General features: G+C 44.1%; 2 pseudogenes; one reads left to right on the top strand and one right to left on the bottom strand.

The window, feature by feature from the left end:
- The first annotated feature begins 22,250 nt into the window (after positions 1–22,250).
- LOC108581809 lies at positions 22,251–35,651 on the top strand (annotated as a pseudogene).
- Positions 35,652–38,371: 2,720 nt separating this feature from the next.
- LOC108581833 lies at positions 38,372–39,642 on the bottom strand (annotated as a pseudogene).
- Between the last annotated feature and the right edge of the window lie 32,447 nt (positions 39,643–72,089).

Raw genomic sequence — 72,089 nt, 5'->3', positions numbered from 1 at the left:
GTGATGTGGGAGGAAAGCAGGGAGTTTAGGGAAAGGCAAGGGCAAAAGAGCATTTGTGAATGACACAAACTTTAGAAACTACAAAGGAGGGAGGTTCAGCCTCACAGCCTCTCGTGGCTGAAGGAAAGCAGTGGCTGAAGGTGCAGGAGACGCGGTCACAGGAGACGGGCTCCGGGCTCAGCCTTGCCCCTTGCTTTACAGAAGGAGAGACTGGGAAGATCCGTCCCCTTGTGCAGAGGCAGAATGCAAGCACAGGACCCCAAACCCCCTGAGGAGCTCCTCCTGCAACTGGGGGCAGTTTCTTCATACAAGGCAAGTCGGAAAAAACAAATTATTTTCTCTTATAGGGATTTTCCCTTTGAACCTTGTTAACCCAGAATATCAGAGACAGGTCTCAGTCACTTTAGAAACTTTATTTTGCCAGGATCGCGCCCGTGACACAGTCTCAGGAAGTCCTGACAACACGTGCCCACAGTGGTCGGGGGTGCAGTTTGCTTTTATACATTTTAGGGAGACATAAGACGTCAATCAGTACGTGTAAGCTGTACAGTGGTTTGGCCTGGTAAGGTGGGAAGTGGGGGGCCTCTAGGTCAGAAGTAGATGAGAGACAAAAGGTTGCATTCCTTTGAGTCCTTGATCAGCCTTCCACTGAATACACAATTTAATCTGGCTCAGTGAATCTGCATTTTTACATGAACAATAGGGCAGAAGAAGCGATCAGATACACACGTGTCTTGGGTGAGCCTTAGAGGGATGACTTCTAGAGTTCTGTCTGCCCTTTGGAATTTCCTGTGGGCAAATTGTGAGGGAGGTATCTTTGTAGCTATCTTATTTAGGAATAAAAAAGGAGGCAGGTTTGCCTGACATCGTTCCCAGCTTGACTCTTCTCTTGGCTGAGTGACTTTGGGGTCCTGAGATTTATTTTCCTTTCACAACCTTTACTTGAGTGAAAGTTTCTCCTTTAGCAACCACAAAGGCCAGTCAGTCCCTGAGCTTCTGATTCTTTTGTCTCCTTAATGACTACACCTGTGTGCTGTTTCACCCCACACCTTTGAATCCCTTGAAATTCTGCTGAGATACAGTAAACAATCACCTACGTACCTGGTTTGACCGGAGGGATCCCCAGAAGAGTGGCCTCTCTGAAATGCTGCTGCCATGTGTTTGCCTCAATGCCAGGAGTCCCTCTGTGTGATGCCCCCAGGCAGTGGCAGGGGATGTGGCAAGCCGGCCACCCAGCAGCCCCATGTGAGTGTGACTTGGTGTGTTAGCTTCCAGTCCTCCTGACAGTGACAGAGACCAGGCCATGGAGGAATGGGAAAAGAGTGAAACTTGGGATGTGGAAAACTCTCTAGAGAGAACAAACTTGGAGGGTTAAAAAACCCCAATGGCAGAGGGCATTAAAGCAGGAGATCAGAAAGAAGAGGTGAAGAGACTGTGAAACCAAACTCTGCCCATACGAACATTCTTTGTGTCGGGCTGGGATCAGTGGCTCATGCTTAGTCACTGCTTTGCATTCATATGTCTTCTGTCCAACCTATGCTCCATGGCTGACCCGCCGCCCACCACCTGAACTCTGGTCCAAAGGCGTCCTGCAGCAAGCCAGAGTGTGTTCCATGTCACCTGACTGTGCAGACATGGTCTGGGTACCACCCTGTCTACCTTCTGTACTCCACAAAGGGCTAACAAACCACCAGCCACACAGTACGACGTACCCTTGTACTCAGAGAGAATTTATTTTGGAGCGTTCCTTCCTTCTATTCCGACCTTAGCTTTCTGTCCTCTGCAACATGGGAGGGTTTGTATGCTGGGAGTTTTGAAAGTGCCAGGCTGAGGGCCACAGCCAGTTTATGTCTCCACATCTTTCCTTCTCTCAGCTGCATTCTTTGGGTTCTGAATCAGTCTTTTTTTTTTTTTTTTTTTTTTTAATTGCAACTGTGTCATAGGTATATTGGTATTTCCTGGAAACAGAGGTGAGGCTGCTCAGGTGATGATGACCTGTTTATTCCCAGACCTCAGCTCCGGTATGAGTATGTCTCACTGAAGCCCGACCCACCCCCTACATCCTAACCTCAGAATAGCATGATAATTATATCACAAAAATAGCAAACAAGGACGATCAAATTTGGGGGTGGGGGCTAGGAGAGGAATGTTCAAAAACATTTGTCATTCTGAGTTACAGGGTTTCCGGATTAACAAAAAATATCCACTTGAGAGCTAAAGTAGTAGGAAAAATAAATACATGTTAACCAAACATTAGCACTAATTAAGGTCCAAATGTTTAAAATACTTGGCCAGACGCGAAACTGCTGAGCTCGCAGGCATTTACCAAGCGCTGAGATTCGCCAGCTGTTGTTATTAATCACTGAGCTTTGAGTTGTGTTGCAACTCAAAGCATTTTGTGTTGCATTCTGCCACTGAACTGTGGTGTGCAACTCTAATTGAATAGCACCGCGTCTTTGGAGCCATGTCTGTTGCCTAATATGGTATGTTCACATTCACTCAGACACTGCATAAATTTAAAAACCATGTTTTTATTTTCTGTATTTTATGTATTTATTTTTGAGATGGAGTCTCGCTCTGTCACCCAGGCTGGAGTGCAGTGGCACGATCTCGGCTCACTGCAACCTCTGCCTCCTGGGTTCAAGCAGTTCTCCTGCCTCATCCTCCTGAGTAACTGGAATTATAGGCAAGTGCCACCATGCCCAAATAATTTTTGTATTTTTAGTAGAGATGAGGTTTCACCATGTTGGCCAGGCTGGTCTCAAACTCCTGACCTCAGGTGATCCGCCCGCCTCGGCCTCCAAAAGTGCTGGGATTGGCCGGGCGCGGTGGCTCAAGCCTGTAATCCCAGCACTTTGGGAGGCCGAGGCGGGTGGATCACGAGGTCAGGAGATCGAGACCATCCTGGCTAACATGGTGAAACCCCATCTCTACTAAAAATACAAAAAAACTAGCCGGGCGTGGTGGCGGGCGCCTGTAGTCCCAGCTACTCGGAGGCTGAGGCGGGAGAATGGCGTGAACCCGGGAGGTGGAGCTTGCAGTGAGCCGAGATCGCGCCACTGCACTCCAGCCTGGGCGACAGAGCAAGACTCCGTCTCAAAAAAAAAAAAAAAAAAAAGTGCTGGGATTACAGGCGTGAGCCACCACGCCCAGCCTATTTTCTGTATTTTAATTGTACTTCACCTTGTAGTTTGTTTTTCCAGCTAAGCCTTCCTCCTTTTATCTAACACACACTGTCAGAATTATATTCCTAAAACACCACCTTGCAAATGTCCTCCCTCTGCCCAAAAGTGGAGGTTGTCAATTACCTGTTGATGAGGTCCACACCGTGTAAATCGGCTCTTGTCGTGGAGAACTGGTGGACACCATGAATAGCAATGCTGTAAAATGGACTGCAGCTGCCAGTCACTTCTCCCACCGAGGGAGACTACCTAGGCTGAGGGTGGTGGGTCAAATTAAATGACCCCTCTGGCCAGAGTTTATTGGCCCTGGGGTTGAAACTTGAAACTGTCAGGTCAGTCAGATGATCCCTCCCCTACATCTGGAAGTGGGCTGAGAAACCCCTTTTCAGTGAGCCTTGAACAGAGCTACTAAGTAGCTTTACCTGCTTCCCGTTCCCCGCTGAGCTTTGCACAGAACAGAGAACTGCTCTAGAAAGGAAAGAATAAAGCATGGGCCAAGCATGGTGGCTCACGCCTGTAATCCTAACACTGGGAGGCTGAGGCGGAAGGATCACTTGAGCCAAGGAGTTTGAGACCAGCCAGGGCAACACGGCAAAACCCCATCTCTACAAAAAATTAAAAAACCTTAGCTGGGTGTGGTGGCACGTGCCTATGGTCCCAGCTTCTTGGGAAGGCTGAGGTGGGAGGTTGAGGCTGCAGTGAGCTGTGATCACACCACTGCACTCCGGCCTGTGCAATAGAAAGAGACCCTGTCTCAAAAAAAATAACAAATAAAAATTAAAAAATTAAAGTAAGCCAGGTGGGGTGCTCAGGCCTGTAATCCCAGCACTCTGGGAGGCCGAGGCAGGTGGATCACCTGAGGTCAGGAGTTCGAGAACAGCCTGACTAACATGGCAAAACCTCGTCTCTACTAAAAAACAGAAAAATTAGCTGGGCGTGGTGGCAAGTGCCTGTAATCCCAGCTACTTGGGAGGCTGAGGCAGAAGAATCACTTGAACCCAGGAGGCGGAGGTTGCAGTGGGCCAAGATTGTGCCATTGCACTCCAGCCTGGGTGACAAGAACAAAACATCGTCTTAAAAAGAAATCAACGCAGACAGGTATGAAGAGCATCAGAGACTCAATAAGAGAAACAGCAGCAATTCAGTGTAAGAATCGTACAAGATGCTCAAACCCCTTTAGGAATTACAAAATGAAGCAATGAGAAATCATTTTTTGGCCAATGATACTGGCAAATTAAAAACAAAATGGAGGCCATTGCACTCCAGCCTGGGCAACAGGGCAAGACTCCCTCTCAAAATAAATAAATAAATAAATAAATAAATAAAAATGGGGCCAGGCGTGGTGGCTCAGCCTGTAATCCCACCGCTTTGGGAGGCTGAGGTGGGTGGATCCCCTGAGTTCGGGAGTTCTAGACCAGCCTGACCAATATGGAGAAACCCCATCTCTACTAAAAATATAAAAATTAGCTGGGCGTGGTGGTGCATGCCTGTAATCCCAGCTACCCAGGAAGGCTGAGGCAGAAGAATTGTTTGAACCCGGGAGGCGGAGATTACGGTGAGCCGAGATCGCGCCATTGCACTCCAGCTTGGGCAACAAGAGTGAAACTTTGTCTCAAAACACAAACAAAAACAAAAACAAAAGTGGAATATATGCAGCGAGGGTGGGCGGATAGGCAGGAAGATGCTTGCTTAGACACAAATAGCATGGGTCTTCCTAGTGGCTTTCTTGCCATCTTCTGGAGTGGCGTTGAAGCTTGCTCCGGCTCAGTCCCTGTGTACGTTCATGAGGTCATAGTTCCATGAGGTTCCATCCAGCTCAAGCTCTTCGGCCCGGCCTGAGCCCCAGGGCGTTGTGTGGAGCCACTCCAGAGTCAGGACTCAGGCAGAGCCATCCCTGGGCCTCAGGCAGAGGCATTCTGGTTCAGTGCAGCAGACTCCCAAATATAAACTTGGGGGTGGGAGTTCAGGTCTCAGTCTCCAAGGAGGTCTTGGATTCTTGCAAGAATGGAGCCACTGCCTCCACAACTCTGCCAACCCAGGTTTTAGGAAATGGTTATCTAATGGACATCTCAAGTTCTAACTTCTAAAGTGGAAATCTTGATCTCAGCCCCCAACAAAAAATAAGTTTCTATCTGCACCTTTACCAGAGATGGGGCAGGTAAAGATACCCCTAGTTGCTCAAGAGACAAACCAGTGACCAGAAGCTTGGTGTCATCTGGGTTCCTCTTTCTTAGATTAATGTCCCACCTATTAGGATAGTCTTCCAAATGCATTCAAAATCCAACCTTTTCTCATGACCGACACCTGGTGGGAGGCGCTACCACCTCTCACCTGGGCTGGGCCAGGGCCTCCTATCTGTTCTTTTGCCCCTGTCCCCAGTTTATTCTCAGAGCAGCAGACCAGGAGCTCCTCGTGTGATGTAAATTAGGCCGTGCCACCCCCTGCTCACACCAGCATTACTGCCCATTTCACGCAGATGCGGAGCCAAAGTCTTATCAGGAAAGAAGTGAAGAAAGGCCACGTGACTTCTCTAATGTCACTTCCACTTCAGCCCACTGGCCCTGCCGGTCCTTGGAGAGGCCAGGCTCAGCCCTGCCCTAGGGCCTCTGCATTGGTCATTCCCTCTGCCCAAGATGCCCTTTGCTCGGAAGTCCATGTGGCTACGTCCTTCCCTCCTTTAAGACTTTGTTCAAGTCTTCCCACTGAGGCCTGCCCTCACTGCTGCCCTCCCCAAGGCCTCCAGTCCTCTGCAACCTGCTCTGCCTTCCGCCATGGCACCAATTCGCTCTGATAGCCCATATAATTCTGCTATTTATTATGGGCATTGTCTGTCCCCCACTTATTTGACTTATGAAGGCAAAGGTCATTCTTTTGTCCACTGAGGAGTTCTGAGCACTACAAATGATGCTTGGCGCACAGCAGGCACCCAATAAGTATTTGTCTGATGAGTGAATGAATGAATGAGTGAATGAGCAATGGTGTCAGCTTACTTCAGATACGAGGATGGAGCACCCAGGGGTTCTTCACAAAGATGGGGTGCCCAGGGGGCTGCCCCTCACTTTCCACAGCAGAAAGCCTGGCCCTGCACTGATGCAAGTCCCCTAGAGGTGCCCAGTTTCAGCTCCACCGTGGGAGGTGTGCCACCAGGGCCATGTAACGCTGTCACAGACATTGAGTTGGAGAGGGAAGACCCACCAGCTGCTCACAGGACAACTGCCAGGAGAGAGAGGGCTGGAGGGACAAAAGGAGTTATTACATCTTACTCTACTTTATTCTGAATTGCTGGGATTTTAGCATTTAACAAATATTACTTTTTTGATAAAATAATTCACAATTTATTTATATAAACACATTTTAACTTTAGATCTACTGCCTAGTAACCCCCTTGCAGGAAATTGATGTTTACTGTCACCAGTGACATGTTTTGCAGTGCTTTCTTAAGGTTAAATTCACATTTCAAACCCTTTAGAGGCTGTAGCACAACTGCTGACAAAAAGAACCTAACTAGTTCTTTTCTTGCCTTCTATCCTCTGTGACTGGCATCTGCTTCCACTTAGATTTGACACAGCACCATTCCTTCCCCAACTCATCCTAAAGAAACCCAGGGGAAGCAGTGCTAAGATTATGGGCCTATTGGAAAGCAATCTACCCTGATTATACCTTTAGCCAGGCTGACATTCAGCTGTAAATACCCACGTGGCCAAATGGATTATAAAATACCACTACAATTCTGTATTCATAGGTACCTTGCTGCAGCTTCTAAGCCCTCCAGATTCCTCCACCACCCGCCCTGCCCTCCCTATCCTCCTATGACCCAGCCACTGAAAGGAGAACAGGGCCCAGCAGGGATGGCTTTTAGGCCAGCATCCGCCTGTTCTGACTGGTCAGCGCCCATGCCGGGCTGGTTGTTCAATAGTTTGAATAGCCCTCTGCCCATTTAACCCCCCTTTTCTTCTAATGTTCAGAGCTCTTTAGTCTCATACCTTTTTTCTCTGTCAACCACACCACTTTAAAGTGTTGAATAAGTACCTAAATGTTTAGATGTAAATTTAAAAAATGCAGAACCTCTTGTTTGAACCTCTCAGATAAGCTCTCTTTGGTTGCATTGCAAGGCCCAAAGCCTGCCCTGTGGAAAGTGGCATAGAGGGTGTGGCCTGGACCACAGGTGCCAGCACCTCAGCAGTGCAAGTGCCATCCTGTACTGAGGGAACATTGGTCTGGGCTTAGAGAAATCTATTGGCATCAGTTCTGAGAAGGTTTTCCTTTGTACCTCTAAAGCAAGATTCCAGGCCAGGCACAGTAGCTCACACCTATAATCCAAACACGGTGGGAGGCTGAGACGGGAGTATTACTTGAGCCCAGGAGTTCGAGACCAACCTGGGCAACATGGCAAAACCCCATCTCTACAAAAAGTAAAAGAATTAGCCAAGTGTGGTGGTGCATGCCTGTAGTCCCGTCTACTTGGGAGGCTGAAGGTTGCAGTGAGTCTGGGAGGCAAAGGTTGCAGTGAGACAAGACTGTGCCACTGTACTGCAGCCTGAGCAACAGAGTGAGACCCTGTCTAAAAATAAATAAATAAATAAATAAAATTTAAAAATAACAAAACAAGGCCGGGCATGGTGGCTCCCTCAATCCTGTGATCCACGCACTTTGGGAGGCTGAGGCGGGCGGATCACCTGAGGTCAGGGGTTTGAGTCCAGCCTGGCCAACATGATGAAACCCTGTCTCTACTAAAAATACAAAAATAAGCTGGGTATGGTGGTGGGCACCTGTAATCCCAGCTACTTGGGAGGCTGAGGCAGGGAGAATCACTTGAACCCAGGAGGCAGGGGTTGCAGTGAACTAAGATCATGCCACTGCACTCCAGCCTGGGCAAGAGAGCAAGACTCCCTCTCAAAATTAAATAAATAAATAATAAAAAGTAAAAATGGGGCCAGGTGCAGTAGCTCACGCCTATAATCCCAATACTGTGGGAAGCCAAGGTGGGCGGATCACCTGAGGTTGGGAGTTCAAGACCAGCCTGACCAACATGGAGAAACCCCATCTCTACTAAAAACACACAAAAAATTAGCCAGGCATGGTGGTGTGTGCCTGTAATTCCAGCTACTTGGGAGACTGAGGCAGGAGAATTGCTTGAACCCGGGAGGCAGAGGTTGCAGTGAGCCAAGATCGCACCATTGCACTCCAGCCTGGGCAACAAGAGCGAAACTCTGTCTCAAAAATAAAATAAAATAAAATAAAATAAAAATAATAAAAATAACAAAACAAAACAAAACAAAACGAAACTTTAGCTTTGCTGCCTGCTCCTGGGAAGCAAGCAGCTGCTGCCACCGTGCAGTGTGGGGTTTGGAGTCCGATGCCCCACTCTGAGAGCCCGTGCCGGGGCTTTGCAATCCTGCTGTCCCTCACTCTGTCACCCTAGATGGACCACTGAGCCTGGCGGAGCTGCAGTTCCTTATCTAGAGGTGGAAACCATCATAGCACCTACCCTGCAGGGTTGTAAAGATGAAACAAGATAATGCATGCGACGCCCTTGGCACTGTGCCTGGAACAAGGGAAGGGCTCATAAAAGCCCTCGGCTCTAGCACAATATGATTTACATATGGAGGGAAGGTCTTTGATCATATTTAAAACAAATACTTGTATAATACTAGTGGGCAAATTAGAGAAACAAAATGATTTTTAAAGTGATTTACTCGCTGGGCACGGTGGCTCACGCTTGTAACCCTAGCACTTTGGGAGGCTGAGGAGGGCAGATCATGAGGTCAGGAGTTTGAGACAAGCCTGGCTAACATGGTGAAACCCCATCTCTACTAAAAGTACCAAAATTAGCCGGGCATGGTGGTGCACGCCTATAATCCCAGCTACTCTGGAGGCTGAGCCAGGAGAATTGCTTAAACCCAGGAGGCAGAGGTTGCAGTTGCAGTGAGCCAGGATCGCACCACTGCACTCCAGCCTGGGTGACAGAGCAAGACTCCGTCTCAAAAAAAGAATAAATAAATAAATTTTTTTTTAAAAATAAAGAATTTTTAAAAAGGCCAGGCGTGGTGGCTCATGCCTGTAATCCCAGCACTTTGGGAGGTCGAGACAGGCAGATCACTTGAGGCCAGGAGTTTGAGAGCAGTCTGGCCAACGTGGTGAACCCTGTCTCTACTAAAAATACAAAAATTAGTCAGGGGTGGTGGCACACACCTGTAGTCCCAGCTACTTGGGAGGCTAAGGTGGGAGAATTGCTTCAACCCGGGAGACGGAGGTTGCAGTGAGCCAAGATCATGCCATTACACTCCAGCCTGGGCAACAGAGCGAGACTTTGTCTCAAAAATAAATAAATAAATAAATAAAGTGATTTACTCTGTCAGTTATATGTGGATTCCGGCCCCCATTGCCTGTTTCTAACGTGAATTTGTATGAAATTGTGGCTTTAAAATGAAATTTGGAGACACTCGAAAGTATTTCTGGGCCAAGCCTGGTGTCAGCACGAGGTGGGGCTGAAGGCTTACCTCTGCGAGGTGCCAAAGCCTCAAGGAAGCCAGAGCAGTGGTCAAGTGTCCAGACCCCACCACCAAGGCTCTGGCCTGCAAGGTCCTGGGGGGAAGCCATGGCTTTGGAGAGCCTTCCAGGTGCATCTAGTGAGTTCTACCTTCAACCACCATCAGCAGGAAGCAGAGTCAGGGAGAAGTGAGCAGAGCGTGGGAAGTAGGGAGTGAGGGAAGGGTGAGAGGAGACCCGGGGAACGATGGGCTGAACCCCCCGGGCACTTTAGCTGTGTCAAGGCAGCAGCCTTGGCATGGAAAGTGGGATGGTTGATGATTCCTGAGACAGCAAGATGTGTTCATAATAGGAAGGGGATTCAGCTCTGCTAAGGTGGCAAGGTAGCTAGTTTATGGGACATTCTCTCAGGTGGAGATGCCTGTGCCCTGCGCTGAGGCCTCCTCCCTGTGCCCCCCTCTGCCTGCCCACGTCCAGTCCCAGGGCTTCAAATGCTGTGTGTAAGTTGGTGGCATATTTGGAGAGGTCTTTTGAGTTTCAGCTTCCTATCTGCCCCTGGGGACCGGATATCTCCTCAAGGACATCTGAAAGGCAGCGCAACCTTGACATGTCTATGTGAGAACTTCAGCCACCCCGACAAGTCCCCTGCAACTGCCTTCAGCAGCACTGTCCATACGCCCAGTAACAGGCCGGCGTTCTCTCTGTCCTTCTTGAGCCCACTTCTCCTCACACCCTGTAAACATCACCATTTCCAAACCCCTCACATGCGGCCATTCCTACCATTGCCAAGGGTGGGACGCAGCAGACCACCCTGTCCCTTCCCTGGGACCCTGCGGTGGCTCGTCACTAGCATCCCACACCTGCCCTTGCCCCCATAGCTTTGCTGCACAGCAGCCAGGAGAGTCTTACAAAGTCAAATAAGCCACTCTCTTGTTTTACAAGCCTCCGGTGGCTGTCACTCTTTATAAACTCCCAAATCCTTGCCTACACGGTTCTGAGGCTTGCAGGACCAGCTTACCATCATCTCTGTGCCCCCTCCTTCTATGCTCTGATGTCCACTGGCTATGCGGAAGCCTGAGGAAGCCTCGGTGGCCTGGCGTGCCCTCCAGCAAGCTGTGCACCAGCCTGTCCTGGCCTCTGCCTGACACACTGTCCTGGAGACCCCCCAGCCTGCCTCCTCCTTGCTCAAATCACACAACTGTGAGGGGCCTCTCCACACTCAGAGTGAAGCAGCCCCCTTTGCCTCGGTCTGTTTTCTCTTCTGCATGGCACTTAACACCTGAAAGTGTCCGTTGTGTGTTTACCATCTGTTGAGCCCACTTCAGCGCAAGCCCTTAATGGCCGCCTGCAGTCTTGGCTGCTGCTCGCTTCTCCCTGCCTTCCGACTCACCACTAGGCCAGGTTCCTCAGGGCCAGAGTCTACACTGCAGTGCGTCCTGCCTGGCTCCTTCCCTGTCATCGGGGCTGATGCAACCAGCTGGTCCAGAGCTCGGGCAGAGGATGATTCGCGACACCACGCTCCATTTTGGTTTTGAACAAATTGCTACTAACTGCTGGATTTTTCTTTCCTCCGCAAATGAAAGATTCCATGCCCAGGTGGGCTGTTAAAACAGGCCTCCTAGAAATCTCTTCCCCAGTGGGCTCAGGGCTGCCCTGGCCAGCCGTGTCAAGTGACAGGCCTGGAATGGAGAAAACCAGGCTCAGTGGTCAGTGGATCCTGCTGGCCCTGCCTGACTCTGGCCACTCATGCCCGGGCTGACACCAGAGCCTTGTCCTCTCCAGGGCCTGTGCATCCTGTGCCCTCACTCTCAGGGCTATGGAGAACTTTCATGGGTCCTGGGCATTTTTGCCTTCCTGGGCCTTTGCCACTATAAAACATTTTTATTTTATTTTATTTTATTTTATTATTTTATTTTATTTTATTTTGTTTTATTTTATTTTGACTGAGTCTTGCTCTGTCACCCAGGCTGGAGTGCAATGGCACAATCTCCTCTCATGGCAACTTCTGCCTCCTGGGTTCAAGTGATTCTCCTGCCTCTACCTCCCAAGCTGCTGGGATTACAGGCATGTATCACCACGCCCTGCTAATTTTTTGTATTTTTAGTAGAGACGGGGCTTCACCATGTTGGCCAGGCTGGTCTTGAACTCCTGATCTCGTGATCTGCCCCACTTGGCCTCTCAAAGCGCTGGGATTACAAGTGTGAGCCACCAAGCCTGGCTTAAAAAATAGTATTTTACATTGATATTGGCATAAAGGCAAATATAATCTAGGCCGATGCATGATTATATACTCATTATTATTATATCTACTCATTTTTCTTCTGATTTTAAAAGAAATGAAAATCATTTTCATGGGCCCCTAAAGCAAGTCTCACGGGTCCTGTGCTGTGCGCCAGAGGGATAGTGGGCTCTGCTTCGCTCCCCTGCATGGCCCTGCACTGGGGGGACGGTACCTGAGACAAGGAGAAAACTTGTGTTTGACGGAATATGAAAAAAATCCAACTTGAGGGTACACCTAGGGGAGGGCCAGCCCAGCCCTGCTTTAAACTTCAGCAGCTTTCCTCCACCTGGGTCTCTTGAAAGCCTCCCTCCCCTCGCACTGGCCGCCTGACGTTTCACATTCAGACCGCCTTTCCTTCAGAGGAGGGTTTCTGGAAGCATGGTGCAGACCCACTGGGGGAGGCCAGATGGTGAATTGCACATTCTGAGTCCCACCCAGTTGGGAATCTCCAGGACAGGCTCAGGGTTCTGCATCATTAATAAGCCCTCCGGGTCAGGCTTAGGGCCACTGAAGTTTGAGAAAAGCTCCCTGAAGTCTAAATACAAACATCCCTTCATCCCCGGCAAAGGACAGCCTTGATTAGGAGGTAGAAACCAAGCAGGAGCAGATGGGCCAGAGGGGCCCGCAAGGGCTGAGTTTCAGCTCCAGAAAGCGCCTCGGAGCTGAGTGACAAGGAAACCCACGCGGCCTCTCAGCGCTCCAGCTTCTACCGCTGGACATTGGGGATGACAGCACCTACTTCACTGGGTTGGAAATCAATGGAGACCATGAATTTGTGTTCGGTAAGCTGTGAGGAGAATGTTAGGGACAGTTCTGCAGCAGTGGTCGTGGTCTTGGGGTTCTTGGCCTGCTGGGGTCCTTGATCCTTGTGCCCAGAGAGTCCATGAGATCAGGATAAAAACACTCAGCAGCTAGGAATGAAAGAAAACTTTCTCAGGCCAATAAAGGGCATCTGCAAAAAGCCCACAGCTAACATCATGACTGAAAGCTTTCTTCTTTTTTTTTTTTTTTCTTCCGGGTTCACGCCATTCTCCTGCCTCAGCCTCCCGAGTAGCTGGGACCACAGGCGCCCGCCACCGCGCCCGGCTAATTTTTTGCATTTTTTTTTTTTTTAGTAGAGATGGGGTTTCACCGTGGTCTGGATCTCCTGACCTTATGATCCGCCCGCCTCGGCCTCCCAAAGTGCTGGGATTACAGGCGTGAGCCACTGCGCCCGGCCTGACTGAAAGCTTTCAATGAATGGTTGATCGAATGATTGAAAGCTTTCCTCCTAAGATCACTCTGCTTTTGCTACTCTCACACTCAACATGATACTTCCAACACCAGATGTGTGGGTTTTCCCCATAAGGAAAACCTCCAGGGGACAGCGGCTGGATGTCCAACAATTTAACTCAGTTCTGACACTATCTACCCGGAGTTGGAGTCAGATCCCACAGGTTAAGGGCTCAGGCCCACAGGACCGCTCCAACTTCAGACGCCGATCACAAGTAGTAGGTTACCCACAACTACATGGAGGTTCTTTTTTCTTTTTTCTTTTTGAGATAGGGTTTTGCTCTGTCACCCAGGCTAGAGTACAGTGGCGTGATCTCAGCTAACTGCAGCCTTGACCTCTGGGACTGAAGTGATGCTTCCACCTCAGCCTCTTGAACAGCTGGAACAATAGGCATGTGCCATTACACCTGGCTAATTTGCATGTGTGTGTTTTCTTTTTCTCTGTTTTAAAAGTTTCTATTTTATTTTATTTTTTGAGACGGAGTCTTGCTCTGTCACCAGGCTGAAGTGCAGTGGCACAATATCAGCTCACTGCAACCTCCGCCTCCCAGGTTCTAGTGATTCTCCTGCCTCAGCCTCCTGAGTAGCTAGGACTACAGGCGCACGCCACCACGCCTGGCTAATTTTTGTATTTTTAGTAGAGATGGGGTTTCACCATGTTGGCCAGGATGGTCTTGATCTCTTGACCTCGTGATCTGCCTACGTTGGCCTCCCAAAGTGCTAGAATTACATATGTGAGCCATCGTGCCCGGCCTTTATTTTATTTTTATTTTTTATTTTTTATGAGACAGAGTCTGTCTGTATTGCCCAGGCTGGAGTGCAGTGGTGCCATCTTGGCTCACTGCAAACTCCACATCCCAGGTTCAAGTGAGTCTCCTGCCTCATCCTTTGAGTAGTTGGAGTTACAGGTGTGTGCCACCACCACCTGGCTAATTATCATAGTTTTAATAGAGACAGGTTTTCACCATGTTGACCAGGCTGGTCTCGAACTCCTGACCTCAGGTGATCTGCCTGCCTTGGCCTCCCAAAGTGCTGGGATTACAGGTGTGAGCCACCACTCCTGGGCTTGTGCTATTTTTAAAAACTTTATTTTATTATAAATCCCATAGTAGTTTTGTGTGTGTTGGGGGGGGCCGGAGTGGGGATGGGGGTGTATGGGTATGGAGCTTCACTCTTGTTGCCCAGCCTGGAGTGTCATGGTGTGATCTCGGCTCATTGCAACCTCTGCCTTCTGGGTTCAAGCGATTCTCCTGCTTCAACCTCCCAGGTAGCTGGGATTACAGGCATATGCTACTACGCCCAGCTAGTTTTGTATTTTTAGTAGAGACGGGGTTTCACCATGTTTGTCAAGCTAGTCTTAAACTCCTGACCTGAGGTGATCCACCCACCTTGCCTCCCAAAGTGCTGGGATAACAGGCATGAGCCACCGTGCCTGGCCCGTAGTACTTTTTGTATTTTTTGTAGAGACTGGATTTCATCATGTTGCCCAGGCTGGTCTCAAACTCCTGGCCTCAAGCAATCTGCCTGCCTCAAGCTCCCAAAGTGCTCCCACCATGCCTGGCCTCCTTTTCAGGTTCAATTAATTTGCTAGAGTGGCTCACAGAACTCAGGGAGACACTTAGGCTCCCTGGTTTATTGTAAAGGACATTACAAAGGATACAAGAACAGCCAGATGAAGAGGTGCACCAGGCAAGGTGTGGGGAAAGGGCGCGGAGCTTCCCTGCCCTCTCCTGGGAGCCACTCTCCCAGCACTTCCACATGTTCAGCAACTCAGAAACTCTGAATTCTGTTCTTTTGGGTTTTTATGTAGGCTTCATTACCCAGGCATGATTGATTAGATCACTGGCCATTGGGGGTCAGCTCAACCTTCAGCTCTTCCTCCTTCCCTGGAGGATCAGTTTCAGAAATGAAAGTTCCAACCCTCTAATCACCTGGTTGGCTCACCTGGCAGCCAGCCCCCATCCTGAGGCTGCCTAGGGGCCCCAGCCATTTGAGCTATGTGCCAGGAAGCAGGGAGGAAGATGAAATATATATATTTATTATAAATCACGACATCATAATCACAGACAAGATAAATATATCCCTTCTTGCCACTTCTATTCAACATTGTCCTGGAGTTTCTAACTAGGGCAAGTAGTGTAAACCAAAATGTGTCTGAGACGGGTCTTAATCAATTTAGAAGTTCATTTTGCCAAAGCTAAGGAGGCGCCCAGGAGAAAGGTACACCTTTCCCCAAAGATGATTTTGAGGTCTTCAATATTTCAAGAGGAAAAGTGGGTTGGAGGAAGGAGAGGGTCACATGGCCGAATCCACATGTTACAAGAGAAAGGCAGTAGGTGGGGGAATAGTCAATTATGTATTTATCTGGCACTCAGTAAATCAGCATTTTATTTTTTTTTTTAATTTCATTTACTTATTATTTTTAAAAAATGTTATTTATTTATTTATTGAGATGGATCTTGTTCTGTTGCCCAGGCAGTGGTACAATCTCAGCTCACTGCAACCTCTGCCTCCTGGGTTCAAGCAATTCTCCTGCCTCAGCCTTCCGAGTAGCTGGATTACAGGCACCTGCCACCGAGCCCAGCTAATTTTTGTAGTTTTAGTAGAGACAGGGTTTCATCATCTTGGCCAGGCTGGTTTCAAACTCCTGACCTTGTGATCCACCTGCCTTGGCCTCCCAAAGTGCTGGGATTACAGGTGTGAGCAACCGTACCCGGCCTTATTTTATTTTTTGAGACACGGTCTCACCCCAGTTCCCCAGGTCGAAGTGCAGTGGTACAATCTCTGCTCACTGCAGCCTCCACCTCCCGGGTTCAGGTGATTCTCCTACTTCAGCTTCCTGAGTAGCTGGGACTACAGGCACACACTACCATGCCTGGCTAATTTTTTGCACTTTTAGTAGAGACAGAGTTTTGCTATGTTGCCTAGGCTGATATCAAACTCCTGGACTCAAGCAATCTGCCCACCTCTGCCTCCCAAAGTGTTGGAATTATAGGCATGAGCCACCATGCCCAGCCTAATCAGCACTTTACATAAGATAAGATGAATATACAGTAGCTACCTGTAGTGATACTTAACCTTTTATCTGCAGCTATCTGCTTAGGAACAAAAGGAAAGGCAGCTTCTTGCAGGACTCAGCTTTCAGCTTAATTTTTTTTTCTTTTGGCAGAGTGAATTGAGGTCCCAAATTTTATTTTCCTTTCACACTAGACAAGAAAAAGAAGTAAAAGGCATCCCAGTAAAAAAAAGTAAGAAATAAAATGTGTCTCTATTCACAGATGACATGATCTTATATACAGAAAATCCTAAGAAATTCACTAAAAAATTATTTGGACAAATAAATAAGTTCAGCAAGTCTGCAGGATAAAAGATCGATATATAAAAATCAAATGTATTTCAATGTGCTTGCAAACAACAATCCAAAAATTAAAATTAAAACAAAACAAAACAAAACAAAACAAACAAAAAACAGTTCCACTGGGTACGGTGGCTCCCGCCTGTAATCCCAGCACTTTGGGAGAATGAGGCAGGTGGATCACTTGAGGTCAGGAGTTCGAGACCAGTCTGGCCAACACTGTGAAACCCCGTCTCTACTAAAAATACAAAAATTTGCTGGGCATGGCAGGGGACGCCTGTAATCCCAGCTACTCAGGAGGCTGAGGCAGGAGAATTGCTTGAACCTGGGAGGCAGAGGTGGCAGTGAGCTGAGATCTCACCATTGTATTCCAGCCTGGGCGACAAGAGTGAAACTCCATCGCAAAAAACAAAAACAACAAAACAACAACAACAACAACAAAAACCTTCCTAGGCCAGGCATGGTGGCTCACGCCTGTAATCTCAGCATTTTGGGAGTCCAAGGCAGGTAGATCAGTTGAGGTCAGGAGTTCAAGACTAGCTTGGCCAACATGGTGAAACCCCATCTCTACTTAAAATACAAAAATTAGCTGGGCGTGGTAGCAGGTGCCCATAGTCCCAGCTTCTCAGGAGGCTGAGGCAGGAGAATGGCATGAACCTGGGAGGCGGAGGTTGCAGTGAGCCGAGATCACACCATTGCACTCCAGTCTGGACGACAGAGCAAAACTGTGTCTCAAGAAAACAAAAACAAAAACACAAAACCAGTTCCATTTACGATAACATTAAAAAGAATAAATTACCTAAACATAAATTTAACAAAATAAGCAACACTTATACTTTGAGAAATGCAAAACTGAAAGAAATTTAAAAAGATCAAAAGAAATGGAAAAACATCTCATGTTCATAGATCAGAAGACTTACCATTGTTAAGACAGCTGTACTTCCCATATCTCTCTACAGATTTAATGAAATCTTTGTCAGAATTTCAGCTGGCTTCTTTGTAGAAACTGACATGCTGATCCTAAATTTCACGTGGAATTTAAAGGGATCTAGAAAACCCAAACAATCTTAAAAGTGAAGACTAATGTTGGAGGACTCATACTTCTTGATTTCAAAATTCACCAGAAAGTAACAATAATCAAGACAGTGTGGTACTTGCACAAAAATAGACCTATAAACCCATGAAATAGAATCAAGAGTCTAGAAATAAACCCATGCATCTCTGATCAATTGATTTTCAAGAAGGGTGCCGAGACCATTCAGTAAGACAAGGGTAGTCTTTTCAGCACTGAAGTTGGACACTTAGCTCATGCCAGAAACAAAAATCCATTCAAAAGGCATCAAAGACCTAAATGTCAGAAGTGAAACAGGAAAACTCTTAAAAGAAATTACCTTGGATCTGGGCATGGTGGCTTACGACTGAAATCTCAGCACTTTGGGAGGCTGAGGCAGGCAGATGGTTTTTAGCTCAGGAGTTCGAGACCAGCCTGGGCAACATGGCGAAACCTTGTTTCTACATAAAATCCAAAATCTAGCTGGGCGTTTTGGTGGCTTGTGCCTGCAGTACCAGGTACTCAGGAGACTAAGGCTGGAAAACCTCTTGAGCCCCAGAAGCAGAGGTTGCAGTGAGCCAGGATCATGCCACTGCTCTCCAGCCTGGGCAACGGTAAGACCCTCTCTGAAAAAAAAAAAAAAAAAAAAAAATTACCTTGGATTTGGCAAAGAACTCTTAGATATGGCCTATCCTTAAGTATGATTTTACAACCTTGGATTTGGCAAAAGATTCTTAGGTATGATACCAAAAGCACTACCCTTCCTCCCTCCAAATACACAAATTGAATTTAAAAAAACAATTGTGCTTCTAAGGATACCATCAAGAAAGCGAAAAGACAACCCACAAAATGTGAGAAAATATGTCAAATAATATATCTGATAAAAGATTTTCAGGCCGGGTGCAGTGGCTCACACCTGTAATCCCAGCACTTTGGGTGGATCATGAGGTCAGGAGATGGAGACCATCCTGGCCAACATGGGGAAACCCTGTCTTTACTAAAATATAAAAAATTAGTTGGGCTTGGTGGTGCACACCTGTAGTCCCAGCTACTCGGGAGACTGAGGTGGAAGAATCGTTTGAACCCAGGAGGCAGAGATTGCAGGGAGCCAAGATTGTACCACTGCACTCCAGCCTGGTGACAGAGCGAGACTCTGTCTCAAACAAACAAACAAAAAACTTTCTTCAAACCAACCATCAAAAGACAAATAATCTAACTAAAAATGAGTAAAGGATTTGAATTGACATTTTTCTAAGATATACAAATGGCCAAGAAACACATACAAAGATTATTGACATCATTAGTCATTGGGAAAATGCAAATCAAAACCACAGTGACATACTACTGGTGTATCTGCTAGGATGGCTGTAGTTTTAAAAAGTGGAAAATAATAGGTGTTGGCAGGAATGCAGAGAAACTGGAACCCTCACATATTGCTGGTAGAAATGTAAAATGATGCAGCCACTTTAGAAGACAATCTGGTGGTTCCTCAAATAATTAAACAGAGTTACCATCTGGCCCAGCACTTCTACACTGAAGGTATGAACCCAAGAGACATAAAAGCATATGATCAAGTAAAAATTTGTACACAAATGTTTATAATAGCATTTTACATAATAACCAATAAGTGGAAATAACCTACATGTCCATCAACTGATGAATGGATAAAGAAAATGTGGTATATCCATACAATGGTGTATTACTCAGCCATGAAAAGGGATGAAGTACTAATACATGCTACAACATGGATGAACTTAGAAACATTATGTGAAGTGAAAGAAGTCAGTCATAAAAGACCATATATTATATGATTACATTTATACAAAAGTCCAGAATAGGCAAATCTATAGAGTAGATTCATAGTTGCTCAGGGTTGAGGATGGGAGGTGGAGAGAGGGATCAAGGTACAGGGGGGTGACAGCTAACAAGTACCAGGTTTCTTTTTGAGGTGGTAAAACCATTCCAACATTGACTGTGGTGACTGTTGCCACATCAGCCCCATGACTTAAAAACAATTTAATTGCGGCCAGGCGCAGTGGCTCACGCCTGTAATCTCAGCACTTTGGGAGGCCGAGGCAGGCAGATCATGAGGTAAGGAGATCAAGACCATCCTGGCCAACATGGTGAGGAGATCGAGACCATCCTGGCCAACATGGTGAAACCCCATCTCTACTAAAAGTACAAAAATTAACTTGGCGTGGTGGCACATGCCTGTAAACCCAGCTACTCAGGGGGCTGAGGCAAGAGAATCGCTTGAACCAGGGAGTCGGAGGTTGCAGTGAGCTGAGATCGTGCCACTGCACTCCAGCCTGGCAACAAGAGTGAGATTCCATCTAAAAATAATAATAATAATAATAACAGACAGAAACAAAAAGCAATTTAATTACATGCCTGAGTGAGTAAATTGTGTTGTATGTGAATTATATCTTTTTTTTTTTTTTTGAGGTGGAGTTTTCCTATTGTTGCCCAGGCTGGAGTGCAATGGCATGATCTGGGCTTACTGCAACCTCTGCCTCCCAGGTTCAGGCAATTCTCCTGCTTCAGCCTCCTGAGTAGCTGGGATTACAGGCATGCACCACCACGTCTGGCTAATTTTTTTTGAATTTTTAGTAGAGATGGGGTTTCTCCATGTTGATCAGGCTGATCTCAAACTCCCGACCTCAGATGGTCATCCCACCTCGGCCTCCCAAAGTGCTGGGATTACAGGTGTGAGCCACCGCACCCGGCTGTGAATTATCTTTTCTTTTCTTTTTTTTTTTTTTTGAGATGAAATCTTGCTCTGTCGCCAGGCTGGAATACAATGGTGCAATCTCCGCTCACTGCAACCTCTGGCTCCCTGGTTCAAGCAATTCTCCTAACTCAGCTTCCTGAGCAATTGGGACTACAGGTGTGCTCCACTACTCCCAGCTTATTTTTGTATTTTTAGTACAGATGGGGTTTCACCATGTTGGCCAGGATGGTCTTGATCTCTTGACCTCGTGATCCACCAGCCTTGGCCTCCCAAAGTGCTGGGATTACAGGCACGAGACACCATGCCTGGCCCATTAATTGTATCTTTTTTTTTTTTTTTTTTTTGAGACAGAGTCTCACTCTGTCGCCCAGGCTGGAGTACAGTGGCATGATCTCTGCTCACTATAAGCTCCACCTCCTGGGTTCACGCCATTCTCCTGGCTCAGCCTCCCAAGTAGTTGGGACTACAGGCGCCCGCCACCATGCCTGGCTAATTTTTTGTACTTTTAGTAGAGACAGGGTTTCATCGTGTTAGCCAGGATGGTCTCGATCCCCTGACCTCATTATGCGCCTACCTCGGCCTCCCAAAGTGCTGGGATTACAGGCATGAGCCACCGTGCCCGACCCATGAATTATATCTTAATAAAGCCGTTAAGAAAATTGGAGGGACTTGGGGGGGTCCATAGATACCTGAGATCCACAAGGGGTCTGCTTGGAAGACATTTTCAGAAGCATCGACTAAGGCAATTCCACTGGACATCATGAATTTCAAGGCTCGGCCACAGTGATGATTATTCTTTAAGCAAAAATTCATTTATTTATCTTCCTTGACCAACATTTATGTAGATCAAAATTTGATGTCAAGCCTCAAGCTGGGAGTAACAGGAGGAAGTGAGCCTCTGGAAACTGCTGTTCTACTGAGGACTTGTGATTGGCTGCACCTGCCTGGATTCTGGACCATCACTGCCCTTACCAGCCAGTTTCGGCGGGCTAAAGCCAGCTGCTCTTTGTGGTTAACATAAATTTCATTTGACATTTCTACTGACTTCAGAAACGTTTGCCAATAGAACATGTGATGGGGAGACCAGTATGAAATACTGAACCTCCTCCCACATGCCTCCAAGCCCATGTGTGACATTCTGATCATTATATATATACACACAGATATGTATCAATCTTTATACACACACACACACACACACACACACACACACATAGTCCCTTCAGTGACACAGCATCACTGTGATGGCCACTATAGCAGCACTTGCAACCTATCAGTGGTTCTTAATTCTGGCTACATCTTAGAATCACCTGAGAAGCTTTTAAAAAAATGGCAAGGTGTGGGCTCCATTCCAGACAAATTGAAACCAAATCTCTTTCACAGGTAAGACCTGGGTATCTGAGTCTTTTAAAAGCCCTAGAGGTGATTCTCATGCACCACACAGGACTGAGAATCACTGTAACTAGGCAGGCAGTGAGATAACGCAGTCCCCTTCCTGAAGTGCAGGTCTGTAAGAACTTGGCATGCCAAATGTAAATTCTCGAGGCAGGGACCCAGGCATGAAATAATGCCATCATTGTTTACAGGTTTGATGGGACGCAATCCGTCATTTCATCCAATCTCCTTAGTTTTCACATGTGTGAATAACTCCAAAGATATGAGTTGCCAAGGTTACTTGATTTGCTCTTGTCCCCAGAAGATCTGGGAGTCCCCCTCAGGCTGGGACCTCACAGCAGGGCACTGCTTTCTGGCAAAAGCCCTCCCTCTCCTGATTGTCACTGGCCCAGCTCCTGGGTGGGGGGAGGGCGGCCCTTCTAGCACAATGCCAGATGTGGGCACCTTTCTAGCTAGGCCTCTCCTCACCAGCTCAGCAGCCTTGCTCACCGGAGATGAACGCCTATCAAGTCCCAGATGCCCCCAAGAGGGCTGGGGCAGCATCACTAAGATCACACAGAATGTGCCGCTGTGATCAGGATGTGAGCTGCCGCAAAACAAGATGGGGCAACTGCATTTCTGGAACTGCCAGAAATCTTAATTCATATAATCCCTACAAGTTCCTTCCTGAAGACTTCTGAGTAGACACTGGTTGGTATTTAAAAGGACATTAAAAACCTCCTTCGGAAACACGAACTTTCTTCTTTGTACATGCTGCGGCTTTCTTCCTTTGTACCCTCTCCCAAGGAAGCAAAGCCAGACATGTTTTCTCGGCAGCCAAATGCTGTTATACCAGAAATTCCACACTGCGCCACAGTCCGATGGAACACGGGGCGTGTGATTTGTTTCCAAAGTGGCGGACTCGTAAAAGCCAAGCCTGTGCAGGAACACACTGGGCATGCATAAAAAATAATGAGATCAGGGATGCCTCAGCAGGCAGGTGTCAGAGCAGAGACAGAGTCAGAATTGCTGTGCTGGAATTTGCTCAGAGGGTGCCTTTTACTCGTCCATTCAAGGCCCAGAGATAAAAAACCAGCATTGATCTCCAAGGCCACACAGCTAGAGGCAGAACCAGAATGAGGCCATCGGAAGAGGTGGTGGCTGTCACAAATATCAATCCACCGCTTTTTAACTTTTCCATTTCTTGCAGTATTTAATTTTATATATGAATATGTCACCCTCAGCCCTAGGTGCTGGATGCCCGCTAGTGTCTGCCAGTCAGAGGGAACATCATAGCCCCATGGGTGCAGCTGGCAAGCTGGCTGTACAACTAGAGGTCTCCTGAGTGAGCAGCCACCTCGCCTCAATTCCCACCAGCCTGTCCGTGGGCCACTTCTCTCTAGGTGGTCTCCACGGAGCCCACTTGGCCTCAAGAATCCTGTGCAGCCAGTTGGCTCATTTAGAGATTTAGGGAACACATTTGCTTCAGTGGGAACACAAGGAAGTCCCATTGCTCAAAGTCAAATGGTCTACGGCGTTTTAGTGAGGCGTGTGTGTGTGTGGAGTGGGGTGGAGAGGAGGATGGCAGGCTAAGAGGCCATCCAGGTTAAAATTTATTTTAGAGTTGGCTGAGCTGAGAAGGTTGCAGCCAGGGTCCTGGGGCCCTGCAGACTTGTTTGTCAGCATCCTGGAGCATAGCCCAGAGAACTTGTTGAAGAGCATCTTGATCCTGCTTACAGGACGCCTCCCCTTTCATAGAGGAGGTCTACACTAAGACCTGCTGGTCACCGGCCGGACACGGAAAGAGGCAGAGCTTGGCACTGCTCCGGCTCAGTGTGAACATGCTCATAGCTGGAAGGGAGGGTTCATAGCCCACAGCTCTCTAGTGTTTGTAAACCCTCTCCCATCTCTGTACTGTTCCCAAGGGCAGCACATTCCCCATTGGTCCTTCTCTTTTTTTTTTTTTCAATTTTTATTTTAAGATCCAGGTTACATGTGCAGGACGTACAGGTTTCTTACATAGATAAACGTGTGCCATGGTGGTTTGCTGCACAGATCAACCCATTACCTAGGTGTTGCCCAGCATGCATTAGCTATTCTTCCGATGCTCTCCCTCCCCTCACCCTCCCCACGACAGGCCTCAGTGTGTGTTGTTCCCCACCAGGTGTCCTTGTGTTCTCACCGTTCAGCTCCCACTTATAAGTGAGAACATGTATTTGGTTTTCTGTTCCTGCATTAGTTTGCTGATGACAATGGCTTCCAACTCCATCTATGTCCCTGCAAAGGACATGATCTTGTTCCTTTTTATGGCGCATAGTACTCCATGGTGTATATGTACCACATTTTCTATCATTGATGGGCATTTGGGTTGATTCCACGTCTTTGCTATTATGAATAGTGCTGCAGTGAACATAGAGTTGTGTATCTTTATAATGGAATGGTTTATATTCCATTGCATCTATACCCAGTAATGGGATTGCTGGTTCATATGGTATTTCTGCTTCTACATCTTTGAGGAATCACCACACTGTCTTCTCCAATGTTTGAATTAATTTACGTTCGCACTAACACTGTAAAAGTGTTCTTTTTCTCCATAACCTCACCAGCATCTGTTGTCATTATTGCCATTCTTTTTTTTTTCTACTTTTTTGAGACAGAATCTCACTCTGTCACCCAGGCTGGGATTACAGGCATGAGCTACTGCACCTGGCCAATAATTGGCATTCTGACTGGAATGAGATGGTATCTCATTGTGGTTTCGATCTACATTTCTATAATGATCAGTGATGTTGAACTTTTATCGTATATTTGTTGGCTGCATGAATGTCTTCTTTTGAGAAGTAAATGTTTATGTCCTTTGCCTACTTTTTAATGGGGTTGTTTTTTTCCTGTAAATTTGTTTAAGTTCCCTGTAGACTCTGGACATTAGATCTTTGTCAGATGGATAGACTGCAAAACTTTTCTCCCGTTCTGTAGGTTGTCTGTTCACTCTGCTGATAGTTTCTTTTACTGTGCAGAAGCTCTTTAGTTTAGTTAGATCCCATTTGTCAATTTTTGCTTTTGTTGCAATTGCTTTTGGTGTTTTCATCATGAAATCTTTGCCCATGCCTATGCCCTGAATGGTATTGCCTAGATTTTCTACCAGTGTTTTTATAGTTTTGGGTTTTACATTTAAGTCTTTAATCCATCTTGTGTTAATTTTTGTATAAGGTGTAACAAAGGGGCCCAGTTCCAATTTTCTGTATATGGCTAGCCGGTTCTCCCAGCACCATTTATTAACTAGGGAATCCTTTCCCCATTGCTTGTTTTTGTCAGGTATGTCACAGATCAGATGGTTGTAGGTGTGCAGTCTTATTTCTGAGTTCTCTATTTTGTTCCATTGGTCTATGTGTCTGTTTTTGTACCAGCACCATGTTGTTTTGGTTACTATAGCCTTGTAGTATAGTTTGAAGTCAGGTAGTGTGATGCCTCCAGCTTTGTTCTTTTCGCTTAGGATTGTCTTGGCTTTTCAGGCTCCTTTTTGGTTCTATATGAATCTTAGAATGTATTTTTCTAATTCTGTGAAGAACGTCAACGGTGGTTTAATAGGAATAGCATTGCATCTATAAATTACTTCGGGCAGTATGGCCATTTTCACGATATTGATTCTTCCTACCCATGAGCATGGCATGTTTTTCCATTTGTTTGTATCCTCTCTGACTTCCTTGAGCAGTGGTTCTTGAAAAGGTCCTTCACTTCCATCAATCTTTCTCTTATTGGACACAGTTATTCTCAACATGGAAGGGGGACAGGTGGTGGGCACATTCCTCGGAACACTGTTGGAGTTGGGTGGGTCTTAGGTGAGTTTTAAAAGCCAAACCCCAGGGGTGCACCTTGTACCCCACAACTGAGCTTAACCTGGGCCCTGCAGTGAGCTGGCAAGGCACCTGCAGTGAGATAAGACCTTGAAACTCAAATTGCCGGTTTTCTTGCCAGCTTTTGCACCCCTCCTCCCAAAAGCTTCAGGAAGCCAGCCTGCCTCTAGGAAAGTCAGGACTTTGTGGCACGACTACAAAGATAACAGAAGAGAGAATGTATGGTCTTTACTTCTGAGACCCCAAAAGGAGGGAGGGCACAGAGGTATGCCAGGCCAAAGGCAGTCGGGTCTGGGCACCCCACCCCAAAGGGGTTCTTGGACTGGGGTAAGGGAAAGCAGTGTTAGGCCTCCCCTTGGGGGAGGTTAGGCAAACCTGAGTCGAGTGAGGTGGGAGAACAGGGTGATCAGAGGCTGCTGGCACCTTGGTGGCAGTGCTTACTCACTCATGGCCTCCCTCTATAAATACTTGCTGAGTGGCCACCATGTGCCAGGCTGCTCTAGGTACTGGAGATTCTGCAGTGACAGAACAGACCAAAGCCCCTGCTCCCCTCAGAGCACATCCCTGGTAGGGGGACGACAGTGAACACAGGGGTGACTTAGCCCTCCCCTCCCTCTTGGTGGTTCCTCACTTGCAGGAGGAGGTCCTCCCACCTGAGCCCAGATACCTCTTGGGGCCCTAGTGTACTCCTGGATGCCTGTGAGCTCCACATCCACTCCACAGGGTGAGGGTCTCAATGCCAGAAAGTGGAGGGGGTGGAAGAGAAGGAGCTAGTGCCTGGTCACGATGGTCTAGACAGGGGAGAAACCCATGGTGCTTGGGTATCAATAACCACCTTATCCAAATTGCATTTTGGCATAGTGCCATGGACTTTCATTAGTGGGGAGATGAACTCCCTCCCTGTGGGCTGGCATTTCCTCCCGCTGTCCTGCCATCCTGGGGCTGTGTGGAAAGCAGTGGTATTTTTAGCTGGGACAAGGCTGAGGACCTCTATCACCTCATTCTGTCAGTCTTCTTGCTGAGGACTCTCGGGAGAAAAGTCACTGTTTACGGTGCCAGAAATGGAACTTTTTCTGAGTGCTGCTTTCAGTTTCATATTTTTATACTGCAAGTAACAAAACTGAGGTCTTATCTTTTTTTCTTTTCTTTTTTTTTTTTGAGACGGAGTCTCGCTCTGTTGCCCGGGCTGGAGTGCAGTGGCCGGATCTCAGCTCACTGCAAGCTCCGCCTCCTGGGTTTACGCCATTCTCCTGCCTCAGCCTCCCGAGTAGCTGGGACTACAGGCCCCCACCACCTCGCCCGGCTAGTTTTTTGTATTTTTTAGTAGAGACGGAGTTTCTCTGTGTTAGCCAGGATGGTCTCGATCTCCTGACCTCGTGATCCATCCGTCTCGGCCTCCCAAAGTGCTGGGATTACAGGCTTGAGCCACCGCGCCCGGCCATCTTTTTTTCATTCTTTTTTTTCTTTTTTCTTTTTTTCTTTTTTTTTTTTTTAGACGGAGTCTTGTTTTGTTGGCCAGGCTGGAGTGCAGTGGCATGATCTTGTCTCACTGCGACATCTGCCTCCCGGGTTCAAGCGACTCTCCTGCCTCAGTCTCCTGAGTAGCTGGGATTCCAGGCATGTGCCACCACACCTGGCTAATTTTTGTATTTTCAGTAGAGACAGAGTTTCACCATATTGGTCAGGCTGGTCTCGAACTCCTGACCTCAGGCGATCCACCTGCCTTGGCCTCCCAAAGTGCTGGGATTACAGGTGTGAGTCACCACGCCCAGCTGAGGTTGGTTTTTGTTTTTGTTTCTGGTGTGTGTGTGTGTGTGTGTGTGTGTGTGTTTTCCATCTGCAGAATGGAGGTGGCCTGGTGCAGTGGCTCGTGTCTGTAATTCCAGAACTTTGGGAGGCCAACGCAGGCGGATCACTTGAGGTCAAGAGCTTGAGACCAGTCCAACCAAGATGGCAAAACCCTGTCTCTACTAAAAATACAAGAGTAGCAGGGCATGGTGGCTTACACGCCAGTAGTCCCAGCTACTCAGGAAACTGAGGCAAGAGAATCACTTGAACTCCGGAGGTAGAGGTTGCAGTGAGCCAAGATTGCGCCACTGCACTCCAGCCTGGCGACAGAGCCAGACCCTGTCTCAATGAACAACCCCTCCCCAAAACAAAAAACAAACAAATAAAAAAACCCCACAAAAAATAAAACAAAACAAAACAAAAACTGGAGGTGATGATGCCCCCTCCAGGATCCCTTTGTGAAGGGTGAAGATTATACAGGCAGGGTCTGTGTTGCAGAGGAGATCGTTTCCAAGGAGGCTGTGTGATTATTAACCGCTTTTGTCACTAGGCTACTAACAAGTCGCATGATCCTGGTCAGCTTCCTAATCTCACCAATCCTGCTAACCAAGGAGTCTTCGAGTTTTTTAGTTTTTGTGTTTTACATTTTCCCAAAGGCCTGTGGCTAGGAAGGGGCTGAAATAGGGCTCAATGTGCCAGTGCTCTGGAGAGTGGGGAACCAGACCCTCTGGCCCACCGTAGGAAGTCCACCCGCTGAGAGGGAATGTGGTCGGGGATAGGCTTGGAGAACTTTGGGCCATCCAGGAGATCCCAGTGGACAGAGGCAGGGAGGGGCTCTCATATTGGCTGAGTGCCACTACATGGCATGCCCTGTTAATCAGTTACCTCAGGAGATGGTGCTTGGCTCCTGCCAACCTCAGGGATATATGCTAGGACTGAATGAGAACAGGCTAGATGGAAGCCCTCACTTCAGGGGGCTACAGTTGGGGGCTCCTGGGGGTCAGGCACCATGTACTGCCCTGGTGCTTCCTAAACCACAAGCACTGTGCACCAACTTCACAGTTTCTGCTCTGATACCTAAACTGGTAGTTTCTAATACCTCCCTCTAAATCAACTCACACCTTTTTCTACGAAAAGAAAACAAGCAATGTTCTAATACGTTAAGAAAACACTTCAATATTAAAACAACAACAAATTGTTTACCTATGGGGTAGTCTACCCCATATCTTACTTGATAAACACCAGGGATACAAATAACCTGTGGGAAACAGTGAACTTTTTGAAGGGATGCTCACCGCAGTTCCATGAGATTGGTTTCATCTTCCCCATTTTTTAGATGGGAAAATGAAGGCCAAGATTTGAGGTCTTACTTAAGGTCACCTAGCAAGTAGTGGGTGGAGCTGGGACTCCAAGCCGAGTCTGTGTCCTTTTCACTACATGCACCTGCTCAATGAATCCTTTATTCTTGAAACCCTATTTCACACAGCATACCTGCACTTGGGGTGGGATGACTGATTGGCCCTCTCACAAACTCCCAACACAACCAGAGGCTCAGGTCCAGCGAGGTGGTGATGGCTACCCCTCCTCAGAGAGCACATCTGATGATGCCCTGGGGCACAGAGGGAGTCCAATGCTCAGAGTGGCCTCATGCTGAGGGCTTAGTTTTTAACATCCCTGGACTCTCCAAGGCAGAATAATTAATCCAGATGCCTGTTTACCCAGGGCTTCCCCTTGGCCATGGCACTAAGCATGACCTCTTAAAAATACCTACAGTACGTTATTATGAGAAATATTAACTTCCAAGATGTCTACAATGTCTACAACAGTATGTCCCAGCCCACGTGCTCCTTAGAACCTTGCCACTCCCTATTGAGAGGCAAAGTCTATGCTCCTTCCCCTTGAAAGAAGGCAAACTTTTGTGCTCTGTAGACCAAGAGGTTACTGAGGAACTAACACTGACTTCCAAGGCCAAGCCATGAACCTACCATGCATTTATGTCTTGTTCTTTAGGGATGATTGCTCTTGGAACCCAGCCACCATGCTGTGAGGAAGCCCAACAGCCTGTAGGGAGGCTCACATGGAGAAGAAATAAGGCCCTTGTTTCATAACCTCTGCCTTGCCTCAGAAGCCAGCAGCAACTTGTTAGCTATGTATGTAAGGTATCTCTAAAGTGGCTCCTTCAGCCCCAGTCACACTTGCTGTGTCCCCCAGATGACACAGCAAGTGGCAGAGATGAGCTGTTCTCACTAAGCCTTGCCCAAACTGAAGATTCACTAGCAAAATAGATGATTGTTGTCATTCTAAGTTGGTATGTTGTGGGGTAGCTTGTTAATCAGCAGTAGGTAACTGATACGGATACTACTAAATACAGTAAATAATGCAAAAACAATACTATTTTTTATTTTTTTAATTTATTATTTTATATATATATATATTTGAGATGGATTCGCTCTGTTGCCCAGGCTAGAGTGCAGTGGCATGATCTTGGCTCACAGCAACCTCCGCCTCCCAGGTTGAAGTGATTCTCCTGCCTTAGCCTCCCGAGTAGCAGGGATTACATGTGCCCACCACCGTGCCTGGCTAATTTTTGTATTACTAGAGAGGGGGTTTCACCATCTTGGCCAGGCTGGTCTCGAACTCCTACCTCAAGATCCACCTGCCTCGGCCTCCTAAAGTGCTGGGATTATAGGCATGAGCCACGGCACCCAGCAATACTATATTTTAAAGAATATATATACAGTGGTGTGCTAGTAAAGGTTTGATTCTCTAGATTGAAAAGGAAAAAGCCCTGATTACTGATTTCTATGGTGTAAATGCTCCCACCATAGCTGATTTCAAGCTCTCAGTGGTTTAACAGTCAGCTTGCTAAATTCCTGAAAATTTAACATTTGGTTCCATCTGGTTCAAGCACACCACTGTACGTGTAGTAAAAGGATTAAAAAATGCAGGGCAGACAAAATCCCCAAAAGGCTGGAGAGCATTCAGCTGTTACTAGCCTTTTTGGACACAGCACAGATTTCACAGCTCTGCCATGTGAAGATGGCTGCTGACTTTGCAAGAGGGAGCAGCACACTGCCCTGGGACTCCCAGTCCAGCAAAGCCAGTGCTGGAAGGCCATGACTTTCCAACTTATTTTTTCGTCTCTGACCAGCAGACGCTCCTTCACATAGGAGAAGGGTACTCCATTTTGTAGATGGGTTGAAAACATCAATATAAAAGATATTTACTTCTGGTTCCAAATGGCACACACCCAAACATGCTTTCATGACAAAACAATTTCTCTAATTCTATTTGTATTTTTCTTATTTAAAAAATACAAAACTGTCTGGGCGCAGTGGTCCATGCCTGTAACTCCAGCATTTTGGGAGGGTGAGGCGGGCGGATAACTTGAGGTCAGGAATTCAAGCCCAACCTGGCCAACATGGTGAAACTCCATCTCTACTAAAGATACAAAAATTAGCTGGGTGTGGTCACTAATCCCAGCTGTAATCCCAGCTACATGGGAGGTTGAGGCAGAAAAATTGCTTGAACCTGGGAAGTGGAGGTTGCAGTGAGCCGAGATCACGCCACTACACTCCATCCTGGGTGACAAGAGCGAGACTCCGTCTCAATTAAAAAAAACAAAAACAAAAACAAAAAAACGCTATTGGAGATGTGGTAAATGTAACTAAAGACCAGAAAGGAAAACTCCCAGGTGTCCTGGCTAAAGGAGAGAGGCAAGTGCAGTGCAGTGGTGTGTTAGTCTGTTTTCACACTGCTCTAAAGAACTTCCCTGAGACTGGATAATTTATAAAGGAAAGAGGTTTAATTGACTCATAGTTTCACAAGGCAGGGGATGCCTCAGGAAACTGACAATCATGGCGGAAGGGAAAGCAGGCACCTTCTTCACACAGGCGGGCACCTTCTGCCGCACAAGGCGGCAGGAGAGAGCATGTGAAGGAGGAACTGCCAAACATATAAAACCATCAGATCTTGTGAGAACTCACTCAGTTTCAGGAGAACAGCATCAGGGAAACCACCCCCATGATCCAATCACCTTTCTCCCTCAACACGTGGGGATTACAGGTCCCTTTGTCAACACATGGGGATTACAATTTGAGAAGAGATTTGGGTGGGGACACTGAGCCAAACGGTATCAGGTAGATTGTGAGGTTGACACCGAAGCCCTGGCCAGGAACATGTTATATCATTTTGAGGAAAGGTTCAGAGAAAGAGGCACTTTATTGTCCATCACGTGGACTTTGAAAAGCTGTTTCTTTGGATGGGTTGAATAAACCTCTTGCTGATCTGCTTGTGTTTTCTAAGAGATGTTCCTCGAAAGATGTAAGAATAAAAACTGAGTTTACTCCAAAGAGCATCCAGTTGACTTGGTCCCCTTTGAGGCTACTTCAGAAAGAAGAATGACTAGCTTCAGCCCTTCCCCCAGTGTCTCCATGACCACAGAGGAAGGGATGTGTAAGACGGACAACTGGATGACTTGTAAAAGTTAATAGAAGTGAAGCAGAGACAGAGAGAGGTAAAATGCATTCGTGAGGTATTCAGTTTGGGGACCGCCTTAGTTCAGGCTGCTATAACGAAGTACCATAAATTGGGTGACTTATAAACAACATATATTTCTCACATTTCTAGAGGCTAGAAGTCTGAGATCAAGGTGCCAGCATGGTCTAGTTCTGGTGACGGTCCTCTTCTGGGTTGCAGACACTGACTTTGTGTGTTTTCATGTAGTGGAAAAGGTGAGGGATCTCTCTGGGATCTCGCTCTCTCTCTCTTTTTTTTTTTTTTTTTTTGAGACAGAGTCTCACTTTGTTGCCAGGCTGGAGTGCAGTGGCACAATCTCGGCTCACTGCAACCTCCGCCTTGTGGGTTCAAGCGATTCTCCTGCCTCAGCCTCCCAAGTAGCTGAGACTGCAGGCATGCGCCACCACGCCCAGTTAATTTTTGTATTTTTAGTAGAGACAGGGGTTTCACCATGAGGCTGGTCTTGAACTCCTGACCTTGTGATCTGCCCACCTCGGACTCCCAAAGCGCTGGAATTACAGGCATGAGCCACCGCGCCTGGCCAGGGGCCTTTTTTTTTTTTTTTTTTTTTTTTTTTGACATTATTTTCCCCCTTTTTTCCCCAGGCTGGAGTGCAATGGCACAATCTCAGCTCACCACAACCTCTGCCTCCCAGGTTCAAGTGATTCACCTGCCTCAGCCTCCCAAGTAACTGGGATTACAGGCACGCACCACCACGCCGGACTAATTTTGTATTTTTAGTAGAGACGGGGTTTCTCCATGTTGGTCAGGCTGGTCTCAAACTCCCGACCTCAGGTGATCTGTCCACCTCAGCCTCCCAAAGTGCTGGGATTACAGGCATGAGCCACCACGCCCGGCCAAGGGGCCTCTTTTGTAAGGGCACTAATCCTTACCACTTTATTACCTCCCTAAATGCCCCACCTTCTAATATCATCACCTGGGGTTTAGGATTTCAACATGTGAGTTTTGGGGGACACATTCACTTTATTTGCAGCAACCAAAGGATACATTAAAAATAAGTGTAAAGGCCGGGTGCGGTGGCTCAAGCCTGTGATCCCAGCACTTTGGGAGGCCGAGATGGGCGGATCACGAGGTCAGGAGATCAAGACTATCCTGGCTAACACGGTGAAATCCTGTCTCTACTAAAAAATACAAAAAACTAGCCAGGCGAGGTGGCAGGCGCCTGTAGTCCCAGCTACTCGGGAGGCTGAGGCAGGAGAATGGCGAGAACCCGGGAGGCGGAGCTTGCAGTGAGCTGAGATCTGGCCACTGCACTCCAGCCTGGGGCCTGGGCAACAGAGCGAGACTCCATCTCAAAAAATAAAAATAATAATAAGTGTAAAATTTTAAATTTTGTGTATCGGGGTTGGTCCAATAATAGGAGAATTAGTTGGAGTAAATATCGGAAGATGACCCAATGTTTGAAACATCTTCCAATGCATTCCATGTGTCCAATTCAAATAGCTCAATTTTTAATTTTTTCCTTTTTTTTTTTTTGAAACAGAGTCTTGCTCTGTTGCCCAGGCTAGAGTACAGTGGCCTGATCTTGGCTCACTACAATCTCCGCCTCCCAGGTTCAAGCAATTATCCTGCCTCAGCCTCCTGAGTAGCTAGGACTACAGATGTGTACCACCACACCCAGCTAATTTTTGTATTTTTAGTAGAGACAGGGTTTCGCCATATTGGCCAGTCTGATCTCAAACTCCTGACCTTGTGATCCATCCCCCTTGGCCTCCCAAAGTGCTGGAATTATAGTCGTGAGCCACTGTGCATGGCCACCAGGCTGGTCTTGAACTCCTGACCTCAAGTGATCCCCCAGCCTCAGCCTCCCAAAGGGCTGGGATTACAGTCATGAGCTACTGCATCTGGCCTGTTTCACTTCTTAAGCTGGAGAATTTGATACTTAAGTATTTTTCTTCTTTCTTTTTTTTTGGCAGGGAGGACAGGGTCTCACTCTGTCACCCAGGCTGAAGTGCGGTGGCACCATCATGACTTACCACAGCCTCTACCTCCCAGGGCTCAGGTGATCCTCCCACCTTGGCTTCCCGAGTAGCTGGGACTACAGGCTCACACCACCATGCCCAGCTAATTTTATTTATGTATTTATTTTTTGTAGAGACAGTTTTGCCACGTTGCCCAGGCTGGTCTCAATCTCCTGGGCTCTAGAGATTCACCAGCCTCAGCCTCCCAAAGTGTTGGGATTACAGGTGTGAACCAGCATGCCTGGCCATAAGTGTATATATTATTCTTTATTGCCTTTTGAATGCTGTGAGTAAAGCATTAATTAATTGCAGGCCTCGATCCTGGACAGACCTAGGCCGCCTTCTCACAACACTGTTTCCTTGAAAACGTATCAAGTTCAATGTGGAATAATGTATGTTGGGAACTGGTCACCTGCTTTGTTTACTGTGAAGCCCTTGGTCTGTGGGACTGTTCCTACCCTGGGAATGTGCACAAGCCTGGAGGCTTCATCACAAGGAGAATATAAAAGACTCATGGGAAACCAAAGCAGGGACTTCCGTCTGTCAACATGAACCACATACACCTTCATCTCTCTTTTTTTTTTAATTGAGACAGAGTCTTGCTCTGTCACCCAGGCTAGAGTGCAATGGTGTGGTCTTGGCTCACTGCAACCTCCACCTCCTGGGTTCAAGCGACTCCTGCCTCAGCCTCCCAAGTAGCTGGAACTATAGGCACGTGCCACTGCACCCGGCTAATTTTTATGTTTTTATTAGAGAATGGGATTTCGTCATGTTGGCCAGGCTGGTCTCGAACTCCTGGCCTCATGATCTGCCCGCCTTGGTTATGTAGGTTTATGCAGGCAATCTTGGAAACAATGGCAACAAGACTGAATTGGAACGGGCTTTCGGCTACTATAGACCACTCTGAAGTGTGTGGGTTGCTAGAAATCCTCCCGGCTTTGCTTTTGTTGAATTTGAAGATCCCCGAGGTGCAGCTGATGCGGTCTGAGAGCCAGATGGAAGAACACTATGTGGCCGCTGTGTAGGAGTGGAACTGTCGAATGGTGAAAAAAGAAGTAGAAATCGTGGCCCACCTCCCTCTCGGGGTCGTCGCCCTCAAGATGATTATCGTAGGAGGCGTCCTCCACCTCATCGCAGATCTCCAAAGAGAAGCTTCTCTCGCTGCGGGAGCAGGTCCCTTTCTAGAGTTAGGAGAAGAGAGAGATCGCTGTCTCCGGAGAGAAATCACAAGCCATGATCCTTCTCTAGGTTTCGTAGGCCATCTAGGTCAAATGAGAAAAAAAAAAAAAAAGAAAAAAAGAAAACTGACTCCATCAGCAACTATAAGGATCATTCACAATTGAATGGAATTTTACCATGGAATGCAAAGATGTTTCAACAGAAGAAAATCAATCAACATAATACATCACATTATTTGAACAAAAGAAAAAAAATCACATTATCATATCAATTGACATGGAAAAAGCATTTGAGGAAATAACACCCTTTCATAATAAATACTCTCAGCAAATTAGGAACAGAGGAAAAATTTCTCAACATGATAGAGTGTGTTTCTGGAAAACTTACAACTAACATTATATTCAATGGTAAAAAACTGAATGAGTTCCCCTTACGACAGGGGACAACAAAAAGATTCCCACTGCTATTTGACACTGAATTGAAAGTTCTAGCCAGACAAGAAAAGGTGTGGTGGCTCCCGCCTGTAATCCCAGCACTTTGGGAGGCCAAGGTGGGTGAATCCTTTGAACTCAGGAGTTTGAGACCAGCCTGAGCAACATAGTGACGCCTTGTCTCTACAAAAAATACACACACACACACAAAATAAAAAACAAAACTGAGCATGGTGGCATGAACCTGTAGTCCCAGTTACCCAGGAGGCTGAGGTGGGAGGATTGCTTGAACCCAAGAGACTAAGGTTGCAGTGAGCCAAGACAGCACCACTGCACTCCAGCCTGGACAATAGAGCCAGATCCTGACTTAAAAAAAAAAAAAGAAAATGTCAGCTGGGCACGGTGTCTCATGCCTGTAATCCCAGCACTTTGGAAGGCCGAGGTGGGTGGATCACCTGAGGTCGGGAGTTCAAGACTAGCCTGACCAATATGGCGAAACTCTGTCTCCACAAAAAATGCAAAAATTAGCCTGGCATGATGTCAGGTGCCTGTAATCCCAGCTACTCAGGAGGCTGAGGCGGGAGAATTGCTTGAATCTGGGAGGTGCAGTTTCCAGTAAGCTGAGATAGTGCCATTGCACTCCAGCCAGGGTGACAGAGTGAGACTCCATCTCAAAAAAAAAAAGTCATCCAAATGTAAAGGAATAGGTGAAACTATTTCTATTTATAGATGACATAATCCTTTGTATACAAAACCCCAGAGAATCCACAAGAAAGCTCAGAGCTAATAAATGAATTCAGCAAAGTGGCAGTGTACAAAATGAACACACAAAAACAAATTGTTTTCTATACACCAGAAGGAAATTAAGAAATTCCATTTACAATAGCATGTGAAATAGTTAAATACTTAGAGATAAATCTAACTGAAGAGGTCAAAGATTGATACTCTGAAAACTATAAAAGATAAAAACTACAAAAAAATTTAAAAGATCAAAGTAATTGAAAATATATTCTGTGTTCGTGGATAGGAAGATTTACCACTGTTAAGATGTCAATACTACTGAAAGTAATCAGCAAATTCAATAAAATATCTTCTAAAATTCCACAGACTTTTTTTTCCCCACAAATGGGGAAGCTGATCCTCAGATTTACGTAGAATTGAAAGTGACCCTGAATTGCCAAAACAATATTTATAAGGAAGAATAGGGTTGGAAGACTCACACTTTCTGATTTCAAAACTTACTTTAAAGCTACATTAATTAAAACAGAACAGCACTGGCATCAGGACAGGCATATCCAATGAAATAGAATAGAGAGTCAGAAAAAGGTCTCATATATATGGTCAATGGATTCTTTCTTTCTTTTTTATTTTTAATTGACACATAATAATTGCACATGTTTATGGGGTATTGTGTGATATTTCGATACATGTATACAAAGTGTGATGCTCAAATCAGGGTAATAATCATATCCATCACCTCAAACATTCATGATTCCTTTGTTGTAGGAACATGCAAAATCTTCTGTTCTAGCTATTAAAAATATACAATAAATTATTTTTGACTATAGTCACCCTACAATGTTATAGAGCATTAGAACGTTTTCCTCCTATCCAGCTATTATATTTTTGTCCATTAACTAACTCCCCCATTCTTCCCACCTCCCTGCCTTTCCTAGCCTTTAATAACCACTATTGTATTCTTCTATGAGCTCAATTTTTTAATCTTCCACATATAAGTGAGAACATGTGGTATTTATCTTTCTGTGCCTGGCTTATTTCAGTTAACATAAAATCCTCTAGGTTCATTCATGTTGCTGTAAATGACAGAATTTTATTTTTTATGGCTGAATAGTATTCTATTTTGGTTATAGACCACATTTTATTTATCCATTAATGTGTTGGTGAGCACTTAGGTTGATATCATATCTTGGCCATTATGCATAGTGCGGCAATAAACACAGGAATGCAGATCTCTCTCTCCCTCTTTTTCTTTTTTAGTAACCATGTGTTAGCCACTTTAATAGAAAATGTGATCAAAACTTGATTACAAGAGTTCAAAAAGGCAGAGAAAAACCAGTGAATTTCAATTTTATTACTAGTTTTTAAATCTGGGACTAGTTTTAAAAAAATTTTGTTTAAAACTTAAATGCTAACTTCAGCCCAGGGTTTTTCACAATCAAACTAAAAATTACTTACTACATGGAAAAATCAATGCAACAAACAAGTAAAATTTGTGAACTCAAGCTACAAACTTATAGTTAATAATCACGGTAAGGGACATTGCCCAAGAGCAACTGATGCCTCAGTGAAGTTTGAAAGAGACTCTGCCTTCGGTGAAGGCAGAGAAAAAATATGCAAGCAATTCTGCTTCAAAGAAATTTGCATAGAAATGGAAAATGCTAGAACCTTTAACACAAGTGAAATTGCAAAGCCTTAACATGTTCAACTCAGTCCACAGAGCACCAAATGTTGAATTGGAGCCAAGGTAGGATTAAACATTGAATTTCCAGCTATGCCACTCGCAGAGCACAATTTCAGGTGTGGAAACCATCTGTAGGCAAGTTCTTTTAAAAACATGAATTTCATACACTGTAAATTCTAAAACACACACTTCTGCATTATTGTTCGAATTTCAGAAGGGCACCACAAGGCATCGAGGTCTTTCAAAGTCACTCACGGCAGCAATTGCATCTTTTTTTCCCGGCATTGGTAGCCCCCTTCTGCGGTTCTCTAGCCTCTGCACGCACTGCAGCACACCACTGTTTGCAGAGTAACTTCTGACATTAAAAGCAGTCATGGCCTAAGTTGCATGAGTCAGCTGTTTCCCAGGCACCTCCCAACTCCTTGGCGGGGGAGGCTTCCCAGCCACTTCTTCAGGCCCCACACAAGAAGCCACATCTGGAAGCACTAGTCCTCTAGCGCCCTCTGCTGGAGACCAAAGTGACAGATTGTTGCAAAGACTTGCAGAAACAGCTTACTTACACATTCATTTTTGTACACATTTAGTTAATTGAGAACCTGGGACTTTTACAATCGATTCCCCAAACCCCTTTATGGAGAGTGACAGACTACGCAGTAACGCTGAAGGAGCACTGTTTCTCTGTCTAGGAAGAAGAAGATTAGTAGACGTAATTGTGTGCGTCAAGAGAAATTTGTACTAAAAAATCAAAGCAAGACGAATGGCCCAGAAACCCGCGTTTTATTGACACTGTCATTTTCCCAGACAGAGAATCTTAGAAAGATGTCACGTTTTCTTTTAATGAATGAGAGGAGCCCGCTTGTATCCCTGAATCATTCTTTGGGAAAAGCAACAGAAACGATTGACAGTTATATTTTTAAAAATAAAACGGTCACTCCCTTCAGCCCACACCTCCACACCTTCATCTGCCTGCCCAATGGCTATCAGTTCCGTCAAGTCACCCTCTCCTTCTACTATAGTATTACCACAAGAATTGAAATTTTCAAGCAGAAAAAAAAGAAGTCATGTTACAAATAAGCGAGTGGTGGCCCAAGGAAGCCCTTTGACTATGATTTCCAATTTTCTGTTCAGTCAACACTGCAGAGATACGAGGATAAACCACCATTTTGGTTCCCAAGTTTTATTCAAGAACTCACACAAAATATTCCAGATAAATGAAATTCAATCCTCGTCTTTCTCCTCTTCTTCGTCCTGGTTAATTTGGAAGCAACGTAATTTGTAACTCTTTTTGCTGTTAGCAACTGTGCACAACCAATCATGAAGATTATTCTTCTTCAAATATGTTTTGGTGAGATATTTCAAATATCTTTTGGAAAAAGGCACCTCGGATATCACGGTGATCTTGCTCTTGCTCGTTTCGACGGTCACCACCCCTCCACCAAGGTTCCCAGCTTTTCAGTTCACTTTGATCCTTCCTTGCAAAAACTGCTCAAAATTCGCAGCATCCACGATTCCATCTTCTACGGGGTGGGTGCAACCAAGAGTGAACTTCAGAACCTGCTTTTTTTTTTTTTTTGCCCCCGTTCACCACAAGCTTTCTCACAGGCATCATGGCATCAGCAGAGGCAGAAAGCCAGATATCTCTTTAACATACTGATTTTCTCTCCTTTGGATGTATATCCAGTGATGGGATTGCTAGATCATATGGTAGCTTAATTTTTAGTTTTTTGAGGGACCTCCATACTGTGTTCCACAGTGGCTGTACTAATTTACATATCCACCAACAGTGTAAAAACATTCCCTTTAATCTGCATCCTCTCCAGTATTTGTTATTTTTTGCCTTTTTGGTAATAGCTATTCTGATTGGGGTGAAATGAAATCTCATTGCAGTTTAGATTTGCATTTCCCTGATGGTTAGTGATATTAAGCATTTTTTCTTATACTTGTTGGCCATTGGTAGATCTTTTGAGAAATGTCTACTTAGATCTTTTGCCCATTAAAAAAAAAAATGGGATATTTGTTGTGTTTTATTTGCTGTTGTTTGAGTTCTTTGTTTATTCTGGACATTAATCCCTTGTCAAATGAGTAGTTTGTAAATAGTCCCTCCCATTCTGCAAGTTGACTCTTGACTCTGTTGATTGTTTCCTTTGCTGTGCAGAGGCTTTTTGGTTTGATATAATCCCATTTGTCTATTTTTGTTTTGTTGCCTGTGCTTTTGTGGTCTCATTCATGAAATCTTTGTCCAGTTCAATGACCTAAGCATTTTCCTTAGGCTTTCTTCTAGTAGTTTTGTAGTTTTGGATCTTGCATTTAAGTCTGTAATCCATTTTATTTTTGTATATGGTGAGAGATAGGAGTCTAGTTTTATTCTTCTGCATATGGATATCCAGGTTTCTCAGTACCATTTATTTATTGTTTATTTATTTATTTTGAGATGGAGTTTTGCTCTTGTTGCCCAAGCTGTAGTGCAACGGTGCAATCTCAGCTCACCGCAACCTCTGCCTCCTGGGTTCAAGCCATTCTCCTGCCTCAGCCTCCTGAGTAGCTGGGACTACAGGCATGCACCACCACACCCGGCTAATTTTGTATTTTTAGTAGAGACAGGGTCTCTCCCTGTTTGTCAGGCTGGTCTCGAACTCCCGACCTCAGGTGATCCACCTGCCTCGGCCTCCCAAAGTGCTGGGATTACAGGCGTAAGCCACCATGCCCGGCCTTCTCAGTACCATTTATTGAAGAGGCTGTCCTTTTGCCAATGTATATCCTTGATGTCTTGGTTGAAAATCAGTTGGCTGTAGATACGTGTATTTATTTCTGGTTTCTCTATTCTGTTTCAGTAGTCTGTGTATCTGCTTTTATGTCAGTACTGTGCTTTTCTGGTTACAATTTTATGGTATATTTTGAGGTCAGGTAGTGTGATGCCTCCAGCTTTGTTCTTTTTCTCAGGTTTGCTTTGGCTAGTCAGAGTCTTTTGTGGTTCCATATGAATTTTAGGATTTTTTTTTTAATTTTTGCAAAGAATATAATTGATATTTTGATAGGGATTGCAATTAGTCTGTAGATCATTTGGAATAGTGTGGTCATTTTAACAATATTAATTCTCCCAACCCATGAACATTGCATGTCTTTCCATTTTTAGGTCCTCTTCAATTCTTTTCATCAGTCTTTTATTGTTTTCATTGTAGAGGTCTTTTACCTCCTTGGTTAAATTTACTCCTAGGCTTTTTTTTTTTTTTTTTTTTTTGGTAGCCTTTTAAAATAAAATTGCTTTCTTGATTTCTTTTTCAGAAAATTTGTTATTGGTGTATAGAAATGTTACTGATATTTGTATGTTGATTTTGTATTCTCAACTTTACTGAATTTGTTTATCAGTTCTAAGACTTTTTGATAGTCTTACAACTGTAGACCCCAAATCCTACCATGACTTGTGTCCCTTTTCCTAGGTACATCTTCAACCTTGGCAAAATAAACTTCTAAAGTGATTGAGACCTGTCTCAGACACTGTTTTGGTTTATACTCGCTTTTTTTTTTTTTTTCTTTTTTTAAGATGGAGTCAATGGTGCAATCTCGGTTCACTGCAACCTCTGCCTCCCGGATTCAAGTGATGCTCCTGCCTCAGCCTCCCGAGTAGCTGGGATTACAGGCACTTGCCACCACGTCCGGCTAATTTTTGTATTTTTAGTAGAGACGGGGTTTCACTTTGTTGGCCAGGCTGATCTTGAACTCCTGACCTCGTGATCCACCCTCCTCGGCCTCCCAAAGTGCTGGGATTACAGTCATGACTCACCGTGCCTGGCCTTTACACTTGCTTTTTGAAATGAATTTGGAATTCCCTCCCTTTCAATTTTTCGGAAGAGTTTGAGAAGAGTTGGAGTGAGTTCTTTAAAAGTTTGGTAGAATTTAGCAGTGAAAGTTTTTCTTTATACACATGGGGAAAATTCTCTCCTCAAACCATGTTTTCCTCTACTTTCCTATCTCAACCATCACCTACACAGAAGAGAACTTCTGTGACCAGATGTGTGGGGATCTTCCCCGCCAGCCAAGCAGCAGACACCAGCTGAATGTCCTCCAATTCTGTTCTAACACTACTTACGTGGAGATAGTGCCAGATCCCACAGGTTAAGGACTCAGTCCCCAAGCCTATTCTCTCCTACCCCTCACCCACCGGTCCCAAGTCCAGGCCTCTGGAACTTCTGATTGCCTTCAAGTTGGGGTTCCCACAACACCCTCTTTGGGTTCAGTTAATTTGCTAGAGTGGCTCCCAGAACTCGGAGAAACACTTACATTTACTGGTGTACTAAGAAGTGTATTTTAAAGGATGCAGATAACCAGATGAAGAGATATATAGGATGAGGTCTGCAAGGGTCCCAAACGCAGGAGCTTCTGATCCTGTGGAGTGGGAGTGCGCCACCCTCCCAGTATGTGGGCGAGTTTTTCTTCACCTTCCTGTCGGCCTCCACGTGTTCGGCTATCAGGAAGCTCACTGAACCCTGTCCTCTTGGAATTTTTTTTTTTTTTTGAGACGGAGTCTGGCTCTGTCGCCCAGGCTGGAGTGCAGTGGCGGGATCTCGGCTCACTGCAAGCTCTGCCTCCAGGGTTCATGCCATTCTCCTGCCTCAGCCTCCCGAGTAGCTGGGACTACAGGCGCCCGCCACTACACCCAGCTAATTTTTTGTAGTTTTAGTAGAGATGGGGTTTCACCGTGTTAGCCAGGATGGTCTCGATCTCCTGACCTCATGATTCGCCCGCCTCGGCCTCCCAAAGTGCTGGGATTACAGGCATGAGCCACTGTGCCCGGCTGTCCTCTTGGATTTTTACGGAAGCTTCATGGCAGCTGCATTCTTCCCCCAGAGGTATAGGGTGAGTCCCTCTCAAGACTCACAATCAGAAAGGCAGGGGAACATTAGAGTGAAAGGAGGGCAGGACAACGTCAGAGGCCTGTCCCTGAGACCTAACGCCCCCAACATTATAACAAAAAACTGCACCAAGGGCTATGGGAATTATGATCCAGAAACTGTGGATGAAACCCAAACAGGGACAATTTGACTTCCTCTTTTCCAACTTGGATGCATTGATTTCCTTCTCTTGTCTAATTGCTCTGGCTAAGACTTACAGTATTATCTGAGTAAGAGTGGTAAAAGTGGGCATCCTTGTCTTGCTCCAGTTCTTGGAGGAAAGGTTCCTAGCATTTTCCTGTCCTGTATGACATTGGCTGTGGGTTTGTCATCTATGGCTTTTATTATGTTGAGGGATGTTCCTTTTATACCTAATTTGTTGAGAGTTTTTATCATGAAGGGATATTGAATTTTGTCACATGCTTTTTCTGCATATGTTTAATATTAAGTTATCTTTTTTTTTTTTGAGTCAGGGTCTGGCTCCGTCATCCAGGCTGGAGTGCAGTGGTGCCATCTCGGCTCACTGCAACCTCTGCCTCCAGGCTTAAGCGATCCTCCCACCTCAGCCTCCTGAATAGCTGGGACTACAGGCAGTCGCCACCACACCTGGCCAATTCTTGTATTTTTTGTAGAAACGGGTTTTTACCATATTGCCCAGGCTGTCTCCAACTCTTAAGCTCAAGCAATCCACCTGCCTTGGCCTCCCAAAGTGCTGGGATTATAGGCACGAGCCACCGTGCCCGGCAGAGTTATCGTTTTTGTTATGTTATAGTTTCTATTGATGTGGTATGTCACATTTATTGAGTGATGTGTCTTGAACTATTTTTGCATCCTTGTTTATTCCAAGGCCGTAGCATATAATCTTTTTGATGTTCTGTTGGATTTGATATGCTAGTATTTTGTTGAAGGTTTTTCTGTCTATGTTTATCAGGGATATTGGCCTGTACTTTTCTTTTGTCTTTTTTTTTTTTTTTTTTGTGAGACGGAGTCTCACTCTGTAGTCGTCCAGGCTGGAGTGCAGTGGCGAGATCTCGGTTCACTGCAAGCTCCGCCTCCCAGGTTCATGCCATTCTCCTGCCTCAGCCTCTGGAGTAGCTGGTGCCCACCAACACTCCTGGCTAATTTTTTTTTTTTTTTTGTATTTTTAGTAGAGACGGGGTCTCACTGTGTTAGCCAGGATGGTCTCGATCTCCTGACCTCGTGATCCACCCACCTTGGCCTCCCAAAGTGCTGGGATTACAGGCGTGAGCCACCGTGCCTGTCCTTGGCCTGTTCTTTTCTTTTTTTTGCTGTGTCTTTTTCTGGTTTTGGTGTCAGGGTAATGCTGGTATAAAAATAACAATTTCTGTTCTGTGAAAGACACTATTAAGAGAAAGAGAAGACAAGGCACAGGCTGAAAGAAAATATTTGGAAAGATATATCTGATAAAGGACTGTTATCCAAAATATACAAAGAACTCTTTTTTTTTCTTTTTTTCTTTTTTTTTTTGCAACTTTTAGTTTTGATTCAGTGGATATTTGTGCAGATTTGCTACCTGGGTATATTGTGCGATGCTGATGTTTGGGGTGTGAATGATCCTGCCATTCAGGATCAGTACCCAATAGTTAGTTTTTCAACCCTTAGCACCTCCCATCCTCCCCCCTTTACTAGTCCCCAGTGTCTATTGCCGTCTTTACTTCCATGAGTACCCAATGTTTAGCTCCCACTTATAAGTGAGAACATGTGGCATTTGATTTTCTGTTCCTGGGTTTATTCACTTAGGATGATGGACTGCAGCTGCATCCATGCTGTTGCAGAGCATAGGAATTTTTTTCCTTTTTATGGTTGCATAGTATATCATGGTATGTATGTATCATATTTTCTTTATCAAATCCATCATTGATGGGCACCTAAGTTCATTCTATGTCTTTGCTATTGTGAATAGTGCTGTGATGCACAGGTGAGAGCACGTGTCTTTTTGGTAGAACGATTTTTCTTTTAGATATATGCCCAACAACGGGATTTCTGGGTTGAATGCTAGTTCTGTTTTAAGTTCTTTGAGAAATCTCCAAACTGCTTTCCACAGTGGCTGAGCTAATTTACATTCCCACCAAAAGTATGTAAGAATTCTCTTTTCTCCACAGTCTTGCCAGCATCTGTTGTTTTTTGATTTTGTAATAATAGTCATTCTTACTAGTGTGAGATGTTTTTTCACTGTGGTTTTGATTTGCATTTCTCTGATGAATTAGTGATATTGACCATCTTTTCATATATTTCTTAAGCACTTATATGTCTTCTTTTGAGAAATTTTTTTTTTTGCTTGTTGATTTGTTTCCATTCCTTATAGATTCTGGATGGTAGACCTTTGTCAGACATGTAGTTGTGAATAGTTTCTCCCATTCTGTAGGCTATCTGTTTACTCCAAATTATACAAAGAATTCTTAACAGCCAATAATGATAAAATTAATGATCTAATTAATAAGTAAGTAAGAGATCTGAATAGATATCTCACCAAAGAAGATAAACAAATGGCAAATGACTGTATGAAAAGATGCTCAACATCATATGTCACTAGGGAACTGGAAATTAAAACAACAATTACATATCACTAAACACCGATCAGAATGGCTAAAACCCAGAACACCGACGACATCGAATGCTGGTGAGAATGTGGAGCAACAGGAATTCTCCCTCAATGCTGGTGGGAAAGCAAAACGGCACCACTGCTTTGGAAGAGTTGGGCGGTTTCTTACAAAACTTAACATACTCTTACTACACAATCCGGTAATCAACCTCCTTGATATTTATCCAAAGAAGTTGTAAATTTATGTCCCCACCAAAAATGCACATGAGTGCTTATGGCAACTTTATTCACAATTGTCCCAAACTGGAAGCAATAGGTGATTGGATAAACAAACTGTGGTATATCTATATCATGGAATATTATTCAGCAATAAAAGGATATGAACTATATATATATAGTTCATATATATATATAAATATATATATATATATATATATTTTTTTTTTAAACAAGTTCTGGTTCTGTTGCCCAAGCTGGAGTGCAGTGGTGCAATCTTGGCTCACTGCAATCTCTGCCTTCCAGGTTGAAGTCCTCCTCCCACCTCAGCCTCCTGAGTACCTGGGACTACAAGCAGGCACTATTATGCCCAGTTAATTTTTAAAAAAATGTTGGTAGAGATAGGATTTTGCCATGTTGCCTAGGCTGGTCTTAAACTTGTGAGCTCAAGCGATCTGCTCACCTCAGCCTCCCAAAGTGCTGAGATTACAGTCATGAGCCACCACGCTGTCCAGGACATGAACGATTAAGTCATGCAAAATCATGGAGAAACTTTCGATGTATGTTGCAAGGTGAAGGAAACCTGTCAGAAAAGGCTAGACACTGTTAAGATTCCAACCATTTGGCATTCTGGAAAAGGCAAAACTAGAGAGACAGTAAAATGATCTGTAGTTGGTGGGGGATGGGAGGGAGGAATAAATAGGCGGAGCACAGAGGATTTTTAGGGCAGTAAAACTATTTTGTATGGTTCTGTGATGATGGACATATGCCACTGTGCGTTTGTCAAAAGCCCTAGACGTACAAAACATAAAGGCATAGCCCAGCCGGGGACGGTAGCTCACGCCTTTAATCCCAGCACTTTGGGAGGCCTAGAAGGGCGGATCACCTGAGGTCAGGAGTCCTCAAGACCAGCCTGGGCAACATGGCGAAACCCTGTCTCTACAAAAATACAAAAATCAGCCAGGCATGGTGGGGTGTGCCTGTAATCTCAGCTATTGGGGAGGCTGAGGCAGGAGAATCACTTGAATCTGGGAGGCAGAGGTTGCAGTCACCCAAGATCGCACCATTGCACTCAAACATGGGCAACAGAGCGAGATTCCGTCTACAAAAAAAAAAAAAAAAAAAAAAGTAGCCTTAATTAAACCTAATTAAAATTAAGGATTCAGTGAATAATAATGCATCATTATTGGTTAATCAGTTATAGCAAATGTACCACAGTAAAGTTAATGACAGAGGAAACTGGAAGAGGGGAGATGAGGAGAAAGTGGGGGAGGAAGTATAGGAGACATTATATTTTCTGCTTGGTTTTTCTGTAAAACCAAGCTCTAAACAAAGTCTATTAGTTTCTAAAAAGGTAATGAAATGCTTGAAAAAAAGGTAAAGATATTGAGAAAAAGTCGTGGCTTCAACAGTTGAGTAATGAACACAGCACATTTGATCGTCAACTCTGAAATCTACATGAAACATGCCAGCTAATTAGCTTCTATACATTTCAATAAATGTATAAAGAATTAGAACAAATGAACTAATTTTCCAAAACATGTAGAAGGATCTAAAGAGATACTAAATCAAACCACTGTTCTAGGTGGTGACACTGTATGTGGAAAATGTTTTTAAATGTGCCAATCCAAAATTATAAAAATGTCATTTCGATTTCTAGGAATGACAAAGTATTTGTGAAATCTCGCATAGACTTAAGTGATGTTTCCATAAATATTCTTCATTTTTTTTTAATTATACACAACAGATTATGCTATGGTTTAGATGTTGGCCCCTGAACTTCATGTTAAAATTTAATACCCAGTGTTGGAGGTGGGGCCTAATGGGAGGTGTTTGGATCATGGGGGTGGCTCCCTCATGAGTAGATTAATACCCTCCCTGGGGGGTGGGGGGTGAGTGAGTTCTTGCTCTGTTAGTTCCCGTGAGAACTGGTTGTTAAAGGAGCCTGGCACCTCCTCCTCTTTCTCTTGCTTCCTCTCTCACCATGCAGTCTCTGCAAACCGACTCCCCTCTGTCTTTCTTCATGAGTGGAGGCAGCCGGAGGCCCTTGCCACATGCCCAATCTTTCAGCCAACAGAATTGTGAGCCAAATAAATCACTTTTCTTTATAAACTATCCAGTCTCAGGTATTCCTTTATAGCAACACAGAACACAGATGGGCTAAGACAGATGATATCCATTCTTAGTAACATAGCACAAATAATATAGTTATATGCCTTTCTAATCCTTGATTTCTTTATATATATAGAAACATGATTCATACAGCACCATGATCTTCTCAATATTACTGAAAATTTATTAAGAAAATACTCATTATCTTATCAGCATATGAGGTAATAAAAAATACCAGCTTTAGTAGTTAAGTGAATCTAATAGGTACAAAAATGAATATTTAATTACACTGAGCAAGATCCCCAAATTTGGAAAATAGACATTTATGACTATAACATAATTATGACTAGACATAATCTAAATTAGTTTTGAGGTATAAAATTAGTTTTCCTTTCAAAATGATTCAAATCAACGACTCTAAAAAATGTTTTTTTAAATATGCCTGATGTTCAAGGACTACTCTGCCCTATAAGATCATTAATAGGCTCACGCCTATAATCCCAGCACTTTGGGAGGCTGAGGTGGGCGGATCACCTGAGGTCAGGAGTTTGAGCCTGGCCCACCTGGTGAAACCCCGTCTTTATTAAAAATACAAATTTAGCCGGGCGTGATGGTGGGTGCCTGTAATTCCAGTTACTCCAGAGGCTGAGGCAGGAGAACCTAGGAGGCGGAGGTTGCAGTGAGCCAAGATTGCACCATTGCACTCCAGCCTGGGCAAAAAGAGCAAAACTCTGTCTCAAAACAAACAAACAAACAAAAAATCATTAATAATACCTACACACTAAACTTTCGGTTCAGTAGTAATTTGAATTTACTGTCTAAGGTAAACTCACTTTTATTCCTGTCATTCTCGACCCAGTTGTTTAAGATCAAGGTTAGAATGCCATGGTCTTGCATTTCCATCAGACTACTTCTTACAAGGTCCTAAAAAATATTAGGCTAAAGGAATTTTAAATTTTTTAACATTTATACCTTTTTTTTTTTTTTTTTTTTGAGATGGAGTCTCATTCTGTCACCAGACTGGAGTGCAGTGGCACAATCTCGGCTCACTGCAACCTCCGCCTCTTGGGTTCAAGCAATTCTCCTGCCTCAGCCTCCTGAGTAGCTGGGACTACAGGCGTGCACCATCACACCCAGCTAATTTTTCTATTTTTAATAGAGATGGGGTTTCACCATGTTGGCCAGGTTGGTCTCGATCTCCTGACCTCATGATCTGCCCGTGTCAGCCTCCCAAAATGCTGGGATTACAGGCATGAGCCACCAAGCCTGGCCTAACATTTATACCTCTTTAAGAGGATCTGTCTCACAAATTCTTTTTTTTTTTTGAGACAGAGTCTCACTCTGTCGCTCAGGGTGGAGTGCAGTGGCACGATCTCGGCTCACTGCAACCTCCGCCTCCCGGGTTCACACCATTCTCCTGTCTCAGCCTCCAGAGTAGCTGGGACCACAGGCGCCCACCACCACGCCTGACTAATTTTTTTTGTATTTTTAGTTTCACCAAGTTAGGCAGGATGGTCTCAATCTCCTGACCTTGTGATCCGCCCACCTCGGCCTCCCAAAGTGCTGGGATTACAGGCGTGAGCCACCACACCCGGCCACAGATTCTTATCCTCTAAGTCTAAGCCAAATAAACAACACTAACCAACATACTTTCAATGGACTAATTACAAGTTACTGTTCCGTGGAAAATAAAACATTTTGGTTTTTCATTTTCTAGGTGTAAAAATTGCTTAGGCTGCATTACCCCTAAAGGAGTATTTATATTGTAGCCCCCAGTATTATTGCCTAACTCTTCAATTTTCTGTACAACAGAGAATCAGACACAATTCGAATTCTGTATTCCCCATTTGAAAAGCTGGCTTAGGCCAGGCACGGTGGCTCACGTGCCTTGGGAGGCTGAGGGGGTGGATCATCTGAGGTCAGGAGTTCAGAACCAACCTGGCCAACATGGTGAAACCCCTTGTCTACTAAAAACACAAAAATTAGCTGGGCGTGGTGGCATACGCCTGTAATCCCAGCTACTCGGGAGCCTGAGGCAGGAGAATTGCTTGAACCCAGGAGGCGGAGGTTGCATTGAGCCAAGATTGTGCCACTGTACTCTGGCCTGGGTGACAGAGTGAGACTCCATCTCAATAAATAAATAAATAAATAAATAAATAAATAAATAAGACTAGCTTAAAATAAACATGTATAGAAAATGAATTTACCCTTAGTAATAAATTAGAGAGGAAACCATATACTGCCTGAAATATCCCTACAATTTAGCATTTGTGAAACTTTTAGCATTTTATTCACATGTCTATGAATTGCATTATGACTTCCCTTTATTATACGACTCAGATGATTTGTTCCAAAGTATAGAAACCTAACTTTGGAGTGAACATCCAGCTGAGTTTCTTTCAATGGAGAGCAGAGAGCGGTATGTTTGGTGTGACCAGCGTTCAGAGCAACTGAATCGAACCTCCACAGTAGGGAGTAACACTGATACTCTTGCCAGCTGATGTGTGCGGCTTCATCAGAGGATGAGTGTGTCTTTAGTATCAGCTGAAACAGGGAAGATCACTTTGTTAAAGTTATCAAGTATTTGCAAGAAATACTTTCCAGTGATGGTAAAAGCCATCTGTATTGTCCTGAAAAGTCTCTAAGATGCTTTATATATAAGGTAATAAACCTATGGACACATAGATGAGTGGAGGCACCCTTTAAGAACAGTTCTGGGGCGGGCACAGTGGCTCACACCTGTAATTCCAGCACTTTGGGAGGCTGAGGCGGGTGGATCACCTGAGGTCAGGAGTTTGAGACCAGTTTGGCCTTGTCAGGCGTGGTGAAACATGGCAAAACACTGTCTCTACTAAAAATACAAAAAATTAGTTGGGTGTGGTGGCAGGCACCTGTAATCCCAGCTACTTGAAAGGCTGAGGCAGGAGAATTGCTTGAAGCCGGAAGGCAGAGGTTACAGTTAGCTGAGATCATGCCACTGCACTCCAGCCTGGGTGACAGAGTGAGATACCATCTCAAAAAAACAAAACAAAACAAAACAAAACAAAAAAGCACTTCTAATAGGTGCAAGATTAGAAACTTTGAGAAATAATTACAATTATTATTTAATATGGTACAGTTGTTTTTAAGAAATTTAGCCTAATGAATGTTAGGGTTGTCTGGAACTTGACTTGATTTTTAACTACTGACAAGGTCACATAATGTGGTATGTTTTATGGACAATACATATGCTTTGTTGAATATATATTTCTTCCCTCAACAATAAAACCTGTTCCATAGCAAGTTACACCATTTGTTAGCTTATCTCCAGAAAAAACTGTGATGTCCTACAAGAGTCCCTTTAAAATCTATTTGGATAATAATGGGTATTACAGTCATTCAAACTTAATTAAAATTAACGACAAACTCAAATATATGAAGAGATTTCTCAATTAGAGCTCACTTCTTTTCTGAGCCTCTAAAGCATTTTATAGATTTGTTTATGAATTTTGGAATTTTCAGTATGCTAGAAATTTGAGTGTGTTTAAATCATGTATGGCCAGAAATATGCAATTCTCTAAAGTACATCACAGGCTGGCAGTGTGGAAGACATGCTAAGTTAACGTTGTGACAACATGAATGGCTGCTGTGAACTAATTCTGCTCATAGCACAAGAGTAGTGCATACAAGCACAACCCATAGGAGATTGTGTGGGTAAATGATATTTTTGCTGAGTTCATAGAAAATACAGGAACCATCTAGGTGTTCTGGGTTATCTAATGGTTGAAAGCAGCAGCAGGGGGCTTTGTAACACCTGAGCTTAACATAGCTGGGCCTGAGATTCCTCACAACTGAATGAGGTGGAACTAAATGACTGGTGGATCCTCACCTAGCTACACTGCCCTTCTCACCTGTCCTCATGAGGCCGTTGTAAAAATTTGATAAGATCAAAGACTTTGCATGGTAGCTGGCCTCTACTTAGTGCTGAACAGGTAACAGGAATCACTACAATAATAATAATAATAATTATTATTATTATTATTTCGATTCAGAGTCTTGTTCTATCACCCAGGCTGTAGTACACTGGCGTGATCTCGTCTCACTGCAACCTCTGCCTCCCAGATTCAAGCGATTCTCCTGACTCAGCTTACTGAGTAGCTGGGATTACAGGCGTGCACCACCATGCCCAGCTAATTTTGGTACTTTTAGTAGAGATGGGGTTTCACCATGTTAGCCAGGCTTGCCTCAAACTCCTGACCTCATGATCTGCCCGCCTCAGCCTCCCAAAGTGCTGGGATTACAGGCGTGAGCCACTGCGCCCGACCCCACTACTATAATTATAAAACCTATTTATAAAACCCTATTTAAAAGACCAAAGTAATCTACCTTAGGCATCAGTCAGGTCCCTACACTAGGGCTGTTTAGAAACAGGCTGGATGATCCTTTGTTGACAAGGATTTAGTAACTGCTTAGAACTAGGACTAGGACTCAGGGAGCAGGGGAGAGGAGTCTAGATACCTCTGTTAGTTCTACTTATGTGAAACAAATTACCGGAAACCTCAAATTACCAATTGATTTATGTTGAATGAGTCTCCGACTTCCTTCATTTCTGACCCGTAGATTCTCTTCCAAAGGACTCTTCTAATTAGACAACAAATATCTCTTGATTATATCACAGTCAGAATACTATGCACCTTAAATACATCTGCAATCCCCGCCCCGCCAGCATTGCCATGTAAGGTTATCTAATTAGGGAAATGACATCCCAATATATTCAGAAGTCCAGGCCCCCCTCAATGGGAGGAGATTTTACAGGGGTGGACTGCAGGAGACAGAAACTCAGGAGGTGTGTTAGAATCGTGTCTACCAAAATAGCCTTCCGGTCCCCTTCCAACTTGGAAAATCGGAGATTCTAATTTACAAGGAGGAGCAGCTCAAGGTTTATCAGAAAGAACTGGGCGAGATGAGAGAGTGAAACAACAGGAATTGAGTACCCGCTGTTCACCAGCGAGAGTGATCTGTGTGCTTCGGCTGGTCCGATTTTCACAAGAACTGGTAGCACCCTCATGAGGAGGTGCGAGTTTCCCAGGACAGCACACCCACATCTTCATTGCATTTCCTCTCCTTTTTGGCTGTGATGCTCTAGATTCTAAGCCTGACACGCCTCATTTGCCTCATCAGTGCCTTGCCTGTCCAACCCTCTTCCTTCTTTCTGCTCCTACTGCCCTTCATTCCCTGCCACTAGTCCATCCCTGCCCCAACCACGGCTGGGGACACTCACCCGCATACTGCATGCTCCCACGGCGTCTCTTGCCTGTTTCCTCCCTCCTAACCTCCTTTCTCTGCCCTCTCCTCCTGCCTGTCAAGGTGAGGAATAATCATGGGAGTGTAGGTGGGAAAATATGGACAGGTTTGACGTTTTAAAGGAACAATTATATTAACATCAGACTTCAGATAAATTATGTGTTATTTATCCACGTTCATATAAATATTTGCCATGTGTATGAACACGTAATACTAATATAATGGTTATGATGCATAATTTTGTGTCCTATGTTTCTCAGTTCATATTCAGTTATTTTCTGATGGATCCAAATTTCTACTAATAAAATTATGTTTAGAGCTGCATAAAAAGCTAGAAACTGACCAACATACGGTATTTTTCAGCAACGTTGGCTGCATGTGTATTGAAAAGTATTAATCTATTGAAAAGTATTTAACCTTTACCCTCATCACTTATTACTTGTCACAAAATTTTGCATTCAACAACCCAAATCATATCACAATCCTATTTTTATCTTACTTTTAAAAATTGAGTTACATGGCAAAATTCTGAGTTCTTAAATGAATTGCGGGCTAAGGGATTCTTTTCAGAAATTTTTCATTTTTATTTTTGTGGGTATGTAGTAGGTACATATTCATGGAGTATGTGAGATGTTTTGATTCAGGCATGCAATGCATAATAATCACATCAGGGTAAACGGGGAATCCATCCCCTCAAGCATTTATACTTTCTTTGCATTACAAACAACCCAATTATACCTTTTTAGTTATTTTAAAATGTGCAATACATCATTGTTGACTGTAGTCACCCTGTTGTGCTATCAAATACTAGATATTATTCTTTCTACCTAACTAAATTTTTGTACCCATTAATCATCCCTATTTCCCTTTACCCTCCACTTCCCTTCCCAACCTCTGGTCACCATCCTTTTGCTCTCTGTCTCCATGAATTCAATTGTTTTGATTTTTAGCTCCCACAAATAAGTGAGACTATGGGAAATCTGTTTTTCTGTGCCTGGCTTATTTCACTTAACACTACGACCTCCAGTTCCATCCATGTTGTTGCAAATGACAGGATCCCGTTCTGTTTTTACAGCTGAATAGTACTCCATGGGGTATATGCACCACAGTTTCTTGATGCATTTGTCTGTTGATGGACACTTGGGTTGCTTCCAAATCTTGGCTATTGTGAATAGTGCTGCAGTAAACACGGAGTCCAGATATTTCTTCAATATACTGATTTTCTTTCTTTTAGGCATATACCTAGCAATGGGATTGCTGGATCATTTGGCAGTTCTATTTTTCATTTTTTGAGAAACCCCCCAAACTGTTTTCCATAGTGGTTGAACTAATTTACATTCCCTCCAACAGTGTACAGGGGTTCTCTTTTCCGTACGTCATTGCCAGCCTTTGTTACTGCTTGTCTTTTGGATAAGAGCCATTTTAATTAAGGTGGGACGATATCTCATTGTAGTTTTGATTTGCATTTCTCTGATGACCGATGATGTTGAGCACCTTTTTATATGCCTGTTTGCCATTCATATGTCTTCTTTGAAGAAATGTCTACTCAGACTTTTGGCCCATTTTTTAATCACATTGTTAGATTTTTTTCCCCATAGAGTTGTTTGAGCTCCCTATATATTCTAGTTATTAATCCATTGTCAGATGAGTAGTTTGCAAATATTTTCTCCCATTCTGTGGATTGATTCTTTACTTTATTGATTGTTTCCTTTGCTGTGTATAGGCTTTTTAACAAGTGACCCATTTGTCCATTTTTGCTTTGGTTGCCCATGCTTGTAGGGTATTACTCAAAAAATCTTAATCTAGGCCAATATCCTGGAGAGTTTCCCAGTGTTTTCTTGGGGTAGTTTCATAGCTTGAGGACTTAGAGGTAAGTCTTTAATCCATTTTGATTTGACTTTTGTGTATGGCAAGAGACAGGGGTCTAGTTTCATTCTTCTGCATTTGCATATCCAGTTTTCCCAGCACGATTTATCCTTTCTCCAATGTCTGTTCTTGGCACTTTGTTAAAATTGAGTTCACTGCAGATGTATGGATTTGTTTTCGAGTTCTATATTCTGTTCTATTGGTCTATGTGTCTGTTTTTATGCCAGTGCAATGCTGTTTTGATTACTATAGCTCTGTAGTATAATTTGAAGTCAGGTGATGTGATTCTTCCAGTTTTGTTGCTTTTGTTCAGGATAGATTTGGCTATTCTGGGTCTTTTGTGGTTCCATGTAAATTTTAGGATTTTTTGTTTTTTCTATTTCTGTGAAGAATGTCTTTGGTATTTTGATAGGGATTGTATTGAACCTGTAGATTGCTTTGAGTAGTATGGACATTTTAACAATATTGATTCTTCCAATCCATAAACATGGAATATCTTTCCATTTCTTTGTGTCCTCTTCAATTCTTTCATCAGTGTTTCGCAGTTTTCATTGTAGAGATCATTCGCTTCTTTGGTTAAGTTTATTTATAGATATTTTATTTTATTTGTAGCTATTGTAGATGGGATTTTTCCTTGATTTCTTTTTCAGATTGTTTACTGTTGGCATATAGAAATGCTACTGATTTTTGTATGTTGATTTTGTATTCTGCAACTTTACTCAATTTACCAGTTCTAATAGTTTTTTGGTGGAGTCTTTAGGTTTTTCCAAATTTAAGATCATGTCAAATATAAGAATAATTTGACTTCTTCCTTTCCAATTTAGATGCCCTTTATTTCTTTCTCTTGTCTGATTGCTCTAGCTAGGACTTCCTAAAGGGTTCTTTAGAGTTTTTTCCTGGTTTGAGTTTTCTGATGAATTCCAGCAGATAGTTTTTCTACTTTGACTTTAGGATTAGTATTGCCCCACTGTGAGAACTGTAATACTGACTGAGGAATGAGTGATCACTGGGCCCTGTCCCTCATTGGTTACACTGAAATTGTTCTGTAGCATGTGAATCCTTGTGTGTCCTACAAGAGTTGCTCTGTGAGTAAAGGGTTTCTTATGTTTATTTTACTTCCTTCTCCAGTATAAATTATCTGATGTTCCCCTATTCCATTTTAACCACACCAGGGGTATATGGAAATCCAATTCTGACACTAACTATCAAGAGTTAGCATCAGACTTCACATATTTAAAGGCTCATTCCCACCAAGCTGCTCTTCAGATTTCAGATGTCAGGCACACCTTGGGGGGCCCCAAGCCACTTGTACTTCTACACAACTGGCTGTAAAATCAGAGGTTTTCATTTCCCCTCAGATTCAATAATTCACTGAAGTGACTCACAGAGCTCATAATTATGATTACAGGTTTATTATAAAACATACAACTTGGTAACAACAAATGAAGGGATGTATAGGGCGAGGTCTGGAGGGAATGTAAAGCTGTGTGCTCTCTCCCCATGGAGTCACTGCTGGTTACCCTCCTGGTCAGCAAAGTGTTCACCAACCTAGAAGCTCCCCTGAGCCTCAGTGTCTAGAGATCTTTCTGAGGTTTCATTATGTAGGCTAGGATGATTAAATCATTGACCACATAATCAAACTCAATCTCCTGCTCCTCCCACCCCCAGGTTGAGCTGGCTCAAAGTATCAACCCTATAATTGCATAGTTGATCTTTCTGGTGACCAGTCCCCACCCTGAAGCTATCTAGGGGCTCACCACAGTTACCTCACTAGCATGTCTAAGACACTCCTATCACTCAGAAAATTCCAAGAGTTTTTGAAGCTCTGTGATAGGAACTAAAGACAATGTTAGATGTATTCTCTACTATACCACATTCTCCAGTATTCCCCTAAAACACCCAGGAAGCTTCCTCTTCCTGATTCAGAATGTCTATCCTATTTGTTGTTAGAGACTATTTCTCCTCTGGGTTTTCTTGTGCACACTGAGGCTGGGCCTCTACTGAATGCTTGTTAAAGGTGATTACAGACCAAGGGCTTATCCCCAGTACAGTTCACTCCTGTTGTTTAAAGGATCAGTTAGGTATGAAGGCATTTCCACATTGATGACAGGCATAAAGTTTCTCCCCCATGTAAGTTCTCTGGTGTTTATGAAGTTTAGAGCTACTGCTGAAGGCTCTTACGCACTTATTACATTTATAATGTGGGTTCTCCCAGGTTGTCCATAGACAGAGAATTGGCTGAAGGCTTTCCCACATATCTGACATTCATATGATTTTTCTTCTCTATAATTCTTTGTGTGTGTGTGTGTGTAAATACAGTGAGAGTTCTTGATACAGGAGAGAGAAAGAAATTATTTAGGCAGATAGGGCCAAAGAGTACTCGACAGAACTTCCCTTCTAACAAAAAGCAGCCCAAGAAATCATTGCTTTTCTAACAAAGAGAAGCCTGAAAGATTGAGCTGCAAGCATCGACAAGGAAGCTGCAAGCTTTCACAGCGGGAGGCCTACGGCTACACCCATAGAAAAGGGCTACCTGGGGCCAGGCATGTCCACCACAGGGCTCCACCTTCCCTTTTTTTGTTACCATGTATAGAGTAAGAAAGAAATAAGCAACATGGAGTAGCTACCCACCTGCCTAATAAAAGATTGGAGTGGGGGTAGCCAGAGATTCATGTCCTATGTAAATGGCACAACTGGTCCTAGCCAGTTTTTTGTGCCCTGTGTAGATCAGACACCATCTCCCCACTAGCTCATCTATAAAAACCCCCTGCAGATTGGCAACCCATCATCCTGGGACGCCTCTCTGTAGCAGAGAGCTATTCTCTTTCTTTCACCTATTACAGTTCTGCTCTAGACCTCACCCTTGTGTGTGTTGGGTCCTTAATCTCCGTGGCCATGAGACCAAGAACCTGCCCCCAGACAACGAGGCCACTTCACTCTGATCTAAAATCCTGGTTACAATCATTTTATTTCTTTAGTGCAAATTCTCTCATGTTTACTAACCAGAAATTTGACCAAACTCAAGACATTTTGGAAATTAAAAATTATGAAGTATTTTCAAGAATGAAGAGAAAAATAAAGAGGTGATATTGGAGAGGTCATGAAAAGGAAAATCATCAAAGGGAAGGGACCAGGGCAAAGGCCACAATGTGAAGCTTTAACTCTAATGAAGATATGAATATATGTGAACAAAATTGGTTTATACATGAGAAATAATAACATTATGTATGGAATTTTTCTCCCAACGGCTTCCCATAGTTTTTTTTTTTTTTTTTTTGGACAGAGTCTTACTATGTCACCAGGTTGGAGTGCAGTGGCATGATCTTGGCTCACTGCAACCTCCGCCTCCCTGGTTCAAGCAATTCTCCTGCCTCAGCTTCCTGAGTAGCCGGGACTACAGGTGCGTACCACCATGCCTAACTAATTTTTGTATTTTTAGTAGAGACAGGGTTTCACCATGTTGGCTGGTCTCGATCTCTTGAACTCATGATCTGCCTGCCTCGGCCTCCCAAAGTGCTGGGATTACAGGCGTGAGCCACTGCGCCCAACAGCTTCTCACAGTTTTCTAAAAATATCATTCACTCAAGGTCATCTGCATTTGTCATTATCAAAGTTCTGTCCCTCACCGACCAGGTACTCCCTGCACTGAGCATATCTGTCTGCAGCCTACCTGGATTTGGGCTCTGGGGAAATCCTTCCTTCCCTCCACAGCACTGCTCTTGCTTCAACTGGGAAATCATGAATGATTTGCAGAGCTGACGCTCTGTGGGGAAAGTTGCATGGATTTTGAATTCTGTGTGAGAACTGTGTGTGATCTTCAGATCTAGGGCAGGCTCCCAACAAGACAAGGCGAACATGGAAGGGCACCCGGGGAAGAGCACCTTGAACACCAAGGACATTGAGGGCCCTTCCCTGGAGTAGGAAGGAGAACCCCTGACACCAAGCCCCAGACAGTCTCAGAAGCAGTGAAGATTTAAATGTTTCCACCGTGGGTTGTGGAATTTATTCTCATAATTAATCCAATAAAATTAAGATCCATTGAAACAATCTAGGTTCTATTTGGAAAAGAAAAATGGCTGTTATTTTTATTACTGTGGTCTCAAACCCCACCTTAGTGCTTAAAACAGTATTGTCACTTAGTAAAAACTTAATCCATCTATTTATTCAAAAAAATAGTCATTGAGTTCCCGGCACTGTTCTCAATGTTGGAGATGGAGTAGTAATAAAGACAAAAAGCTGTGGTCAGGAAGACATGTTCTAGGGGTTGATAAACTAGATTTAAGTAAACAAACAATGCTGAGGCAGTTGTAAGTGCTGTGAAAGAAAACAGATGAGGATAGAGACAAAGCAGTGTATGTGGAAGCCGCCTGGCCTGACGGACTCAGCACCTGATGAATCACCTGCCTCCATACCTGACCTTCAGCACCTGCCGTCACACATCCCTGTCACCTGTGGTCACCACACACCTAAGACCCCTGCAGCCTCTGACATGGTTGATTGAGTCATTTCCCCAACACGGCATTGGATGGATGAGAAAAGGATAGCCCTTCACTTATGTTCCCTGAAAGGATATCCTCAATGGAGAATGAAAAAATTGGTGCACATGTTGGGAAGGACATGATCTCATGATCAGTTCCTGACCTGCCATGAGCATTCCAGGGTTCTGGAGAAACAGAACTTTCATGAATACTTCCTGGACACATTTACTAATAGAAGATCCGGGCCGAGAGGAGAAATGTGCTCATCTGCTGGCAAAGGGTAATCAACTCAGGAGAAAGAGCAAGTCCCCATGCACCCGTGGATTCCTTGTCAGGAACTCGGCCGCCACCTGTCTTCCTTCACATTCTCCCTCAGGATAGTCCGAAAACTAAGCAGACAAAGCTGAAGAAGGATGAAGAAACCATGAGACCTTGGTCTTATTCACCCCGTCATGGATCTCCAAGCCTTCATCTGGGAGTGAGTGCCACCAGGTCCAACCCACATGCACCTGCAGGGTGATCTAAGACAAACAGGAGGAGCCCTTTTTCCCAGGTCACAAGGAAGAAGGCTTTGGCTACAGCAGCTCATAAAGAACATATGAAAATCCTCATTTTATAGAAAAATAAGAGGACAATTATAGTGTTTTATGCTTTGCTTAGACCTGGTATTCAGGGATATCATGTAATTCCCTCCCTGATGGCAAATCCTAGGAGGACCTGACTCATGCCACATGGTGATTCTTGTTTGTACAACCAAGAACAAAACTTTGTGACTTAATACTTCTTGGTTAGGTGCATTAGCATCTTTCCGTAACACTCACCCAGCCCTGCAGAGCGACAACCTCCCTGCTGTGCCCGGCCCTCACCCTCCCTGTCCTGTCCCGCCCTACCCCCTTCCTCTCCACCCTGCCCTGTCCCCCACCCCCCACGCTGCCCCCTGCCCCCACCCTCCAATGCACTTGCCCTCAATCATCTTGACTCCGCAACGTGTGGGTTCAGGCAGCACCAGAGACTCAATCCTAGCTCCATGACCCAGGGCCTGAAGGTGCAACCAAGCACCTTTAGAATCTGTTAAACAGTGGACATAACAGTTCAAAGCCTCATCCCCTGTTGGAGGGTTCAGTGGCTCACTATGTTAGTTTAGCAACAAAACCCCTTTTACCAAAAAGAAGCGGGAGTGAGCCCTTTATAAAGCTACTGCTGTGTCTCACAGTCACCCTACGGCAGTGGAGCTCCTAGAATACAGGAGGAAGGAGCTTAGTTTTGGGGGACATTTGATTCCTTTGGAAATCTGAGTGAAATGGTAGCTGGAGGTCTGCCTTAGTAATTATCATTGCAGGAACATCTCGGCATTTCATAATTTGTGTTTTTGAAGCATTTGCCAACAGCAGACTACTTTCCAGAACAACGTTAATAATTGGATGTATTGCATGGACAGATAGTGATAATGCGTCACGAACAGGGTGGGAAGACAACTCCTTGAGTGAGGTCCCCAAAAGAGAAAAAAATTCCCATAGCATTAACTGAGACTCTCTGAATCAGTTACTTGCAATTGCTTATTTAATCCTCCAGGTGTGGTGGCTCACACCTGTAATCCCAGCACTTTTGGAGGCTGAAGTGGGTGGATCATGAGGTCAGGAGTTTGAGACCAGCCTGGCCAACATGGTGAAACTCTGTCTCTACTAAAAATACAAAAGCTAGCTGGGCGTGGTGGTGCGTGCCTGTAATCCCAGCTACTGGGAAGGCTGAGGCAGAAGAATGGCTTGAACCCAGGAGGCGGAGGTTGCAGTGAGCCGAAATCGTGCCACTGCACTCCAGCCTGGGTGACAGCACAGGACTCTATCTCAAAAAAAAAAAAAAAAAAAAAAATCCTCACAATAATTGTGCTATTTATAGATCAGCTGTCCATATAACAAGTGATGTGAAGTAAGTTCTAAAAGCTTTATGAATGTGACCAAGTCACATGCTACAAAGTGACAGAGCTAGAATTTAAACCAAGCTCTGCCCATCTCTGTCTCAAATTTCTCCATGTGTTTGTCTTGAGAGAGGTGGACACCACAGCCAGGTTCTACCGGGATATGTCCCCTGTCTGACCAGCCAGGAGAGGCTTTTCCTTGTTATCACAGCCTTGTCTTTTCAGTCTGTACGCACAGTCCCTACCATATCCCATGCCCAGGTTCTACTCCATGCCCCAAACATCAGCTCCCACGTCTCCCCATTTTTACTGTAAACCAAAAAGTGCCTGAGACAGATCTTCATTGATTAGAGGTTTATTTTGCCCAGGTTGAGAATATACCCAGGAAAAAGAAATGCAAGTTACAGTAGGATCTGTGACCTATGCTTTTTCCAAAGAGAGTTTTGGGAGCTTCAATATTTAAAGGGAAAAGAGCAAGCAGGAGGGGAGGAAAAAAAAGGAGGGAGGGTAGGCAGCGAGGCAAGTGCTTTCATTCTTGTGGGGCTCTGATTAGCGCTCAATGAATTCACATTTCACATAACACAAGCATGTGGAATTACAGCCGTCTGTTTGGGAACAAAAGGAAGGCAGTTTTTGCCTGACTCTGTCTCCCACGCTTAACTTTCCCTTTGGCATAGTAAGTTTGGGATCCCAAATTCTATTTTTCCTTCACATTACTCATCCTTACTCATTGCAACACATACGTACCGAAGACCAACAATTCTCACGTCCATCTGACATTTCGTATCTATTGATCAAGAGTCCAATCCCAGATGATTCCAAATACCACCTTTTTCCTGGCTGTATTTGCTCTAATACAGATAGGTGCTGTGTCAAAGCCACCCTTTGACTGACAACAATCACCAAGGGTCTTCCTGTTCATAAATCTCGGTAAGATCACAGTTATTGCCCTATAATTAAATTCCATGGAGTGTTCCTCAGCCTTTGGGTTGGAACTAAAGCAGAATTGGAACATAACCTCTTTTTGGGAACTTTATTTTTCCTAGTATGCTCTGACAGTTCCAATTTCTGTCTATTATCAAACTATTCTAGTCACTCTGAACATGTGGATAATTGGAATAGAAGAGGGAGACCAAAATTAGACCCACGTAAATGCAGTCAACCCATCTTTGTCACAGAGAAAAAGGGGACTTTTGACTTATAGTCTTCTTAACAAGTAGTACAGGAACAATTTGGTGACCATATGGGGAAAAACGAATATAGACATAAACTTTACACATAAAAAAATTTACTAAGAATAATTCATAGACTTAAATGTAAAATATAAAACTAAAAATCTTTTAGAAGAAATGTTAGGAGAAAATCTATGTGGTCTTGGGTTTTGCATGAGTGTTTATACACAAGTCCAAAAGCATGATCCATAAAAGACAAAAATTGATAAAATGAACTTTTTTTTTTTTTTTTTTTGGAGATGGAGTGTTGCTCTTGTCATCAAGGCAGAAGTACAGTGGCGTGATGTTGGCTCACTGCAACCTCCACCTCCCGGTTCAAGTGATTCTTGTTACTCGGTCTCCCAAGTAGCTGAGCTTACAGGTGCCCACAACCATGCCTGGCTGATATTTGTATTTTTAGCAGAGACGAGGATTCACCATGTTGGTCAATCTTGGTCTCGAACTCTTACCTCAAGTGATCCACCCACCTCGGCCTCCCAAAGTGCTGAGATTAGAGGCGTGAGCCACCGTGCCTGGCCGATAAAATGAAATTTATTAAAGTTAAAATTTTCAGAAGTGTGGAAGACCTTGTTAAGAGAATGAAAAGACAGGACACAGACTGGGAGAAAACCTTTGAAAAAGACATAACTAAAAAGGGACTTGTATCTAAAGTACTTTGTAAAAATTAACAACAGGAAAACAAACAACCCAATTAAAAATGGGTAAAGATCTAAACACCTCACCAAAGAAGATATACAGGTAAGCAAGGTAAGCATAGGAAATAAACAGGAAACATACAACATCATTTTTCATTAGGGGAAGAAAAATTAAAGCAATATGAGATAGTCCTAAACACCAATTAGAAAGGTTAAAATCTTAAAATTTAAAAAAAAAAGAAAAAAAAAGACAATACCAATAGTCATCCAGGATGTGGAAGAAAATAAACTCTCATTCATTACTGGTGGGAATGTGTAATGGTACAGACACTATGGAAGACAGTCTGACGCTTTCCCCCCAAAGTTAAATATAATCTCATTCTATGATCCAGCAAATCACACTCCTGCTTATTCAGCCAACTTTTAAAAAAGCTTATGTGCACACAAAAAGTAGCACATAAATATGTACAGCGGCTCTCTTCACAATGGTCAAAGACTGGAATAAATCAGGATGCACTTCAATAGGTGAATGGATAAGCAAACCAGGCTACATCCATGCAATGAAGCAATAGGAAAAAAAAAAAAAAAAACAGTTATCAACCCATGCAAAGATATGGATGAACTCAACTCTATCTATATTGCTAAGTAAATGAGTCGGTCTGTTGAGGCTAACACTGTATGATCCCATTTACATGACATTCTGGAAAAGGCAAAACTGCAAAAAGGGTAAACAGATCTGTGGTTGCCAGGGGTTTTAGGAGCAGGGAGCTTGAAGAGGAACATTTTTTATGATGCTTTAACGGTGGACACCTGCTGTTAGGCATTAATTAAAACCCATAGAAGGTTACAACCCAAAGAATATGTGGTAAGGTATGCAAATTAACATAGTCACTGAGGAGGTTAGAGGATGTCAGGATGGAATGCAGAATGTGACAAAGAACCTAACCGTGTCACAAATGTATGAAACAAACATACCACCGATGGTGGGGGAAAGGTGCGGATCGAAGTGGCTTTGGAAATGACGGAGATCCAGAAAGCTAAAGGCAAAGGGACTGGACTTAAATGGTGCTGTCTCTTTTAGAAAGTTCCTTCCCACAAGGGTAACAGTTAACAGTTCTGATGCCACTCTACCTCTAGTGTGGAATTGCACAATGAATTAAATACCTGGCAGATGGGTGTGAGCCTGGTTTCTCACTGCTGGAGTGAGAAGTCACAGATGAGAAGAGAAGCTAGAATGAGCCATACGCTAATGGGTTAGTGCTGAAGACATCAGTGTGACTCATGCTTACCTTAATTTAGACACACGTTCCATGAGTCTGTGTCCACGTGAGAATACACACACTTCCTTGTACTGTGAACGGAGAGCACTGAGAAGCAAGGCTTCCCTTGTTAGGATGGCTATTATCAAAAGGACAGGAGATAACCATGGCGGAGAAAATGAACCCTTGTACACTGCTCTTGGGAATGTAATGTTTCTCAAACAAGTAAAAATAGAACTACCATATGATCCAGCAATCCCACTTCTTGGAAGATACCCAAAGGAAATGAAATCAGTATCGTGAAGGAATATCTGCATTACATGTTTAGTGCAGCATTATTCACAAGAACCAAGATATGGAAACAACCAAGTGTCTGTCAACAGGTGAGTGGATAAAGCAAATGTGAGGTATATATAGAATATAAGGCAGAATGTTATTCAGCATTTAAAAGCAGGAAATTTTGCCATTGGCAGCAACAACATGGGTAAGCCTTGAGGACATTATACTAAGTGAAATAAGTCAGACAGAAAGACAAATACTGTGTGATCTCATATATATGTGGAATCTGAAAAAGTCAAACTCATAGAAGCAGACAGTAGATTGGTGGTTGCCAGGTGCTGGGGGTGTGGGAGGTGGGGAAATGGGGAGGTGCTGGCCGAAGAACACAAACTTCCAGGTATAAAACAAACAAGTTCTGGGGATCTAATGCACACATGGTGACTCTAGTTAATAATGCTGTGTTGGATACTTGAGTTTGCTAAGAGAGTAGATAGCAAATGTTCTAACCCCACGTGCACACGTGATGCAGGGGATGTGCTAATTAGCTTGATTGTAGCAATCATTTCTCAATGTATATGTATATCAAATCATCACCTTGCATACCTTAAATATATACAATTTTCATTTCTCAATTATACCTCAATAAAGCTGGAATAAAAGTTTCTCCCAAGGACAGATCTTATTCAGAGGAGAATGCTCTGGCATATTTCAAAATGGTGCCTGTTCTCCTCCACCTGCCTGAAGCCCTCTGAGATTTCTCTCTAGGATTCACTGTGAGAATCTGGTGGAGCTCCAGGAGGTAAGGCTTACAAATGTGCCCCCATGACTGGCTTCTCCTGCAGCTATCAGAATCATCCTCACTGCGCCCACAGCCACCAGCTTTGCAGGCTCCCCTCCCACCTGGCGCTCTGGTTCTGCTGTAGTTGTGGTTCTTTTTGTTTGTTTGTTTTCTGAGACAGAGTCTTGCCCTGTCGCCCAGGTTGGAGTGCAGTGGCGCAATCTCGGCTCACTACAACCTCCTCCTCCCGGGTTCAAGTGATTCTCCTGCCTCAGCCTCCTGAGTAGCTGGGATTACGGGTGCACACCACCACCCCCGGCTATTTTTTTTTTTGTATTTTTAGTAGAGACAGGGCTTCACCATGTTGGTCAGGCTGGTCTTGAACTCCTGACCTGTGATCCACCCGCCTCAGCCTCCCAAAGTGCTGGGATTACAGGTGTGAGCCCCCGTGCCCAGCCAGTTGTGGTTCTTTGTATCTAACTGTTGGTCTCTCTACTCTGGGGGGGCTGAGGCGTGTCCTGTGACCTCACTTCTCTTACAGATCTAGGAAGAATTCCAGATATAAGTTTTTAATACGAACTTCCAATAAAAGAAACCAGAGCTTCTTGGAGAAATTGATAACAATGGGACTGGGGCAGCAAAAATACAAGATTGGATAGTAAGATTGAAAATAAGAAAGTGGGCCGGGCGCGGTGGCTCAAGCCTGTAATCCCAGCACTTTGGGAGGCTGAGACGGGTGGATCACGAGGTCAGGAGATCGAGACCATCCTGGCTAACACGGTGAAACCCTGTCTCTACTAAAAAATACAAAAAAACTAGCCGGGCGAGGTGGCGGGCGCCTGTAGTTCCAACTACTCGGGAGGCTGAGGCAAGAGAATGGCGTAAATCCAGGAGGCGGAGCTTGCAGTGAGCCGAGATTGCACCACTGCACTCCAGCCTGGGCAACAGAGTGAGACTCCGTCTAAAAAAGAAAATAAGAAAGTGCTCAAAAAACAAAACTAAACAAACCCACAAAAATCTAATGTTGTCAAACAAAAGAAGGAGCTTTTGGAAAGCCCTCCCAGTGACCAAAGCAGGAACAATTTGAGCATCAAAATAAATAATGTCGTATTAAATTATAATTGAAAGCTCAAAATAACTATCCACGTGTCCATGATGGCATATATAAATGATTAAATGAATAAGTGAATGAATAGAAATCTCTTATGCAGAAGAACTCCCAATGATTAATGCAGATAACCAATCAACAAGGAGGCAGCACAAATTGCCCACTTCTTAAGTGAAGGCTTTGCATAGTGATTTCCTTCCAAAGGCCACATGCAGTATAGACAGGGGAAAAGTAGCTTCCCAGTGAAGAAAGCTGATAAACATAACCTCAGCCAGGTGATCAGCGTTAACGTGAACAGGGTCTTGGGAGCATGTGCCCTTGCTATGATGTAAGAAGAATGGCACTTTACCTCAGATCATCTTTCTCAGAACCAATAACCCCCATCTAACAATGAGAAAAACATCATTTAAACTGGAGGACATTCTCCAATACACCTGACCGGCACTCCTCAATATCATTCAAGGTTATCAAAAACAAAGAAAGTCTGATGAACTGCCACAGCCAAGAGAAGCCAAAGGAGACATCACTACTAAGTGGTATCCTTGATGGAACTGAAACAGACAAGGGAAATATATCAGTCCTTTCTCACACTGCTATAAAGAACTGCCCGAGACTGCATGAAGCAAAGAGGTTTGATTTACGAAGCAAAGAGCTTTAATTGACTCACAGTTCTCCATGGCTAGGGAGGCCTCGGGAAAGTTACAATCATGGCAGAAGGCACTTTTTCACAGGACGGCAGGAAACAGAATGAGTCGCAGCAGGGGAAATACCAGACGCTTAGAAAATCATCAGATCTCCCGAGAACTCACTCGCTATCAGGAGAACAGCATGGGGGAAACCGCCCCCATGATTACATTACCGCCCACTCAGTCCCTCCCACCACACACCTGAGGATTGTGGGGATTACAATTCAAGATGAGATTTGGGTGGGGACACAGCCAAACTATATTAGGAAAACTAAGAAAATCTGAATAAAGTATGAACTTTAGTTTGTACTAATGACTTAATATTGGTTCATTCATTGTGATAAATGTATATACTGATGTAAGATGTTAGCAAGAGAGGAAACATACGGGTGGGTCTGGACAATGTGAAAAGTCTTTGTGATATCTTCCCAAATTTTATGTAAATCTGAAACTATTCAACAATAAAAACTGTTAAAAAACATTATTTTTTCAAACACCTATTTGTTTAATTAGTTGTACTATTAATCACTAGTAATTGACAGTGCTAACTGGCTGTACTTTTTTTTTGAAACAGAGTTTCCCTCTGTTGCCCAGACTGGAGTGCAGTGGCACCGTCATAGCTCACTGCAGCCTGAAACTGCTGGGCTCAAGCGTACCACCATGCCTGGCTGTTTTTAATTTTTATTATTTACTTATTTTTTTTTGAGACAGGGTCTCACTCTGTTGCCCAGACTGGAGTACAGTGGTGTGGTCACAGCCTCAGCCTCCCACCTCAGCCTCCCAAGTAACTGGGACTACAGGTGCATGCCACCACACCTGGCTAATTTTTAAATTTTTGTAGAGACAGGGTCTCACTGTGTTGTCCAGGCTGGTCTTGAACTTCTGGGTTCAAGCCAATCCTCCCACCTTGGCCTCCTGAAGTGCTGGGATTACAGGAGTGAGCCACTGCACCTGGTCCCTACTGTTTTTTAATAGGAGCATTAAAAACATTTATTATAATGAAAAGTAAATGATACAGACTAACATAATTCCAAATGACGTCACTTTAACATATTTTATGATAATGCATATAATTATTTGTTATGTGTTACATTATTATTACTTTTCATTGTTGTGTTGCTATGTCCTGAGCTCATTCTCTCTCTTTTTTTTTTTTTTTTTTTTGAGACAAGGTCTCATTCTGTCACCCAGGCTGGAGTGCAGTTGTGTGATCATAGCTCACTGTAGCCTTGACCTCCCCGGCTCAAGCTATCCTCTCCATCAGTCTCTGGAGTAGCTAGGACTATAGGTGTGCACCATCAAATTTTCATAGAGATGGGTCTCTGTATGTTGCCCAGGCTTGTCTTCAACTCCTGGGCTCATGTGAGTCTCCTGCCCTGGCCTCCCAAAGTGCTGGGATTACAGGCATGAGCCACTATGCCTGGCCAAGGGTTCACTCTGTAAACAGCTGATTACCTTTCACCAGGGAAAGATGCAGACTTTAGAGAATCTATTTCAATTCACGGTCAACATTTCCAAAACAGTAGCTTTATAAAATGATGCTTCAATGGTGAGCTCTTTCCTTCTGAGTGGCTCTCTTATTCCAAAGAAACTTCTCTTAGTTCTGTTTCATGAGCATCTTTTAGCGGTGATACAAATACGTGCCACTAGAAAAACAATATTCAAGGATTGGAAGAATATTAACAATTTATGATGATGATTTGATGTTTGGCTGTGATGTTCTCTAAAATAGAAGTGATTATTTATTTTTTTAAGAAGTGTTAAAAGAATATTCAATCTCATAATTTTCTAGATGCTTTGCAGAAAGTGATGAAATCAGAGAAACAAAAATACAGGATACTGTATGAGTGATTTTAGGTGTTGTTATGTTTTGTAAAATAGAAAATTACCTCATAGAGCTATTATTGGAAGGAATTATTGGAAGCCCAAACACTGGAATGTTCCCAATTTTAGCTGACGTTATGATGTCCATATAGCTAGTCATGTAGCTAACGATAAAAAGGAATCTGTGCCTTATTTGTATAATAAAGTTCAAAAGGAATTTTTAATGCTCTTAGGAAGTCACGTTAAACCTGAGATATAATTAAGAACACCAGAAGTAAAATACTCTTCCGACCTTTCAATCTGTATAACAGAAGTAGCCAATCATGACCAAATGTATCACATCACAAGCTGTGTTCTATTAGCTATGCATACTTAATAAATTAATAAACATATCTTACCAGTTACTGGTATTGTATTGCATTGTAATTGCTACAGTACTGGTAATGTTCCAGTAACTATATATATATATATACATATATATATACACACACATATACACACACACACATATATGCACACATAATACATTACTGAGTCATAAGAAATTGTCAAACATAGCAATTATGTCACTTGAAAACAAAATACTCTAAGAAATATGTTTTAAGAATATAGTTTTACTGATGGAAAAAAAAAGAATAAAAAAGTAGATAAAATTAAGAATCCTGGGCTGGGTATTGTGGCTCACATCTGTAATCTCAGCACTTTTGAAGCCTGAGGCTGGCGGATTGCTTGAGCCCAGGAGTTCGAGACCAGCCTGGGTAACATAGTGAGACCCCTGACTCTAATAATAATAATATTAATAACAAAGTATTCTGTATAAAACGACAAATAGAGGATAAATCAGGTCTTTTAACTGAACAAACTGGAAACCCAGAGGAAATGGGTGATTTCATAGGAAAATGTAAATTACTAAAATGGACCCTGAAATAAGGAAAACACAAACAGCAATTTGCATAAAGAGCTGCCATATGACCCCACGACCATATGGGTTCACAGCTAAAGGTTAACTGACTTTCAGCTAATTCCGTATTGCAAATGGTCAAGACCAAGAAAAACAAACAAACAAACAAACAAACAAAAATGGGATTCTCCTGAATTCATCTTGTGGTTTAATATGAATACTTGATACAGCTAACATTTCCTCTAATCCACGACTCCGATGACGAAAAACATGCATTACCCATGCACACCTATAAATCTGCTGCCAATTAAACGGTGACTTTCTTAACAAAGGAACGAGAAGTATTGTTGATGCAGTTACTTCCATTATAGCCAGGAAAAGAAGACTGTAGTGAGATCTGATTTTGCTATAAATAATATATTTAAACGTAATGTAGTGGATTCCGCGCAGCTGTTTTCCACGCGTGTGCAGGGCTTTGGCCCTGTGGGAAAACAGACCAGCAAAACCTCGGCAACCGGGGCGCCCACCCCGCCGGCCCCAGCGTCTCAGCATCGGGGACTCTCCCAGAAACAAGCCAGAATCCGCAAATACACCGCGATAGGCGATAACCAGGAGCGGCAAAGCCTCGAGGAGGCGAAACTGCTAAAAAGTGTTTTAAAAATGTTCTCTGAAAAAGTAAAGAACCACGTGGGAAAATCCCAGAAAAGTGACCGCTTCCGTGGGCAGTTTTAAAGAGCGGTCAGAGGGCGGGGCTTGGTGGCTCATGTCTGTAATCCCAGCACTGTGGGAGGCCGAGGAGGGAGGATCACTTGAGGTCAGGTTCGAGACCAGCCTGGCCAACATGGTGAAACTCCATCACCACCAAAAAATGCAAAAAACATTAGCCAGGCGTGGTGGCGCGCGCCTGTAATCCCAACTACTCGGGAGGCTAAGGCACGATAATTGCTTGAACTGGGGAGGCAAAGGTTGCAGTGAGCCGAGATCGCGCCACTGCACTCCAGCTGGGAAGACAGAGTGAGACTCCGTCTCAAAGAAAAAAAAAAAAAAAGGAACTGTCGGGAAAGCCGCGGCGAAGCTCCCTCCTCGGTCCGGGTCGCGCCCCTCCGCGCTCCGTGCGACCGAACTCCTGGGAAGGCAGCTCGGTTCTTCCCGCGCACGCCGTGCACCGGCTGCACACCGCGCACGCATGCACTGCGCGCGGGTGGAAAATAGCGGGATCGGGCGCACCCTGCCGGTGGTCAGCACACAGTGCAGGACCACCTGAGCCCACTATTTTGGAGTGAGTTGCATGCATCGCTTCGCGGCTGCGCCAATGCGTCACTGAAATTCAGTGTACAGATTATGCCAAGCGGTAATTTTGGAAATTCAAACTGAAATGGAGCCTGCTATTCTGTGTCTTGATTAGAACGGATGGATATAAGAATCAAAGTAAAAAAGGGCAATGGTACAAGTTAATTGATTTCCTACACGTCGGTAAAGAACAATTGGAATTTGATTTGAAATGAAAGAAAAATCATTTACAATACTACCCCCAAAACTGAAGCCCATATATAAACCTAACAAAATACGTACAAATGTTCATTCAGAAAACTTTGAAACACAGTTGGAAAAAAAAATTAGATAAAAGCTAAATCAATAATTCCTCCAAACTTGATCTATAGATCCAGTGTAATTCCAGTCAAAATCCCGGCAAAGACACCAATAAAATGTTTCTAAACCTAAAATAGGCAATATAAGACTGAGGAGGAACAAAGTTGAAGAAGTTGATAAATTTATGAAGAGAGAGTAACATTGGGGAAGAAATGGTCACACAGACAAACGGAACAAGTAGACTAACATAAATAGAGCCAACTGATTCTGTACAAGAGCAAAAGAGTCTTTTCCACAAATGGTGATGAAACAGCCAGATGACCTTGTGGGATCAAATGAATGTACAAATGAACTTTACAACTTCCACAAAAATACATACAAAATTATTCATAGACTTAGAATTTAAAGTAGAAAACTGTAAAAATTCTAGGATAGAACAGAGAAGAAAATCTACCTGACCTTGTATTTGGTGATGAGATTTTATACACAACACCAAAAGCCAGTCCATGAAAGGAAAACATGATAATGTAGACCTTATTAAAACGAAAATGTCTACTCCATAAAAG

The sequence above is a fragment of the Papio anubis genome, chromosome 14 (genome assembly GCF_008728515.1).
Source record: "Papio anubis isolate 15944 chromosome 14, Panubis1.0, whole genome shotgun sequence".
Lineage (NCBI taxonomy): Eukaryota > Metazoa > Chordata > Mammalia > Primates > Cercopithecidae > Papio > Papio anubis.
Note: the sequence above shows the minus strand (reverse complement) of the source record. Positions and strands in the feature narration are given on the sequence as shown.